Below are 56,477 nucleotides of genomic sequence, written 5' to 3'. Positions count from 1 at the left end.
AGATTCCCCTTTATTTCCGTTTCTGTCGTGTGGTTACTTTATTTTGTGGCCTCATCATTTAGTTTGCATCGTCGCATCATGCATGGCATCTTGCATCGTCTGTCGCGTGTGGTGTTTGAGTGTTGTGCTTCGAGTGATCACCGAGTCGTAGTGCAATAGTAACTCCCCCTCTCCCCTCTCTTCTCATTTTCTGGTTTTGCTAAAGTTTCCGTTTTATCCCCTTTTAAAAAAACCGTCCTCTTTAAAAAATCCTTTTATTAAATGCGGGGGCAACCCCTTGGGTTTTCTTTATTTTCTCCTCTTGTTTATTTTAAATTCGTATCTTTTTATTTTCTCTTTTAAAGCGCTTTTATTTTATTCTTTAAATAAAAGAGGTTATTTTATTCTTCAAAAAAGATTTCAATTTTAATTCTTCAAAAAAAAGGGTTTATATTATTTCTTTTAAAATGCCCAACTATTTCTTATAGTGGGGATATTTTTTTCAAAAGGGCTCAAAGGCATTTATTTTATTATTTTGTTAAAAACCTTTATTTTATTTTATTTTTTGTTAGAAGATTTCTTTCTTTAAAATTACCTATTTTAAAAGGTTTTAAAAAAACAATAGGAGGGAATGAGAGGAGCCAGGCCCAGGTCCAAGTTTCCCCGTGCCCTAGCGCCACGAGCCTGCAGCCCCCTCGTCCTCGTCATCCTCCCGATCCCCTCTATTCTTCCTCTCCTCCCGATCCCTCTTCCTCCTCCAGCCGAACCCCATGCCTCGGCGCGCCGGAGCCTCCCCTCGGTCTCGCCCCTCGACCTCGCCCCTCCCGTCCGTGTCGCGCCGCCTGCTCCCTGGACCAGCAGGTCCCCTGCTGCAGCCCCGCACCAGCGCTGCAGCTCCTCCTCGCGCCCACCTCGCCGCCTGCTCCGCCCCGTCGCCCTCTGCCTCACCTCCAGGCCGCCCTGCCGAGTCCCTGCGTTGCCGCCTCCCTCTTCCCCGCTGTGCCGCGGCCTCCCTGTTGCTGTGTCGCTGTTGCTGTCGGCATGCAGCTTCCTGCTTGCCGCTGCACTTGCTGTTGCTAGTTCCTGTCGCTGCTCGTCGCCGTTAGCTGCCTCTGATGCTGTGACGCTGCTGCGTTTTTGCTGTTGCTGTCGCTGCCTGCTGCTGCTGTTCTATGCGAAGCTGCTGCTTGCTGTGTCGTGCTAGTTGCTGGAGCCTGTTGCTGTGCATGCCGTTGCTCTTGCTGCTTTGCCAGTCGCTGCCGTTGCTTGCTATTTGCTACTGTTTGTTGTGGCTTGATGCTAGTGCTATTGCCGCTGTTTTGCTGCTGCGCCTCCTGCCGAAGATGCTGCTGCCGTGGCTTGCTAAGTAGCTTGTTGTGCAGTTGCTGATGTTGTTCTTGCTGCTGTAGCCTGCTTGCTAGCATGCTGCCTGCTTGCTGCTTGGTTGTCGTAGCTTAGTTGTTGTTGCCCTTGCTGTAGGTAGCTAGCCGCTATAGCTTGTGCTAGTAGTTTTGCTGTTAGATGCTAGGTTGTAGCTGCTTGTGCCAAGGTAGATAGCTGCTGCTTGCTTATGTTGCCGTCGCTGCTTGCTGTTGCCTTGCCCTTTTGCCTGTTGGAACGACGCCGAAGACCCCGTGCACCATCTCCGCCGCCGTGGAATCGACAAGTTCGCTGTGTACAACGACTTCCTCGACGACGCCGAAGACCCCGTGCACCATCTCCGCCGCCGTGGAATCGACAAGTTCGCTGTGTACAACGACTTCCTAGACGACGACGAAGACCCGTCTACGTCCTCGACGACGCCGAAGACCCGTCTACGTCCTCGACGACCCCCGGAACGAGTTCGACTACCGTCGCCGAAGACGTGAACCACGACGCCAAGCGAACGACTACCGTCGACGAGTCCCGAGTTCCTCGACGACCTCGACTTCCACGACGTACGCTTCGAACCGTTCTGCTTCGATGTGCACGCGTCGAAGGTATACCGATGAGACGTGGCCGAGAACCGTATGCATGTGTTGTATGAGTTGAATGTATGTATGCACCGTATGTTGCCCATGGCACGTTGTGTTCCTCTTTCGTTGTTCCCTCGACACATGGGAACCCGAGATACGGGATCACCCCATTCTTTATTTAACGTTCCCGCACACGCTTCATATACGTTGGCACGATATCTCAACGAGTTATCGGGATAGGAACGTTGACGTGGCATCGTTTCCGATTTTCCGCCATGGTTCCCTCTCGCTCACCGTGGCGACACCTGTTTCTTTCCCTTCTTGCCCGTGTTGAAACTCACATGCATGACGCATTCATGGCATATATTCTTGTGTTGCATGTTTTTGTGCCGTAGCTCGTTCTATGCTCCGCATGTTAACCGACTAGGACATGTAGGATCATCGCTACACCCTTGCCATGTTAAAAACATTTAATATTGTCGTGTAAATAACCGGGAATGAATTGAATAATTAATCGTGGAGTTTCGTCGATATGCAACCATTGCATATCGAGCTTCACTTAATGTGTAGAGTTTGTGTGAGGTGAATTGCCATGCCATGCCTTGCATTTTAACCTGTTCATGCATCATAGTAGGTTGTGCATCATGTTGTGCATCGTGTGGTGAATATCTGTGTTGATGTTGTTTTCGGTTTGCTCCGTCTTGATAGAGTTCCGCAAGCGTGTCGGAATGTGAGGACCCGTTCGACTACGTTGGTTCGTCTGCTTCACCGAGTTGTTCTTCTTCCAAGCGGGATCTCAGGCAAGATGACCATTTCCCCAGATACCATTACTATCATTGCCATGCTAGTTATTTCGATGCTTTCGATTATGTCTCGTTGCCTACCACATGTTAAATATCAGCCTCTCAATCATGCCATGATAACCTTAAACCTGTTCGACCTATCAAACCACTGATTGGCTATGTTACGGCTTGCTTAACCATGTGTTAGCGTTGCTAGTTGCAGGTGCAGTTGCTTCCATGTGATAACATGGGTTCCTTGTTATATCACCATATTAAATGCTATTTATTTTAATGCACCTATATACTTGGTAAAAGGTGGAAGGCTCGGCCTTTCTAGCCTGGTGTTTTGTTTCACCTTTGCCCCCTTAGTTTCGGCTACCGGTATTATGTTCCATAAACGAGCGCTCCTTACACGATCGGGGTTGTTATGGGGCCCCCTTGATAATTCGTTTTAGATTAAAGCTGGTCCGGCAAGGCCCAACATTGGTACTACATTTGCCCAACATAATAACTTGTTAATACTGAAAGCATAGGGCGTCATGAACCCGAGGAGTAATTTCACATAATACATGGGGGCCAATGCTATTGGTGCTGGTCCAAAACTAGAGCCGTTTGCGGGGCCAACCCGGGGTAACTCAGGAGATTTCTATCAGGCCACCGTACATTGTGCTTACCCGTCGTGTCCTCAGAACGAGATACGCGGCTCCTATCGGGATCGTCAACACGCCGGGCGGCCTTGCTGGATTAGTTTTACCTTTGCGAGATATGTTGTGCATCTGGATTCCGGTGATGCTTTGGGTAATCTCAGAGTTGAGGTTTTCCACTAGGGAATCCGACGAGATCGCGAGCTTCGTGATTGAGGATTTCTATGCGGCTTGTGGTAATTTGTGATGGACTAGTGGGAGCACCCCTGCAGGGTTAAATCTTTTCGGAAAGCCGTGCCCGCGGTTATGTGGCAACGTGGAAACTTCATTTAACACTGGTTCTAGATAACTTGAAGTTATCTTAATTAAAACATGCCAACTGCGTGCGTAACCGTGACTGTCTCTTTCGTGAGTTCCTTCTCCGATCGAGGACAAGGTGGGGTTATGTCTGACGTGGGTAGGTGTTCAGGATCATTCATTTGATCATCAGTAGTCACGTCCTTTATGCGTAGACCTTCCCCCTCTTATTTCTTGCACTCGTAAGTTTAGACACCAAATATATGCTTAGTCGCTGCGCAACCTCACCACTTAACCATACCTCACCCATTAAGCTTTGCTAGTCTTGATACCTTTGGAAATGAGACTGCTGAGTCCCTGGTGGCTCACAGATTACTACAACACCAGTTGCAGATACAGGTAAAGGTTACTTGACGCGAGCGCGTTGATTGTTCATTTGGAGTTGCTTCTTCTTCTTCTTCTTCATCGATCTAGGATGGGTTCCAGGCCGGCAGCCTGGGATAGCAAGGATGGACGATGTTCTTTTTTTTCTCGTTTGTCTTCGTCCGTAGTCGGACCCTGCTCTTACTCTTGATGATTATGTAATGTACTGATGTGACTCTGATGTAGCTTGTGGCGAGTGTAAGCCAATTCTATTATATATCTCTTCTTTTCAGTACATGTACTTGTAACGATATCCATTCTTCTAACACGACGAGATTCACTTCTATCCCTGACGAGGCCCCCGTGCCAAATTGAGGATAGGGTCGCATCTTGGGCGTGACAAGTTGGTATCAGAGCAGTACCGACCTAGGAACCAACTTGATTGATCGATCTTGGCCGAGTCGAGTCTAGTGAAAAACTGATTTGAGTCTAGTTATATATCGGAGAGTAGGACTCTTATTTCTCCTCTTCTATGCTCTGGTGAGGAATCTTGACGTAATATTTTAATTCTACTCCTCTTCTCACTCAAATTTTTTTTAGGATCACGCAGATATTTTTGGAATCTATATGATGCCGATGTGACGGAGTTCTGTCTTGGTGCCTCCTATGTGCTTTGAGTTTCAGGGGAGTTGAGCTCCAGGGGATTCTTGAGCACATCGTTATCATTCAGATTTCTTAGTATCTGAGAAGGAAGGATGTTCGTAATTGCTTCAATACTAGTAGTGGCGAGATAACCCCGATGTCCCCAGTACTGGTGCAGATTGTTCGGGAGTACTGCCATACTTTGTGTCGCTGTGATCACGAGGGTATGTTGTAGATGAAGGTCCGAGATTCTGGTCATGTGTTGACGGATGTGATATAGGTGACGGGTTAGTATAGGAGTTGTGTGTTATTACTCCTTGTATCCGTGTACCAGATTGCATGACCAGATATTTCGGGAATTCATAGGTGGGAATTCTAGTAGTTGCTTATAGGACAATCTTCTAACAAATGCATGATGTTAGGTTGGGGTTCGACATCTAGTGGATTCCTGTCCATGAAAATATCGGACGAAATCTTTCTCATGAGTTTGTTCTGTCTAATTGCAAGCCGCATCCTTGTTTTGTTGGAATATGGTAATTTAAGTTTCTTCGATGTCAAGTGGTGATTTCAGATCTTTCCTAAGAGGTGTTCTCATATTTTTATGTGAGAGTGCAAATTCTTTTGCTCAATCAGTTGTCTTATCAATTCTTGTCAACTGGAGTCATCGTATCAACTCCATCTTTACCGGTGTGCTTCTCTTCAACTGAATTCAATCCTCTCTAAATTGTTCCAGATCATTCTCTCTTTTATGCCGGAGTTCATCTCATGTGTTCCAAGTCGTCTTTGTTTTTCCCCGCCCTCCCACCCTTTTCTTCAGTGATTGGATTTCATCCAAGGGCATTCATTTCATTGTGCTTCCGCTATCTCTTCTTCCTTTTGTAGCCGGTGATTCGTTCTGAAGATTCTCAGGAGATTCGTGTCATATTTGTTCATTCTTGTCATCCTTACCAGTGAATTTGATTCAGTTGTGTGTTCATCATATCCAGTCATCCTTGTAATTCTTTCCTATGTTGGGTATTTTTATCAGCCTATCTTGTTATTAATTCCTCTCTCTTTCTATCCGGAGTGTTAAAGATATTTCAGAAATTCTTGTTTTCAATTCTTTCATTTATTTCAAGGTGCTCAGCCTCATCTAGTTGTCATTTATTCCGGTGCAATATCTCTCTTCTAAGCAATCTTTTCAATGGTGTTTTATTTTTAGTGGGCCCATAACCCACAGGTTCTTTCCCAGGATCTTTTCTGGCTCTTTTAATTTTTTCCCGGAGATCATTAAATCTTTTCAACTATGACGTAAGTATGATTTACATCAGTCATATTACTTCTTCAATATCTATTTGAATTTATTCTCTTATTTGGCTCAACCTTTCATTCTTCACTATTCCGGAGGTCTCAGTAATTGTTGGTGGTGTTCTCCTTTTCATTTTAGCTTTGAAGATTCGAAGGAGTGTTTCTCTCAATCTTGGTCCGTTCTCTTGAAGATATCATTTCAGCTTGGTGCCATCATCTTAATTGTTCCAATCATGAGTAATCCCTTTCTTGCTATCCGGTGCATTTCTGAGTTGTTTTTATTTCTCGTTCCTCCGAAGGCCATCATTTTAGAAGATTCTTCATTCTTAGCTTTCAGCTTTCGTCCTCAGTTCTTCTCCATTGTTGTCTCTTCGTTCGTCTCTCGGTTATTCCGGTGCCTTGTTCTAGTTTTTCTCTCAGGTGGCTCATGACCTCTTCATTCTCATGTTTCTCCATTGATTCTTGGTTTTCCATTCAATTGTGAATTCTTACCGGTGTTTCTTGCAACATTTCTTCTAGTTTGTACTTTATCTATCTCTCTTTAATCTTTTCAAGGGGAATAGGTGTCACGCTAAATCCGTTGCTTCTCATCATTTAAACTTGATGAAGGATAAGCATAACATAACTTATTCTTGTTCTTCCTTCTTCCAAGAGATTTCAATTCTTCTTCCGGAGGGCTCATGATATCAATTCTTTTCTCAAGTGCCTATCTTTCTTTTCCGGAGTTCCAAGTTCTTTTAAGTATCTCTTTGTGAAGTTTCATCTAAATCTTGGTAATGTCATAATCTTATTATTTTCTACCTTCATATCGTTGCATCATTCTTGTGTTGGTTCTTCATGGTGGTTCATCAAGGTTTCAATTCAGTCTCAAGTGTTGTTCAAGAATCTTATTGGAGAACCTCAAGTTTTCTTCTCTTGCATTTCCAAGTGCATTTGTTCTTCCTTTTCCTTTGAGGTGGTATTATAGCATTCTTGTTAGTGTAGGAGCCTCGAAGAGTTTTCCTTTCAAGTGTGAGATAATTAAATCCACCAATTCTATGATCATGAGATATTTTCAACCCATGATTTCTTCATTGAGCTATCTTGGTTTGGATTTCACCTAAAGCTTTTCCTATGGATTGTTGCTATTGTGGTGCTTGTCATTAATCCAAGTTCTCAATGCACCCTCTTGGTGTAAGAAGTTTTGATATCTTTGCTTGCAGCTATCCTTGTTTCTTTTAGTGGTTGGTTGTTACCTCATATTTGTTGAGATGATTTTCTTAAGCCCACTACTATCTTGTTTTTCGTTGTTGGTTCTCCAACTACGACGTCAATTCTCTGTCTGGAGGCTCTTCAATTCTATTGTGATGATAGTTGGCATTCTTTCTTCATTCTCTTCTTCCGCTTGAGCTAGTTCATATTCTCTTGTTCCGGAGGCTTTGTGATGTTGCTCTTTTGGGTCTATTATGTTGTTCTATCAAGATCATGGTGTTCCCTTGTTCTATTTAGTTGTTTGTTATGTATATTGTCTCATTCTCTCTTCTTATCGAATCTTTTATCCCATTTTCCTACCGAAGTGCTGTCGAAATTTTCCGTGAATTCTTGCTTCCTTCTCATATCAGTCCTCATCTCTTTGCAACCTTCAAGGATTGTTGGTTTCACTCGTTTGTCAAAGAAGCGACTAAGTTTTTACCTCTTGTTCTTTCTCATCCTCTCCCCCCTTTCATTCTTGGATCTCGGGGCGAGATCCTCTTGTAGTGTAGGAGAGTTGTGACAGCCCGAGACCGACGCCCAGAAGATTCCCCTTTATTTCCGTTTCTGTCGTGTGGTTACTTTATTTTGTGGCCTCATCATTTAGTTTGCATCGTCGCATCATGCATGGCATCTTGCATCGTCTGTCGCGTGTGGTGTTTGAGTGTTGTGCTTCGAGTGATCACCGAGTCGTAGTGCGATAGTAACTCCCCCTCTTCCCTCTCTTCTCATTTTGTGGTTTTGCTAAAGTTTCCGTTTTATCCCCTTTAAAAAAACCTTCCTCTTTAAAAAATCCTTTTATTAAATGCGGGGGAAACCCCTTGGGTTTTCTTTATTTTCTCCTTTTGTTTATTTTAAATCCGTATCTTTTTCTTTTCTCTTTTAAAGCGCTTTTATTTTATTCTTTAAATAAAAAAGGTTATTTTATTCTTCAAAAAATATTTTAATTTTAATTCTTCAAAAAAAAAGGTTTATATTTTTCTTTTAAAATGCCCAACTATTTCTTATAGTGGGGGTAATTTTTTTTTTCAAAAGGGCTCAAAGGCATTTATTTTATTATTTTTTAAAAAACCTTTATTTTATTTTATTTTTTGTTAGAAGATTTCTTTCTGTAGAATTACCTGATTTAAAAGATTTAAAAAAAACAATAGGAGGGAATGAGAGGAGACAGGTCCAGGCCCAAGTTTCCCCGTGCCCTAGCGCCACGAGCCTGCAGCCCCCTCGTCCTCGTCATCCTCCCGATCCCCTCTGTTCTTCCTCTCCTCCCGATCCCTCTTCCTCCTCCAGCCGATCCCCATGCCTCGCCGTGCCGGAGCCTCCCCTCGGTCTCGCCCCTCGACATCGCCCCACCGTCCGCGCCGCGCCGCCTGCTCCATGGACAAGCAGGTCCCCTGCTGCAGCCCCGCACCAGCGCAGCAGCTCCTCCTCGCGCCCACCTCGCCGCCTGCTCCGCCACGTCGCCCTCTGCCTTGCCTCTAGGCCGCCCTGCCGAGTCCCCGCGTCGCCGCCTCCCTCTTCCCCGCTGTGCCGCGGCCTCCCGCGCGCCCCACCGTGCCGCCCGCCAGGCCTCGCCGCCTTTCCCCTCAGCTGCGCCGCCTCCGCGCGTGGCCCGACGCGTTGCCGTGCTTGCCGCACCACCTGCGTCGTGTCACCGTGCCTGGTGCTAGCCGAGCTGCTGCTAGGCTGCTTGTTGCTGTGTCATTGTTGCTGTCGGCATGCGGCTTGCCTGCTTACCGCTGCACTTGTTGTTGCTGGTTCCTGTCGCTGCTCGTCGCTGTTAGCTGCCGCTCATGCTGTGCCGCTGCTACATTTTTGCTGTTGCTGTCGCTGCCTGCTGCTGCTGTTGCTGTGCGAAGCTGCTGCTTGCTGTGCGTGCTAGTTGCTGGAGCCTGTTGTTGTGCGTGCCGTTGCTCTTGCTGCTTTGCCAGCCGCTGCCGTTGCTTGCTGTTTGCTGCTGTTTGCTGTGGCTTGATGCTAGTGCTATTGCCGCTATTTTGCTGCTGCGCCTCCTCCCGAAGCTGCTGCTGCCGTGGCTTGCTAAGTAGCTTGTTGTGCAGTTGCTGATGTTGTTCTTGCTGTTGTAGCCTACTTGCTAGCGTGTTGTCTGCATGCTGCTTGGTTGCCGTAGCTTTGTTGTTGTTGCCCTTGCTGTAGGTAGCTAGCCGCTATAGCTTGTGCTAGTAGTTTTGGTGTTAGATGCTAGGTTGTAGCTGCTTGCTTATGTTGCCGTCGCCGCTTGCTGTTGCCTTGCCCTTTTTCCTGTTGGAATGACACCGAAGACCCCGTGCACCATCTCCGCCGCCGTGGAATCGACAAGTTCGCTGTGTACAACGACTTCCTCGACGACGCCGAAGACCCCGTGCACCATCTCCGCCGCCGTGGAATCGACAAGTTCGCTGTGTACAACGACTTCCTCGACGACGCCGAAGACCCGTCTACGTCCTCGACGACCCCCGGAACGAGTTCGACTACCGTCGCCGAAGACGTGAACCACGACGCCGAGCGAACGACTACCGTCGACGAGTCCCGAGTTCCTCGACGACCTCGACTTCCAAGACGTCCGCTTCGAACCGTTCCGCTCCGATGTGCACGCGTCGAAGGTATACCGATGAGACGTGGCCGAGAACCGTATGCATGTGTTGTATGAGTTAAATGTATGTATGCACCGTATGTTGCCCGTGGCACGTTGTGTTCCTCTTTTGGTGTGCCCTCGACACATGGGAACCTGAGATACGGGATCACCCCATTCTTTATCTAACGTTCCCACACACGCTTCATATACGTTGGCACGATATCTCGACGAGTTATCGGGATAGGAACCTTGCCGTGGCATCGTTTCCGATTTGCCGCCATGGTTCCCTCTCGCTCGCCGTGGCGACACCTGTTTCTTTCCCTTCTTGCCCGTGTTGAAACTCGCATGCATGACGCATTCATGGCATATATTCTTGTGTTGCGTGTTCTTGTGCCGTAGCTCGTTCTATGCTCCGCGTGTTAACCGACTAGGACATGTAGGATCATCGCAACACCCTTGCCATGTTAAAAACATTTAATATTGTCGTGTAAATAATCAGGAGTGAATTAAATAATTAATCGTGGAGTTTCGTCGATATGCAACCGTTGCATATCGAGCTTCACTTAATGTGTAGAGTTTGTGTGAGGTGAATTGCCATGCCATGCCTTGCATTTTAACCTGTTCATGCATCATAGTAGGTTGTGCATCATGTTGTGCATCGTGTGGTGAATATCTGTGTTGATGTTGTTTTCGGTTTGCTCCGTCTCGATAGAGTTCCGCAAGCGTGTCGGGATGTGAGGATCCGTTCGACTATGTTGGTTCGTCTGCTTCACCGAGTTGTTCTTCTTCCAAGCGAGATCTCAGGCAAGATGACCGTTTCCCCAGATACCATTACTATCATTCCCATGCTAGTTATTTCAATGCTTTCGATTATGTCCCGTTGCCTACCACATGTTAAATATCAGCCTCTCAATCATGCCATGATAACCCTCAACCTGTTCGACCTAGCAAACCATTGATTGGCTATGTTACCGCTTGCTTAACCATGTGTTAGCGTTGCTAGTTGCAGGTGTAGTTGCTTCCATGTGATAACATGGGTTCCTTGTTATATCACCATATTAAATGTTATTTATTTTAATGCACCTATATACTTGGTAAAAGGTGGAAGGCTGGGCCTTTATAGCCTGGTGTTTTATTCCACCTTTTCCCCCTTAGTTTCCGCTACCGGTGTTATGTTCCATAAACGAGCGCTCCTAACACGATCGGGGTTGTTATGGGGACCCCCTTGATAATTCGTTTTAGATTAAAGATGGTCCGACAAGGCCCAACATTGGTACTACATTTTCCCAACATAATAACTTGTTAATACTGACAGCATAGGGCGTCATGAACCCGAGGAGTAATTTCACATAATACAGGGGGGCCAGTGCTGTTGGTGCTGGTCCAAAACTAGAGCCGTTTGCGGGGCCAACCCGGGGCAACTCGGGAGATTTCTATCAGGCCACCGTACGCTGTGCTTATCCGTCGTGTCCTGAGAACGAGATACGCGGCTCCTATCGGGATCGTCGACACGCCGGGCGGTCTTGCTGGATTAGTTTTACCTTTGACGAGATATCTTGTGCATCGGGATTCCGGTGATGCTTTGGGTAATCTCAGAGTTGAGGTTTTTCACTAGGGAATCCGACGAGATCGCGAGCTTCGTGATTGAGGATTTCTATGCGGCTTGTGGTAATTTGTGATGGACTAGTTGGAGCACCCCTGTAGGGTTAAATCTTTTCAGAAAGCCGTGCCCGCGGTTATGTGGCAACATGGAAACTTTGTTTAGCACTGGTTCTAGATAACTTGAAGTTAACTTAATTAAAATATGCCAACTGTGTGCGTAACCGTGACTGTCTCTTTCGTGAGTTCCTTCTCCGATCGAGGACACGGTGGGGTTATGTCTGACGTAGGTAGGTGTTCAGGATCATTCATTTGATCATCAGTAGTCACGTCCGTTATGCGTAGACCTTCCCCCTCTTATTTCTTGTACTCGTAAGTTTAGACACCAAATTAATGCTTAGTCGTTGCGCAACCTCACCACTTAACCATACCTCACCCATTAAGCTTTGCTAGTCTTGATACCTTTGGAAATGAGATTGCTGAGTCCCCTGTGGCTCACAGATTACTACAACACCAGTTGCATGTATAGGTAAAGGTTACTTGACGCGAGCGCGTTGATTGTTCATTTGGAGTTGCTTCTTCTTCTTCTTCTTCATCCATCTAGGATGGGTTCCAGGCCGGCAGCCTGGGATAGCAAGGATGGACATCGTTCTTCTTTTTTCTTGTTTGTCTTCGTCCGTAGTCGGACCCTGCTCTTACTCTTGATGATTATGTAATGTACTGATGTGACTCTGATGTAGCTTGTGGCGAGTGTAAGCCAATTCTATTATATATCTCTTCTTTTCAGTACATGTACTTGTAACGATATCCATTCTTGCGACACGACGAGATGCGCTTCTATCCCTGACGAGGCCCCCGTGCCAAATTGAGGATAGGGTTGCATCTTGGGCGTGACAACTGGCAAGAACCCTTTCTTGGACTGATCCATTTTGAACTTCTTCAGAACTTTATAAAGGTATGTGCTTTGTGAAAGTCCTATCACGCGTCTCGATCTATTCGTATAGATCTTAATGCCTAGAATGTAAGCAACTTCTCCTAGGTCCTTCATAGAGAAACTTTTATTCAAGTAACCCTTTATGCTCTCCAAAAGCTCCACGTTGTTTCCAATCAGCAATATGTCATCCACATATAATATTAGAAATGCCACACAGCTCCCACTCACTTTCTTGTAAATACAAGATTCTCCAACCACTTGTATAAACCCAAATGCTTTGATCACCTCATCAAAGCGCTTATTCCAACTCCGACATGCTTGCACCAGTCCATAAATGGATCACTGGAGCTTGCACACTTTGTTAGCATTCTTTGGATCGACAAAACCTTCGGGTTGCATCATATACAACTCTTCCTTAAGAAAACCGTTAAGGAACGCCGTTTTGACATCCATCTGCTAGATTTCATAATCGAAAAATGCAACTATTGCTAACATAATTCGGACGGACTTAAGCATCGCTACCGTTGAGAACGTCTCATCGTAGTCAACTCCTTGAACTTGTGAAAAACCCTTTGCCACAAGTCGAGCTTTATAAACGGTTACATCACCGTCTGCGCCCGATCCATTTGTTCTGAATAGCCTTGCGGCCTTCAGGTAGTACTTCCAAAGTCCACACTTTGTTCTCGTACATGGATCCTATCTTGGACTTCATGGCCTCCATCCATTTGTTGGAATCCGGGCCCACCATTGCTTCCTCATAATTCACAGGTTCATTGTTGTCTAACAACATAATTGATAAGACATGATTACCGTACCACTCACGAGCAGTACGTGATCTTGTCGACCTGCAAGGTCTGATAGTAACTTGATCCGAAGTTTCATGATGATCATCATCAACTTCCTCCTCAACCGGCATCGCAACAACATCGGTTTCCCCTTGCCCCGCGCCACCATCCAGAGGGATTAGAGGTTCGATAACCTCATCAAGTTCTATCTTCATCCCACTCAATTCTTTCGCGAGAAACTCCTTCTCAAGAAAAGCTCCGTTTTTAGCAACAAACACTTTGCCCTCGGATTTGAGATAGAAGGTATACCCAACTGTCTCTTTTGGGTAACCTATGAAGACGCACTTTTCCGCTGTGGGTTCCAGCTTTCCAGGATGAAGCTTTTTGACATAGGCATCACATCCTCAAACTTTAAGAAACGACAACTTCGGTCTTTTGCCATACCACAGTTCGTATGGTGTCGTCTCAACGGATTTTGATGGTGCCCTATTTAAAGTGAATGCATCTGTTTCTATTGCATAACCCCAAAACGATAATGACAAATCGGTAAGAGACATCATAGATCGCACCATCTCTAATAAAGTACGATTACGACGTTCGGACACACCATTACGCTGTCGTGTTCCAGGAAGTGTCAACTCTGAAACAATTCCACATTGTCCTAAGTGAGCACCAAACTCGAAACTCAGATATTCACCCCCATGATCAGACCGTAGGAACTTGATCTTCTTGTTACGATGATTTTCAACTTCACTGTGGAATTGCTTGAACTTCTCACACGTTCCAGACTTGTGCTTCATCAAGTAGACATAACCATATCTACTCAAATTGTGATTGAAGGTGAGAAAATAACGATATCCGATGCGCGCCTCCATACTCATCGAACCGCACACATCGGTATGTATGATTTCCAACAAGTCACTTGCACGCTCCATTGTTCCGGAGAACGGAGTCTTAGTCATCTTTCCCATGAGGCATGGTTCACACGTGTCAAGTGAATCAAAGTCAAGTGACTCCAAAAGTCCATCGGAATGGAGTTTCTTCATGCGCTTTACACCAATATGACCTAAGCGGCAGTGCCATAAAAAGCATGGCGCTATCATTATTAACTCTAACTCTTTTGGTCTCAATGTTATGTATATATGTGTATCATCGCTATCAAGATTCAATATGAACAATCCTCTCACATTGGGTGCATGACCATAAAAGATATTACTCATAGAAATAGAACAACCATTATTCTCTGACTTAAACGAGTAACCGTCTCGCAATAAACAAGATCTAGATATAATGTTCATGCTTAACGCAGGCACTAAATAACAATTATTTAAGTTAATGACTAATCCTGATGGTAACTGAAGTGAAACTGTGCCGACGACGGTTGGATCAACCTTGGAACTATTTCCCACGCTCATCGTCACTTCATCTTTCGCCAGCCTTCGTTTATTCCACAGTTCCTGTTTGAAGTTGCAAATATGAGTAACAGAACCGGTATCGAATACCCACGCACTACTACGAGAGTTGGTTAAGTACACATCAATAACATGTATATCGAATATACCTGATTTTTCCTTGGCCGCCTTGTTATCAGCCAGATACTTGGGGCAGTTGCGCTTCCAGTGACCCAGTCCCTTGCAATAATAACACTCTGTTTCAGGCTTAGGTCCAGCCTTGGGTTTCTTCTTTGGATTGGCAACATGCTTGCCGCTCTTCTTGGAATTCCCTTCTTGCCTTTGACGTTTCTCTTGAAACTAGTGGTCTTATTCACCATCAACATTTGATGCTCTTTACAGAGTTCTGACTCTGCGACTTTCAACATCGTGAATAACTCACCGTGTGACTTGTTCATCCCTTGCATGTTATAGTTCAACACAAAGATCTTGTCACTTGGTGGCAGTGATTGAAGAATTCTGTCAGTGATAGCCTCTTGCGGGAGTTCAATCCCCAGCTCAGCTAGACGGTTTGAGTACCTAGACATTTTGAGCACATGTTCACTTACAGACGAATTCTCCTCCATCTTGCAAGCATAGAATTTATCGGAGGTCTCATACCTCTCGATCCGGGAGTTCTTCTGAAAGATAAATTTCAACTCCTGGAACATCTCAAAGGCTCCATGACGCTCAAAGCGACGTTGAAGTCCCGGCTCTAAGCCATACAAGACTGCACATTGAACTACTGAGTAGTACTCCTTACGTGTTAACCAAGCGTTCTTAACATCCTGGTCAGCCGTAGCGGATGGTTCATCTCCTATCGCATCATTAAGGACATAATCCTTCTTTCCAGCTTACAGGAGCAACTTAAGATTACGAGCCGAGTCTACAGAGTTGCTTCCATCATCTTTCAACTTAGCTTTCTCTAGGAACGTACTAAAATTCAGGGTGACTGTCGCGTGAGCCATTGATCTACAACACAAATATTTCAAAGTGAACTTAGACTATGTTCAAGATAATTAGAGTTTAACTGATCAAATTACTTGCTAAACTCCCACTCAAAAAGTACATCTCTCTAGTCATTTGAGTGGTACATGATCCAAATTCACTAACTCAAGTCCGATCATCATGTGAGTTGACAATAGTTTCAGTGGTAAGCATCTCTATCCTAATCATATCAACTATACGATTCATGCTCGGCCTTTCGGTCTCATGTGTTCCGAAGCCATGTATGCACATGCTAGGCTCGTCAAGTTTAACCCGAGTGTTCCGCGCGTGCAACAGTTTTGCACCCGTTGTATGTGAACGTTGAGTCTATCACACCCGATCATGACGTGGTGTCTCGAAACGACGAACTGTAGCAACGGTGCACAGCCGGGGAGAACACTATTTCGTCTTGAAATTTTTAGTGAGAGATCACCTTATAATGCTACCGTCGTTCTAAGCAAAATAAGGTGCATAAAAGGATTAACATCACATGCAATTCATAAGTGACATGATATGGCCATCATCTTGTGCTTCTCGATCTCCATCACCAAAGCACCGGCATGATCTTCTTGTCACCGGCACCACACCATGATCTCCATCAATGTGTCGCCATCGAGGTTGTCGTGTTATCTATGCTATTACTACTACGTCTACGACCTAGCAATATAGTAAACACATCTGCAAACACAAACGTTAGTTTAAAGACAACCCTATGGCTTCTGCCGGTTGCCGTAGCATCGACGTGCCAGTCAACATTAACTCTTACAACATGATCATCTCATACATCCAATATATCACATTACATCATTGGCCATATCATATCACAAGCATACCCTTCAAAAACAAGTTAGACTTCCTCTAATTTGTTGTTGCATGTTTTACGTGGCTGCTATGGGTATCCAGTACGATCGCATCTTACTTACGCAAAAAACCACAACGGAGATGTGCAAATTGCTATTTAACCTCTCCAAGGACCGCCTCGGTCAAAACCAATTCAACTAAAGTTGAAGAAGCCAACACCCGCTAGTCATCTTTATGCAACGAGGTTGCATGTCAATCGATGAAACCAGTCTCTCGTAAGCGTACGAGTTATGTCGGTCCGGGCCGCTTCAATCCAACAATACCGCCGAATCGAGAATAGACTAAGGAGGGCAGCAAATCGAACATCACCGTCCACAAAACCTTTTATGTTCTACTTGAGATAACATCTATACATGAACCTAGCTCATGATGCCACTGTTGGGTAACGTTGCATGGGAAACACAAATTTTCCTACGCACACGAAGACCTATCATGGTGATGTCCATCTACGAGTGGATATTTGGATCTACGTACCCTTGTATATCGCCCAGCAGGAAGCGTTAAGAAACGTGGTTAATGTAGTGGAACGTCTTCACGTCCCTCGAACCGTCCCGCAATCCGTCCCACGATCCGTTCCAATCTAGAGCCGAACGGACGACACCTCCGCGTTCGGCACACGTACAGCTCGACGATGATCTCGGCCTTCTTGATCCAGCACGCAAGATAGAGAGGTAGATGAGTTCTCCGGGAGCGTGACGGCGCTCCGGTGGTGGTGATGATCTACTCCTGCAGGGCTTCGCCCGAGCTCCTTAGAAATCCGATCTAGAGGTGAAACTGTGTGGTATAGGCCACAGTTGCACATAGCAACGTTGTGTATAAAAAAGCCCTAAAGCACCACTATATATAGGAGGGAGGGGGAGGGGCTAGCCTTGAGGCACAAGGCCTCAAGGTTGCGCCGGCCGCCAGGGAGGAGGAGAACTCCTCCTCCAATTCGGTTTGGGAACGAGGAGTCCTTCTCTTCCTTCCCACCTCCCTCTTTCCTTTCCCTTTTTCTTTTCTTTTGGTATTTTCTTATGTGGCGCCATGGATTCCTTGGGCTGATTCCACCAGCCCACTAAGGAATTGTGGCGCCACCCTAGGGTCTTGGGCTCACTCCCAGGTGGGTGGGCCCCTCCCAGTGAACTCCCGGAACCCATTCGTCACTCCCGGTACACTACCGGAATTGCCCGAAACTTTCCGGTGACCAAATGAAACCATCCTATATATCAATCTTCGTTTCCGGACCATTCCGGAAACCCTATGATGTCCGTTATCTCATTCGGGACTCCGAACAACATTCGGTAACCACACATATAACTCAAATATACTAAAACATCATCAAACCTGAAGTGTGCAGACCCTGCGGGTTCGAGAACTATGTAGACATGACCCGAGGCACTCCTCAGTCAATATCCAATAGAGGGACCTGGATGCCCATATTGGATCCTACATATTCTCCGAAGATCTTATCGGTTGAACCTCAGTGTCAAGGATTCATATAATCTCGTATGTCATTTCCTTTGTCCTTAGGTATGTTACTTGCCTGAGATTCGATCGTCGGTATCCGCATACCTATTTCAATCTCGTTACCGGCAAGTCTCTTTAATCGTTCCGTAACACAAGATCACGTGACTTACACTTAGTCACATCGCTTGTAAGGCTTGTGTGTGATGTTGTATTACCGAGTGGGCCCCGAGATACCTCTCCGTCACACGGAGTGACAAATCCCAGTCTTGATCCATACTAACTCAACGGACACCTTCGGAGATACCTGTAGAACACCTTTATATTCACCCAGTTACGTTGTGACGTTTGATGCACACAAGTTATTCCTCTGGTGCCAGTGAATTATATGATCTCATGGTCATAGGAACAAATACTTGACACGTAGAAAACAATAGCAATAAAACGACACGATCAATATGCTACGTTCATAGTTTGGATCTAGTCCATAACCTGATTCTCCTAATGATGTGATACAGTTATCAAGTGACAACACTTGCATATAGTCAGAAAACCTTGACTATCATTGATCAACTGGCTAGCCAACTAGAGGCTTGCTAGGGATATTGTTTTGTCTATGTATCCACACATGTATCTATGTTTTCACTCAATACAATTATAGCATGGGTATTAAACGATTATCTTTAAACAGGAAATATAATAATAACTATTTATCATTGCCTCTAGAGCAAATTTGCAACAATCATTGTGTCGGCCAGGAGAGGACTCACGCCCAGCCGTCTCGCGCCGTCTTGTGGGTCGTGACCGAGGCGAGTCGGTCCCGCACGAATCCGGCGTCGTGTCATGTAGGGACGAGCTGCCTATGTGCGTGGAGACGGAGGATCCATTGCGGGATCTTCACCAACAGCAGGGGATCCACCTCATCCGCTTGCATCGGATTTCTTGGGATCATCGTGGCGAGGTGAATCTCCCTCGTGTCTGGTGCGTGTAGACCCAAGTTTTTTGTGCATGAAATCATGAATTTGGACAACATTTATTCTACTGTTTCCATTAGTATTATCAGTATTATGGCTATTAGATAAATGATAATCAACACATTTACTTTTCCCTTCATCAGAAGGATTCAAGAGCTCCGGGGATAGGATAAGAATTTCCGCCCGGAGACGAGCACCAAAATTGTGATGTAGGATGGCGAAGGGAAACACTATTTCATCAAACACAACATCCCTAGATATGTAAACCCGTCTGGTAGAAATATCTAGACACTTGAAACCTTTGTGAAGATTGCTATAGCCTAGAAAATCACATTTCTTTGAACGAAAGTAGAGTTTGTGACTGTTGTAAGGATGTAGGTTCGGCCAACAAGCACATCCAAAGATCCGAAGTGATGAGTGGTTGGGTTTCTCATGAAATAGTTTTTCAGTGGGGGTTTCAAAATTTATAATCTTGCTTGGTAAGAGATTTATGAGAAATGTGGCTGCACTGAAAGCCTCATCCCAAAATTGGAGAGGCATGCAGGCTTGTGCAAGGAGAGAGAGCCCAACCTCGACAATATGTTGATGTTTATGTTTGGCCGATCCATTTTGTTGATGTGCACGTGAACAAGATACATGGTGTGATATGACAATCCTTGTGAAGAAAGAATTCAACTTTTCATATTCCCCTCCCAATCTGTTTGCAGAGAAAGATATTTCGATCAAATTGTCGTTCAACAAGATTTTGAAAGTCATGAAATTTTTGAAAAACTCTTGAGTTTTGTTTGATTAGGTAGATCCATGTGAACTTGATGAAGTCATCTATGAAGCTCACATAATATTTTTTTTCTACCAACGGATTCAACATCTGGTCCCCACACATCAAAAAAATAAGTTCCAAAGGAAACTTTGATTCACTAATAGATTTTGGAAAAGGCAATTGATGGCTTTTGCCCTTATGACAAGAATCAGAAATAGACTCATTATTCACTAACTTAACACATGGGACTTATTTTGATTAATAATTTTGATAATGATGATGGACGTAGGATTTGCTAGATGTCGGTGCCACCTATCCGAGGACGGTGTGACACTGAGCATCTCCTCCCATGTGTTTTATAGGGTATAGGCCTCTCCTACCCCTGCCTTGCAGAAGGGTTTTCCTCGTTCCCCAATCCTTTAAAAGAAAAGAATAAGGGTGAATTTAAACAAAGGTGTTCTTGTCAATAGCAAGTTAACTTACTGAAATGAAGCTCTTATCAGCCTCCGGTATATGAAGACCATTGTTCCGAAGGAGATCACGTTCAAGGGTATAAATATGAGATTGACCAATATATGCTATAGCCATACCTGATCCACTTGCGATGTGAATTTCTTCATCGCCAGTGTACCGATCTCAGACTATGAGCTTCTGTAGGTCCCCCGTGATGTGGTTCCTCGCACCACTATCCAGGTACTAGTTGGTGTCAACTCCGTATTGGGGAGCCACCATGTTTGCTGAGCGTTGCTCCTCTCCTCCCTAGTAGGAAGAGTCATAGCGTTTCCAGCACTTCCATGCCGGATGTCCAAGCTTGCCGCAGATCTCACATGAGTTGGCAGAGGGATTGTTGGTGTAGTTCCCTCCTCCGCCACCGCCATTGTTCCCCCGTTCCCGCAATTAGGCGGGTTGGGAGACTTGGGGAAGTTTCCTTGAGCACGATTACCACCACCAAGTGGTTTGATAGGGAAGTTACGACTGCAGTCACCATCGCCTCTGCTGTTCTTGTTGATGGGGCCGCGAGTCGCGGCATTGGCAGATGACTCAGACGATCCGCCTCGTAGACACATACGAGTCTCAAAGCTTAGCAGCTATGAGTACAACTTCAGAACCGTGACAGGCTCGACCCTGGAGCACATGGCCGAGACCAATCAGTCTAACTCCTCATCGAGTCCGGCAAGGATGTGGGAGACAATGTCCTCCTCATCAACCTTCTTTCCCGAAGCCATTAATTCATCACACAAAGTTCTAATCTTACCAACATACTCGGTGATGCTATTGATGCCTTCCTAAAGATTTTCCAATGCGATTCGGACGTTGATGGTCCTTGCACGCGTGTGTGAGGCCATCATCCCTTGAATGGTGTTCCACAACTTTGCTGCGGTGTGGCAAGTCGCCACTTGGACCGCCATCTCGCGCGGTAACGAGGTCAGCAGGTAGGAGAATACATGTTGATCCCGTGCATACCACACGACAAACTCCGGGTTCAAAGCTTTGGACTTGGTATTGTCGTCATCGGTGGTGACCTCAATGGTCATGGGTGGCACCGCCTGCTTGACATCGAGGAACTCCGCCATCCGAGTCCCCTGATCACCGACAGCATGGTCGCACGCCATAGTGCCTCGTTCCCTCTCCTAAGCTTCTCTGTTTTGGCGTGCACAAATGAAGAGGAGGGGAAGAAAGTGGAAGAGCTTGCCATGGATGATCTCGAGGCCGGCTGTGATTACCATGAAAGTATTGGTGGAAGCATATGCTTCGTTAGCAGGGACGTGTGCATGTTTATATAGGTCAACAATGTATAATATATGGCAGGTTGTTATAAGTCTTCACACCTACTCCAAGCTATACAAGAGATAAGATCATATCTATGCCAACCACCTGCCGAGGTTAGACACAACACACGCACACATACACCTATCGTGACAATTGTCATGTTATAAGACAAGCCTATAGTTTAACATAAAGGGCCCTTGAGTTTTCAAAATAATTCCCAGCATAGAATTGCAAGTGTGACTCACCATGTATGGTTAACACTTTTACTTTGGGACATGGCTACCGAGCGCAGCAGCGCCCGCTCACGGTAAGGGGCGCACGTGAGGACAATAAAAAATAAAACCCACGTGCATTTATTAGCATTTCCAAAAATTCAAAAAGTTATAACTTTTGAACCAAGCATCAGAATGACGGTCTGTTTTCACGGCTCTATTTCTTACAGCGGTCTATTCAAAACTAGATCCCATATGGATAGGTTTTGACGAACTTTTTTTGAGCAACTCTGTGTGCTAGATGAGGAAACTTTGGTGTTATAGGCAAGCAACTCCTTTCCCCCTTAGTATGACTATCTATGAGCCAAGAATTCTTCTAAGTTTGTTACCACGACAAATAATTGACTAGATTCATCTCTAAAAGCTTTACATAATTAAACAATGATGATCAGTTGCCTATGATTGATGCTCAGTTGCCTACAAATACTATGAAATTGCTCAATTGTGATGCTCAGTTGCCTACAAAATACTATGAAATTGCTCAATTTTGATGCTTACTTGCCTATTACTGATGGTCAATTGCCTATGGTTGATGTTCAGTTGCCTGCCATTAATGCTCGGTTGTCTGCTATATGTGAATAGTTGCCATAATTGAACTCAAGTATCACAAAAAAGTTAGCAACTTTTAGTGTGTTTTTATGCAACTCCAGTGGATTCAACAAGTAACTCATGTGTATACACACGATACAATTCATCTAGCATCAAAAGTTTCTTTTGTTTAGCATTAAAGTTGCCTCATCTAGCATCAAAGTTGCTTTTGAAAAGAATTCAAAACATATTCATATGGGATCTTGTTTTGAAGAGTTCGTCACAAGGAACCCAACAGTGAAAACATATCGTAATCCCGACACACAGATTGACAGTCATAGCTTTTTGGATTTTTTCATACATGAACTAATGGACATCCAATGCATGTGGAGCCGAGCATGCACATATGACGCTTAATTTAACTATTTCAGTTTGGAAATAGCTGACCACATTTGTCATGTGGTTGCTAAAGGGTGAAGTTATTTAACCTTCTAGTTATGATAGATAATTTTGAAAGAATTTTCGTTGATAGACGATCATACTACGCACACTAATAAGAAGTTGCTTTTCTTTAGCACTAAAGTTGCCTAAATATCATCCACAGTTGCTCAAAAAAAGTTTGTCAAAATCTATCCATATGGGATCTAGTTTTGAAGAGTTCGTCGTAAGAAACACAGCCGTGAAAACGGATCGTTGTCCTGACGCTTGGATCAAAAGTTATAGTATTTTGAAAAATAAAACAAAACGGAATAAAGTGGAATGATTTGTTGTACACTTTTGCATGAGGGTACGCTCATTCCAGCCAAATAATGCAGCTGCACTTTTTAGCATTTTCCCCTATCTATATGTTTCTGAATACTGCAAACAAGATGCTCCTAGAGTTATAAATGAATTTATAGGCTACATAGCCCCTGAACAATATTTGACACTAGTTATTGTATCTACAGTATGTGATGAGAGTTTCTTTCCATCCCTTGCCAATGAGCTGTCAGTAATCATTCATTGCTTCAATGAAAGGGCTGAAAGGTTACTTAAATTGCACATAGCATCCACAAGATTGAGGAAGTACTTCATGTGGTTCACAAACAGACCTCAGAAGGGCGACGAGGAACTAATACGGCAAGGCAAAGACCTGGTTATCTATGCTATTGTAAATGCTGTAGCCATGAGGAAAATCACAAAGAAGTACGACAAGGCATGGCTTCTGACTCAATAATCTTGTTTTCCTTTTTCCATAAATGTTTTCTAAAGCATCAACTCATGTTTTGTTGTCGAAGAAAAATTTACAGATTGATGCTAACTCGTTACTAGGTTGTGAACACCCCATATGTCCCCACTTGCCAAGAAAGGCCCGAGGCACCCACACCCAGTGCCTCGACCCTCGTCATGGCTCGAGAATCTTTCGGTGACTGTGGCACATTTTGTACTATTCGACATTGTTCATCGTGTTTGGCTCGGGGACTGATCTAATCCTCCTTATGCCCATGTGTGTCTTTATTAAGAAATACACCATCAATTATTATAGTGTTGTCAGTATTGCTGGTGGCAAATGGTGATTATTGTACCACTATTACCACTTGCTCCCTACTTTGATGATTAACGATCAACAACCATATACATAATGATAAATCTATTTTTGACGGCATAATGGTGACATCTAGATCAACAAACGTGTAGAAATGCTGATCACAACAAGGGCGGTCCTTCAGAACTGAAGCTCGGAGACTGCACATTGAGATACTTGAGTCCCCGTGGCTACACGAGCTTATGGCTTTCCATATCAACTTGATGTGGAACAAGAACAACACCATTTCAACAGAGGTCTTAGGGGACCTCTCCCTCACATTCGACGATGAGGATAGGCCGACGATCTCTTGTAGCCTCTTGGATTCCTGGCAGGTCGACATCGACTTAACATGTTCGATCTGCTTGGTGAGTTATGGAAGTAAATATTCTCACTTGAACCATACACTTGGCGGATGATATGTGACCCACGTGTCAACTACTAACACAAAGGGCATTACTGTATATGAGAGCGTGTTAGCTAATATATATTTCCGGGCGTTTTATTGATGAAAGTGGATGTTATAATTTAATAAAATGTTTCGTTTTGCAGGACACAGTGTTCGATGCAGTCTCTCTTTCATGTGGCCACATCTTCTGCTACTTGTGTTGCAGTGTTGCAGCCTCTGTGACGGTTGTTGATGGACTCGAGTCTGCAGACCGTAGATCAAAATGCCCCATTTGTCGCCGGGTAAATCTATCAACTTTTTCCTCACTATTTTCTACCAAGGTCACATGATCTGAATGTATATCTTCGGCTTTATTTTAGGCCGGTGTCTTTCCTAACTTTGTTCGATTGAATCAGCTCAACATTTTGCTTAAAAACAGGTAATAATTAATAAGTGAATTTGAGAAAGAAGTGAGATAATAGTTCTCTCTCTCTCCCATACAAACGCGTGCATTTTTTTTGCATTGAAACCCTTTATCTGCTTATTAAATTAACATTGCTGATCATTGAAATGCTTGTGCCTTCCTACAGTTGCCCGGAGTACTGGGAGATGCGGATGCAAACAGAGCGTGTTGAGCGTGTTCGCTTGGCCAAGGAGCATTGGGAAAGACAGTGCAGAGCGTTCACGAGCATATGATTGTACGAGACAACTCGGTTGTCCTCGCTTCTATCTGTTATTTTTATCCATTAGATCGCCTTCTTTTGTCACAATACCATATAATAAACTTTATTCTGGATGCCCTTCAGCCCCGTGTTAAATTTAGTACCAGGGTATAGTAATGTTTTGTTTGGCATCAAGTGGATTGTAAATAAAGATATTGTTATACAAAACTACTTTTGGATAATCGAGTGCTTGGTAAAGGATATGGGAAGGGAGATGGCAACCGGCATACCTCTCTTTAGATATCACTACAAAGGGGCCGCGCACACTGGCCAACATGTGTCCATTTTTAGCAAGTGTTCAAAGGTGCATACCCAACCAAGTGTAGTACTATACTACTATATCATTAACCATAATTTCTAGTGTCAAATTATATTATATCCGTTTGTCTATTAGCCCTTCTATTTTTGAAATTTGTCTATTAGAAAAGTTATAGCTGGATTCTAAAGTATAATGTGTTATGAGATACTATATAAATCTGATTCAGCTAAGAACCTGAAATATTTGGTGTCAAGGATATTTTCTAATATCTTCAAGTCGTCGGAGATTTTTAGTTTGTTCCATGAGGAAAATAAAATATGACTATGGTCGGATACTGTGATGTTAAAAATATATCCATAATCTCATATCACATTCTGGTTGTGTCTTCATGAATGGAGGTAAAACCTTCTCTTGAAAGTTGATAAGATAGACGTTAGTGGCTGCATCCACTAATTATTATTAAATTGTTGATTTGTATGAAGCATCGTATGAATGTGTATGACTTCGTGGATGATACGAACTTTGTTGAAAGTTCAAGTGGGATTGACCGGCAGAAATCACGCACCATTATCTGTGAAGATATTGTTGTTCGTCTACACAGATGCAAACAAGTCGTTAATAAAAATATTATAAAGCATATCGCTCCGAAAGTATTTTCTTCCCATAACTTCAGAGATATGGGGAGATAAAAGTTCAAATGAAGACATATAGTGTTGTTGGTAATTTGTTCACAATGTCCTTACCAGCTTATTCATTATGGAAATATGTTAATGGAATCGGTAGAACACGACTTTGTGATTTGCATAATTAAGGGGGTGGGGGTGGGGGTGGGGGTGGGGTGTACTTCTATGAGATCTTCGCGTTGATATTGCACGCTTTTATTTTATGATCTTTGCATTGATTTTTCATAGAGTGTTTTTTATGAGACAGTAGGAGTAAAAATATTGTGAGTGTTATTTTCCCACACAGTTCTTTAAGGAATCTAATATCATATTATGTATGTCTCCTTATATTTCCCGGTGTGATCTTTGGAGGAGACTTTAAACTGGAAGAACTATGCACCAGTGAAGAAATGACTAGCCAAAACTCTTGTTCATGCCGCGTCATTTCAGTTCACCACCAGCACTAATATTTTCAAATAGTGTCGTCGTTGGCTAAATTCAAACGCCATAGCTACTTACTTAGTGCTGGCATTACGCATTAGGCCCACTCCACAACTAGTCCATTTTAACAGCCCACCCTAGTAAATAAAACATATCCATCCATTTTCACACTCACTCTCGACCCCCAACACCACCCAGTGATGGGGATATGTACCTAGGATAGGGTCTTAGGCCTGACCTACATGCCCTGCCTAAGGACACTACATTGAAGGACTGAAAGGTTACAAGGAAGACTCCGACTGGAATCACCATGGCGCATGAGTCACTCGACACTACATCCATTCAGAGGTTTCTCCTTCCATTCGACAATTGCCTTTCACTCGGAAGAACCAGAAGCCAGTCAGCCGCAGAAGATTAGAAGCCGCTCGAGGCAGGCCAATGGGCAGGCATTCGACTGGTCGCCATAAGTAGCATTTATTACATTCGTTATCAGTAATTTTCACCTTTATTACCATGATCGAACCCTTGGTTGCCGGGGATTGGTGAGGGGCAGCACACTCTATATAAGCCACCCCTCCCCTCTGGCACAAGGGTTCGCACCCCCGTAACTCACACTTTCCACACGGCAGAAGCTCTTGAGCACTGAGACGTAGGGCTGTTACCTCCACGAGAGGGGCCTGAACTCATATATTCATGTGTACAAACTCGAGTAGGTAGAACTCTGACCTCTCCTTACGTACCCCTAACCTCTACTGTCAGACTCGTTCCCACAACAGTTTGCGCCCACCATGGGGCAGGCGTCTAAGCGACTTCCAGCAAGTTTGCATTCTTCTTCTTCGTGATGTCTTTTGTCGGCGATTTGTTCATGGGCCACAAGATCTGTCTCGGCGCGCTCACCTCTGTTGCCAATGACTCGGCATGGCTTCAGGAAGCGCCTCTAGACGTTGAGGCGCTCCCGATCCGCGGGGTGACACACTTCCATGCAAGCTCCTGTGGCGTTCTTCTTCGGCCACCATCGACTTCTTTGTCATTTTCCATCCCCGCTGTTCGTCGCTGATGTCTACGCACGCTTCTATTCTTGTAGACTATGTTGGGCCTCCAAGCGCAGAGGTTTGTAGGACAACAACAATTTCCCTCAAGTGGATGACCTAAGGTTTATCGAACTCAGGGAAGTAGAGGTTGAAGATGGTCTCTCTCAAGCAACCCTGCAATTAAGAAACAAGAAGTCTCTTGTGTCCCCAACACACCTAATACAATGGTAAATTGTATAGGTGCACTAGTTCAGCGGAGAGATGGTAAAATATGGGTGATAGGTGTGGCAAAGCAAGATAGTATAAATCTGTAATAAAAAATTACAGCAAGGTAGCAAGTGACAAAAGTGAGCACAAACGGTGTAACAATGGTGAGAAACAAGGCGTAGGCTTCATACTTTCACTAGTGGCAACTCCCAACAATATTAACATAGTCTAATCACATGATATTTCCATTAAAACATGCAATGGAGACGTACTCGGAGGTCATTCCATTGTGATCAAGGGAGGACGAGAATTATGTAGCGCTACAAAAGCACACCTCCGAGCCGGGGAGGTCGCTAAGTTGGCTGTGGTGGTGGTCTTCCCGACGTGTAGGGGGAGCAGATGGGTAGCAAAGGTGGGGGAGAGGGAGGGTACAGACCAGCGACGAGGGGAGAGGGAGGTGGGTGGCGGATTTGGATTGGGGAGCCGTGATGGGAGGCGGCGGTGAGGGGAGAGGGAGGTGGGTAGCGGATCTGGATCGGGGAGAGGGCTAGGGTTCGTGTGCGCAAGAGAGAGGGATGAATGGATGGGTATGGAGAGATGGATGGATGGATGGACGCCATGTCATCGATCCATGCCACAACCAATTCCACCAATCAGAATAGAGCATATGCAATTGTATTTTGCTTCTACTTTTTCACATGATAAAATACAAATATGATCTCTTGGAGTAGACAAGCTTGCATCTTGAAATTACAAACAATGTTGCCAAAGGGACTTTTCATTTTTTTGCAAAAAAATCCATATTCCATTTTTCGAGTGTTCAAAGTGAGTTTTTTTGTGAAGGACCTACCAAATATTTGTTGCAAAATTGGACCAAATCATTTTTCTAAAACTTTAAGTCTTATTAAATGTACAATTGACCAAATGGTTTGGTGTCAAAAGCTTTTGATCCACCTCTCGTGAAAAAGACAAATTTCCTTTGATTCAGATGGAAGGAGGTCAAATTTGAACTAAAACTTCTTGATAGATTGCTCTTTAATTTTCCAAAAAACATTTCTAGGTACATAATGATCTATTTAATCATAGAAACACCAAAAGTTTTGCAACATTCAACCACTAGCTAGGGACAGTCATGCCCGCCATTTTGACCACATTTTGAAGTGGGCATGAAAATTTCAAAAAAAATCAAAAAATGGGAAAACCTTCGCATTGTGTCATTATATGTGACAAAGATACCAGGTAAAATAATAACCTTGTAATATGACAATTATTTTAAAAAAGTGTTCTTAGAAATGAGCTATCATGTGTGAAGATTCATGGCTTTCAAGCCAAAAATGATCAATCTTATGGCCACATTCATGGCATAGTTTGTTAAAATGGTCTCATATTGTGTAAAAGGGTGCGTATTGGAATGGCAAACAATGTTTCCTAAGGAAGTTTTCATTTTCTTTGGACGGAAAATTCATTTTCCATTTTTCGAGTACCCAAAATGAGTTTTTTTTGTGAAGGACCTACCATATATTTGTTGCAAAATTGGACCAAATCATTTTTCTAACATACTAGGACATATTTAATATACCATTCACCAAATGGTTGGGTGTCAAAAGCTTTGATCCACCTCTCGTGAAAAAACAAATTTTCGTTGAATCAGTTGGAAGTGGGTCAAATTTGAACTCCAGTTGCCTCATAGTTTGCTCTTTATTTTTCCCAAAAATCTTTTTGAGGTACACAAGTATCTATTTAATCATAGAAGCACCAAAAAAATTCCAATATTCAACCACTAGGTAGGAACGGTCATACCCGCCATTTTGACCGCTTTTTGAAATGGCCATAAAAAAATAAAAAATAAAATCAAAAAATTGGAAATCCTTCCCGTTGTTTTATTATATGTGACCAAGTTACGAGTAAAAATAACAAACTTGTAATACGGTAATTATTTTTAAAAAGTGTTCTCAGAAATGACCTATCATGTGTGAAGATTCATGGCTTTCAAGCCAAATAATCAATCTTATGGCCACATTCATGGCATAATTTGTTCAAAAGATCTAATATTGTGCACAAGGGTGCATATTGGAATGGCAAACAATGTCGATTAAGGAAGTTTTCATTTACCTTGTATGTAAAAATCATTTTCCATTTTTCAAGTGCCCAAAATGATATTTTGTGAAGGACCTGCCATATATTTATTCCAAAATTGGATCAAATCATTTTTCTAAAACAATAGGCCATATTTAATGTACAATTGACAAAATGGTTGGGTGTTAAAAGCTTTTATCCACCTCTCGTTAAAAAGACAGATTTATGTTAATTCAGTTGGAAGCGGGTTAAATTTGAATTGCAGTTGCATTATAGTTTACTCTTTATTTTTCCCAAAAATCATTTATAGATACATAAGTATCTATTTAATCAGAAATGCATGGTGTGGTGGCTTGACGTCGAGGTTTGGATGGTGGTCAAGGGCCCCAACTCAAGAGCGCGTGATCTTGCATGCCAGCTGCATGGTCACCGCCTGACCGTTGCGTTGCCACGTGTTCTGGGTGTAATAGGCATGTCTGGTGGGTTGGACAATCCCTCAGTAGGTGTTAGGAAGAAGAATACAATAGAAGAATCTCACGAGGAGAGTGAACTAAGCTCAAACATTAATTAGCAGCCAAGTGTTTGATTAGCGGTGCGGGTAATGCACATAGACAATGGGCCTAAATTTTGGGTGAGGATGATCATATACTAAGGAGACTCTCTTGGAATTTTTTAGCTCAAATGGATGAACCTAGGTGGCACTTGCTTTGCAAAGTAACACAATGTGCAGAAATATGGATGTTGAAGCTGGGATCAAATGATTGAATGGGTTGAGCTGAAATTTGGTGTATGATGTTAATTTGGGCATATGAAGGCACTATAAAAAAATTATACCATTTCGACATGCCAAAGTGACTCTTCCTCCACAATGTGCCAATCTGGACAAAAAATGGTAACTGAAACTGGGCTCACATAGATGATTGGATTGAGCTGAAATTTGAAGGAGGGTGATAATTTGGGCACATTAAAGCACTGTAAAAATTTCATAAAATTTGGATAAACAAAAATTGTACTTCCTTCACAATGCGCTCTATTGAACAAAATATTGGGAAAAATATTGAGGGAAACTGGCTGAATTAAATGATCTAAAATTTGGTGGAGTGAGGTTATATGGTCAGTTTCATGATGTGGTAAATTTTCATCAGCTATAAAGCAATATAAAATGTAGTTGCTTCACAAAATGAAAATACTACCAGAAACAAAGATTGGATGAAGAGCTCACATGGATTGTTAGATGGGGCTAAAATTTTGTGGAGAGCTATGTTTTGGGCACATAGAAGATGTGGAAAAAATTCAACTCATTAGGATATTCCTATCTAGTACTTCGTTCACAAAGTTGTTAGCTGAACACAAACATTGGAAATTTGCTGAGAAAGATTTACTAGGCAAATGGTTATGAAAGTTTTCATGAGGCAATGATTTGGATAGGAAAGATTGCCCAAAAAATTTGAGGGTAATCAATAAAATAGAAATAACACTTCCTTCACAAAGTGCTCTTTTGAAGAGAATAGGAAAATGAATATTGCTGAATTATTTTTGAACTATGGAAAGAAAGGTTTTCACATATTTGAGCAATATATGATCCAAAGTATTTATGAGAATTTTTCTAGAATTTTTGGAATGACAGAATAGTAGGTTGCTTCACAACTAGGATGAGGTGGGATAGAATGATAATATCTATGGAGTACAAATATGATAATGGAGTACGAGTGTGGATCTTTCAAAAGGAATAGTAGTGTTGCCCCTTTATCTCTTTTTTTATTTTTTATTTTTTTTGTATTTTGGGGGCCTCTTTGGCTCTTTCTATTTATCTCTCATTTGTCCTCTTTGGGATCTTTTAATTTGTCCTGTTTTGGGATATTTGGTTTTGTCCTCTTTGGGATCTTTTCCTCAATTAAGGGCAACACTCTATATTTTACAAGAATATAGAAGATCTTCACACTTTATAAGAAGTACTCAACATAAAGAAAGATGACGACTATCACGATGTATGCAAATGTATGCCTCTACCAGTGTAGCAGGATATTCAATGAAACTAGCGCGTCATGTAGCAATAATAAGGGCAAGGCCCAACTAGCACGCGACTCCTCGATCAAGCAAAATCATGTATGACATGAAGATCAAGTCATGAGATGGTGGATGTTGCATGGCAATGTATCTCGGAAAGGCTATGGAAATGCCTTGATAGGTAGGTATGGTGGCTGTTTTGAGGAAGGATATAATGAGGCTTATGATGACAGAGGGTATCAAGCCAAGGGTTTGGATGCACCGGTGAAGTTTGCACCAACTCTCAAGATGAGAAAGGGCAATGCATGGTACCGAAGAGGCTAGCAAAATATGGATGGTGGAAATGCCAACAATCGAATATTCTCATTAGTCCGAAGAACTCATGCACTTATTATCGGTAACTCTCTATCTATTCAATAGATCCACAAAGAGACAAGTACCCCCGAGGAGGAGTGTATGGGGGATTGGTTATCCTTGCGCATCCTCGACCCATGGTACATGAGGGTACTCTATCTATTCCAACCCCTCGAGAGGGTAGCGATCCATAGTAGCTAGATTTCTCAACTATTTTTTGTAGTTTTCAAAAAAAACACGGATTGCCCAAAATATGACACCTATCAATAATAGGTTAAAGCTCTTGGCACCACAAGTCCAAACATTACTCAAATAAATACCTCAAAACTATTGCAAGTTACTACTACACTTGTAATAGCAACCTCAATTACCTACTCATGCAAGACACACAACCCCGTGCAACAAGCCAACTCTCTAAACAAGATAAGCATGATAACTCAAGAGAGTTCCAAAAGAAACCTAAATAAAAGCTCTTAAAAAGATAAGCATGAAAACTAAGAGCTAAGCATGACATCAACTATGAAAAGATAAAGAACACACAAGAAGATAAGCATGAAAACCTATGTTGTGTTCTAGGGGGAGTGGACCGTGTTTCTCTCCCAAACAATGAAGGCTAGGGTCCAACTTGTTATGAACAGCAAGAAAAACTAAAGCAAACTAAAAAGTAAAGAGCGAGACGCTCCAAGTTTAGCACATAATACATGAAGAGATAAAAATATAGCATGGAGAAGGACGGACTGATGATTGTTGATGGAGAAGGGGATGCACGGGGGCATCCTCAAGCTTAAACACTTGAGTCTCCTTGGATATTTCTTGGGGGTTCATGGGGGCATCCTCAATCTTGAGCATTTGACACTCCTGGATCTTCTTTCATCATCTTCCATTGCATACTTGAAAACTCCCTTCATATGAAACTCATCATAAGCTGGTTAGAGTAGTTAGTACCCATAATAAAATATTTGTTCTCCACTGGAAATAAATATTTTCATGAGGAGCTATAGTTTCTGAAGATTGCCAAAAAGTTTTTGCAAAGAAAAGGAAAGGTTAAGATTTGCAAAATGATAAAACGCAAAACGTGGCAGAATCTGTGAAAAAACAGACCAACAGGCTGTAAATAACTTTTTTCAGGGCACTAGTGCAACTCAAATAAAAAAACTCAGAACAGACGCCAGAAGGCAAATTGTATAGAGCATACTGTCAAAACAGTTCAGATCAAAAAGATGATGTGGTGATTTTTGGTGAATTCTTCCGTCAAGCACACAGAATCTATTTCTGGACAGCATGTCACAACTTTTGAACAGTAGTAACAACTCAAAGTAAAGATAACAAGGGTTGTCTCCCTAGAGCTCTTTCTTTATAGTCAGAAAGATAGGTTTAAGATTTTAATGATGCTCTCGTAGGAATAAGAGTTTTAGAACAAAAGAGAGCATCAAGAAGCAAATACCAAACACATTTAAGTCTAACATGCTTCCTATGCATATGAATATTGCAATAGCACAAAGCAATAAGCATAGGAAGGCAAAACAAGTGCAACTTCAAAACCTTCAACATAAAGAGAGGGAACTTGATATTATTGAAATATCTATAAGCATATGTTCCCTTCTCATAATAATTTTCAGTGGGATCATGAATAAACTCAACAATATAAGTATCACATAAAGCATTGTTACCATGATCCACATGCAAAATGGCACTCTTAGTCTCCACATAAGCATAATATTTCTCATTGGTAATAGTGGGAGTGGGACTATCATAAACAAGTTGAACACTATAGATTAATTGTGTATTGGGGAGACGGTGTTCAGAAAGGGAGTAATTGCCTCCAAGATTATGACCATTTTCATATGGATAATTTCTCCTTATGTCATAGGTATCTTTACAATCACTATAGATAGGAGTTATAACATCATCATGGTAGAGAAGAGCATTATTATTGCTAGCAACTATATTTGTGAACATGTTGTCTTTATTCTTACTAGAAAAAGAATTATCAATTATCAAATCACTAATGGGTAAAGGACTTGCAATCCTATCATCCCCAAGCTTAGAGCTTTCCATATCATCATTTTCAGAGTTGGTACCAAAAAGATTTTCAAGATCATAAGTAGCATTATCATCATCTTCCCAATCACAATAAGTAACATGCATATCATAATCAAAATCATCTTCAATAGTACCTATGGACTTATCATCAAGATAATAATGAATGCAATCAAGCTCACCATCCTCCATAAATTTATGTCCATTAGGATAAAAGTTGATGCGAGGAATATGCTCAGGCGAGGTTGATACCCATTCTTTTACCTTCTTGTTCCTCTTCCTTCTGTTCTTTTTCTTCTTCTTCACCTTAGGAGGGAGTGGTTGGAGAGGAAGCATCTCCACATAGTCTGGTTTATCATTAGATACAATAGGGGAAACTTGGGAGAAACTCTCCTTTTTGTTAGTGGAAACATAAGAGACATTTTTATGCTTTGGTAAAGTTCCCTCCTTTCTAATCATACTTATGTAATCATTTTCATGGCAATTAACAACACAATAGAGATGGCATTTTTGCAAAGTGTTGTTTATTCCTAAGGCATTATCATCTAGCCAAGAAGTTTTTTTTTCTGATAACTCTTGAGAATTAAAAAATAACATAAGTTCATCATAAAGATCAGAAGTGATCATGTTATCACACAACTGGTTAACAGTTATGTGTTGAAAGTACATGCATTGAAAGTTAAGGTGACCCTCTATACCACAAAGTTCACAAGTAAAAAGATAAAAGTCACACCATTCTCTAGGAATTTCATTTAAATCTCTAACCCAAGTGATTGTTCTTTCATGCTTATGTTGCTTACAATACTTCTCTTCTTCAATCATAGGCCTTTCACAAGGTCTATCCACTCCACAAAAATTAACATGCTTATATAAAACTTTATTTTCAGGAATTGGATCATGCATGTTGCAACTATCATTAACAATTTCATTTTCTTTGCAAATCTCTTTAAAAGGTTCATGATGCTTGATCCAATTCTCCTTAGGCATATTAAGATGTGAAGCAAAAGATTTGAGGAAATCAACAAGGAGTTGAGAATCAAGCCCAAACTTAGCAGTAAACTTATTAAAGCTTGCAGTTTCAACAAAGGGCTTAATGCAATCATACTCATAATTTATACCTGACTCTTTACCTTTGTCGATCTCCCAATCTTCACTATCGCGTTGAATTCTTTCAAAGAGTTCCCATTTAGCATTAACCCGTTCATTTGTGAAAGAACCCATAGAGGAAGCATCGAGCAAGTCTTTATCCTGTCGAGAGAGCCTCGCATAGGAATTGGTAATAATCATATCTTTGGGGAGCCTATGGTTAGGACATTTTAGCATTAAAGTTTTCAGTCTCCCCCAAGCTTGAACTATGCTCTCTCCACTATGAGTATAGAAATTATAAACATAATTCCTATTCTCATGGACTTCATGAAGAGGATAAAACTTGGAGTAAAAAAGAGACTGGATCTCTTCCCAATCCTGTAGGTGAGAATCACCTAGTAGCCTATACCATTCCAATGCTTTTCCTTTCAGTGACAAGGCAAATAATTTCCTCATGACTCCATCTCTTGTCAAACCTGAAATGTTAAACAAATCACAAAGATCTGTAAGTTTCAACAAATAAATACTAGGATTGACTGTTCCATCTCCTGCATAACAATCATTCCTAATTATTTCAATTATCCCAAGTGGTATTTCAAATGGGATACATTCAGTAGGGGGAGGAGACTTCTCTACGACGGGTGTGGTAAAGCGGCCTTCCCCAAGCAGCGAACTAAGAGTGCAGTTTTCCATAAACCTAACTAGTGAAAATAAAAACAAGAAACGAAAAGATTTAATTGCAAGATCTAAAGATATACCTTCAAGCACTCACCTCCCCGGCAACAGCGCCAGAAATAGCTTGATGTCTACGCACGCTTCTATTCTTGTAAACTATGTTGGGCCTCCAAGCACAGAGGTTTGTAGGACAGCAGCAATTTCCCTCAAGTGGATGTCCTAAGGTTTATCGAACTCAGTGAAGTAGAGGTTGAAGATGGTCTCTCTCAAGCGACCCTGCAATTAAGAAACAAGAAGTCTCTTTTGTCCCCAACACACCTAATACAATGGTAAAATGTATAGGTGCACTAGTTCAGCGGAAAGATGGTAAAATATGGGTGATAGGTGTGGCAAAGCAAGGTAATATAAGTATGTAATAATAAATTACATAGGTAGAAAGTGACAAAAGTGAGCACAAACGGTGTAACAATGGTGAGAAACAAGGCCTAGGCTTCATACTTTCACTAGTGGCAACTACCAACAAAATTAACATAGTGTAATCACATGATATTTCCACTAAAACATGCAATGGATATGTACTCGGAGGTCAGTCCTTTGAGATCAAGGGAGGACGAGAATTATGTAGGGCTTCAAAGGCACACATCAGAGTGCGTAGTTCTCATCTATGGATTTCCAATGTCACGGCAGCCATCCAAGGAGAGTACCACAATCACCGCAACATATCTCAAGGATAGTTAAAGACAAGCACCAAGAGACTCTTAGTCTTCAATCAATTCACAAAAGATGAAATCACTCATGAAAATATTCTTCTAATCCATGTCCAATAGACCGCTGTCACCATGGTCTCGGAGATTATACTAGATAAGATCAAGTGAGTACATCAATCCAATACATAGAAGAAGGGGAAACATCATGGGATCACCCTAGATTAACATAGCCTATGATCACAATCAAGATTACATCATGGGAGAGAGAATTAACCACATAGCTACTATAGAAGACCTCAGCCCCAAGGAGGAACTACTTCCGCTTCATGGAGGGAGGAAGCAACGTCGATGGAGATGAATCCGGGGACACTTCCCCGTCCCGGCAGGGTGCTGGCACAGGAATTCTGGTTCCCCGAAACTTGTTGGTGATGGCGGCGGAGATCAGAATTTGTTCTTGAGAAAATGGTTCTGGAATCATGGTTTCCTCCACAGGGATAAAAATAGGTCCAAAGGGGGGCACCAGGGGAGGTCCCACTCGCCCAGGCGGCCTGGTGGCGCGACCTCCCCCTAGGCTGTGCCTGGTGGCCGCTTGGGTGGGGGTGGTGGTCCCCCTCTCGCTTTCCTTTGGGCGTCAACTACTAGGAAAAGGGCTATAGATGATATAGACACTAATGGCGCACCAGAAAAGTAGTGCGCCACTACTATATAGCAGTGGCGCACAATGTGTAGGTGTGACATTAGTGTGATGGACACTAATGGCGCACCACACACTCGGTGCACCGCTACTATAATATTTTTTTTTGCAAAAGTACTAATGGCGCACCGGGGCAGAGTGCGCCATTACTAGTTTAACTAGTAATGGCGCACCACTCACCCAGTGCGCCACTACTATAATTTTTTTGGCAAAACTACTAATGGCGTACCACCAGCTGGTGCGCCATTAGTAACAAGGGTTACTAATGGCGCATTTGTAGGTGGAGCGCCACTACTATAATTTTTTTTGCAAAACTACTAATGACGCACCACCTGGGGATGCACCATTGCTATACAAAAAGAAGAGATTACTAATGGCGCACCCCCTGGGGATGCGCCATTGCTATTACATGGAAACTACCACCCTCCCCCCAACCGGTCGGCTAGGGTTTCCTCCCGCCGCCGACCGCCGCCCGCCGCCCGCCGCCCGCCGACTGCCGCGTCTCTCGCCCCCACCCCGCCAGATCCTCCAGCTTGTCCGTCCACCTTGCCGGAGGCCGAGATAAGCGCCTCCATCTCCGAATTCCCCACTCCCACCACCCTCTTCCTCCCATCCCTCGCGAGCGCGGGCGCGATGGGCGGCAGCTTCAACACCCCCACCCCCACCGCCTCCGTCAAGGTACCCGCCCCTCTCCCCTTGTTCCTCCGCTCCTCCCCGCCCCGTGCTTGGTTTTGGTTGAGTTCGTCCGCTGCCCTGCCCGATTCGTCTGCCCCGCTCACACGATCTGTGTTGTCTTGTTTCGAACCACGCAGATCCTCAACATGAACTGGTTCAAGAAGGAGGCCAACGCCAATGACGAGGTGACCCTCCCCCCTTCCGCGCGCGCGCGTACCCTGTCTCCCGCCTTCAAAGCCGACGAGTCCCTGTTATCGAATTCTGACGGTACTTGTTGTACGATCTGTTCCTGTTTAGGTTAGCATGACGCTGAACATCTCCGCCGACCTTTCGTCGCTCTTCACGTGGAACACGAAACAAGTATTGTCCTCTGCTGGCGCCCTGCCCCTCTATTTTCCCTAAATGTTCACTGTTTCATAGCATTCTCCTGGAACCAAATGGAGGTGGGAGGTGATGCCTGTTGTAGAAAGTATGATGTTTGGTTCAGATGGAAGCTTCTCGGTTATTTTGTTAGTTTGTTAGCACGTTCCATGACTTTGTTCGATTCGAAACTGGCACCGTATATTGGTTGATGAATGTAGCAAATGATGTAGTTTAATGTTGATATTATTTCCACCCATAGCTACCACAAGATACATTGGATAAACTAAATTTAGGGATGCATTGTTCGGTATGGAGGTTAATGACTGAATCACAAATGTGACCAAGATCTCAGATTCAAAGATATGCAAAATCCTGTTCATTAAGATGCATGAATGTTCTATTCGAATGATTGAAACTTCGTAATAAGATGGATGTGTGCATCAATCGATGCAGACACTGGGGAGATCATCTTTTTGAGTAAATAAATAAATTAAGATACACTCATGTTCAAGTTTTAGAAGTTTAAAGTCACAATCTTTTCTAACTGTCCAAAGGAGAGGAAGAGGGAACAAAATTTACTGCTGTTGATCTGCAACCAATCATAAATTGCTTTAGGAGGAATAATCTGCAGACGGAATTCTTTTCTATTGGACCAAACCAATGTGAGTCTCGCGCATTATGAGTCTAAACTTTCCTCATTATGTAGGGATAATTCGACCAAGTTAACTTTGTTATCCCCAGCAATATTTTGATTGCAAATTGTGCAGTCTTAGATTTGGTCACCTCAATCCACGAGCACTGGTTTTGTGCTCGCTGTGTTAACACAACACAGCCAGGAGGTGAAGGAGTTATAGTTATGCAGATTGGAGCTTACTTGTTAGTATCTATGTACGTATCACCATGTTGAACTTTTTAACTTACACATATTAGTTATCAAGTTTCCACTTTTTAACTTACAGAAATCAGTTATCAAGTTTACTCTTAAGCATGCTTTAGTACACATCCTGGACTGTCAGAATTAATGTTATTCATGTTGGTTCTTAATGCATAGGTATGATGGTTCCGTTGGTTCGGCTTCACAAGCAATGGTGGTTGTTGATCAGTTTGCATGGCACTTCAACCGGAGAACACATTAACTTGTGGTGTAGACCCATGGCCTTACAGTGTACTGTATAACCTGACATGCTGCTTAATTTTACTGTTGTATTGTGACCAGTAGGTATGTAGTGAAATAACTAAGATTCTGTTAAATGTAGTTGAATTCAATCATATAACCTTTGAAATAACTAAGATTACTAATCAACTTGCTGTATATCACGTGCAGCACCCGTTTTTATTTGTTCGAGAGAGATTATCCACATCCTGAAAGAGAGAGAGAGAGAGTTTGTCCATGGTCCAATGCGTAGCAGGGGATACTGCAGAAAGGCAACGTACTAGGACTTTACATACTGCTGCGACGCTTGCACGCGGGGCCGCTGGAGGTCAAAAAACAATATTTTAGTGAGTTAGAGCGCTGTGTAGATCCGGTGGACGGTGGTGGCAATGTGTAGATGTACATACACATCCTCGGCTCAAGCATATCGCTGCCTCGTCCGTCCTGATCACTTGTTCAGGTATGCCACAAATGAGGCTCCTTCAGTTCTCTACCAGTTTATCAGTAGAGGCTCCTTAGGTACTAAAGGTGTACATTCGCTTGCTTATCCAGCAGCCAGACCAATTTTGATCCTGGCCTTCCATCAGCACCAGGCATAGCGGCACAGGTACCCAGTGGGATTTTTAACCCTTTCATTTGCTTAGCTCCCGAGTAGAATTTATAGGTTTGACTGAATTGCGGAGAGGAATGGCGATTCATTGCTGGTGCAGAGTCAGGAGTGCTTGGAGAAGGTTGCCAAGACGGTCTCCTTCCTCGCGCAGCCTGAAGGCTCATTCCTGCTGTTGCTCACAGGTAATTCAGTTCTGATGCATCTGTTCTAATACTTTTATGGAATTATATATAGGGGATGCTGATTGTGTGCGTTTACTAGTTAGATTTTGTTTGCAATCAAGGGTGAACACTATGATCGTAGTATTATCTCCATGACTGGAAAGTTTGTGCCTATACCATTGCTTCTTTCCTTGAGGCTTAAACATTTGGTATCACATCTCATTAGAGTGAGCGTGTGACCTATGTAGCTAGGATTACTTTGCATTCAGTGCAACATGGGCAGCTTATATTTATAATTTGGAACCAAACATCATGTGCTTATTCTTGTATGTGAATGTTCTCTTGAAAATCTTAGCTGTATTCTTTGGAGCTTATGTGTATATATATCTCTGTGTGTGTGTGTGTGTAGTTGTCACTAGTTGACAATTTAAGTATCTTGATACCTCGTAAATTTTGTAACAAACATTGCTGGTGTTGTTTTGTTAGAAGTCAATATGTACCAAAATTTGTAATTCTGAATCATCTGTTTTCCTTCTCTAACGCTTTTGATTCATGCTTCTTTTGCCAGGGGAAGTTCAAAAGGACCACGCGCTGGAGCTCCTAAACGCGCGCCCCTTCTACTTCGTTTATTTATGTGGCGTGAAGACATAAAGCAAACCTTTGGAGCCATAGTTGTCTTTTTTGTCATCTAAAATAATAATGGTAACATATTAATACAAACAAAATAATATTCCAGCTCAAAAAATTGTATGTGAATAATGAATCGATGCTATGGAACTATATTTGTTATGGAGCTATGTATGTATGGATGCTATGGAACTATATGTATATATGGATGCTACAGAATTTTGGATGTATGGATGCTATGGAGTTTTGATATATGGATCATGAAATTTGTTATGCAACTTTGCATATATGTTATGTGTTGTGGATCAGTAAAACTATTGGGCACATATTATGTATTATATATTTGATATATATGTTATGTGTTGTTGAATTTGTGGTTTTGAAACAAAACATATATATGCTAGAATACCAGATACTAATGGAGCAACATGGGCTATACTAATGGCACACCTGGGAGGCATACTAATGGCGCACCTGGGAGGCATACTAATGGCGCACCTGGGAGGCATACTAATGGTGGACGTGGGAGGCATACTAATGGCTCACCTGAGAGGCGTACTAATGGAGCATCTGGGAGGCATTCTAATGGCGCACCTGAGAGGCATACTAATGGCGCAACTGGGAGGCATACTAATGGCGCACCATGAGCTATACTAATGGCGCACTGCCTGGTGCGCCATTAGTAAAAAATTCTAATGGCGTGATGCTAGTGGCCCACCTATAGTGCGCCATTAGTAGCCAAAATAGGTGCGCCACTAGGAGGCCTTTTCCTAGTAGTGGTCTGGAGTTTTCTGGAATGATGATTTTTTATATATTTTCCGTGGAATTTTTCAGCCACTGTAAATATGGGTAAAAACCTGCAATTCACACACATGAGCACACATAAACTGGCACTGGGTGCACTGAGTTAGTAGGTTAGTCCAAATATGTTGAAAATGGTATGAAAGTGTACAAAACACATAGCAATATGACCCAAAACTTGCATGGAGCAAGCAGAAATTATAAATACGTTTGGGACGTATCAGTCGCCACAATCGATCTGGTCGCTCGTGACTCCAGTGTTGGGTGAGACCTGCGGCGGCTCGTCAGGCATCATCTCCACAAATTGCGACTATCAAGCCCGCCTAGCTCCACTACAAGAAATATGCTCATACATGACGTTTTTAAGACGTCGTTGATGAATTTGTCATAAATCTATGACGATTTCATTCGAGATTGTCGTAAACCGTTTGAGGGGATCAAATCTACATATAAATTACGACGGTGTGAGTCAAAAACGTCGTAACCGCAAAAAATGGGATCCCAAGACTTTTACGACGATTATAAAAATGTCGTAACATGTTCTAACTATGTTGACATGTCACTCGTGGGTCCATTCTATGTCACGCGCCAAACCCGCCTAGTTTGTGAAGCAACCTACTATTCTGTCATTCCAAAAATTCTCGAAAAAATCTCATAAATACTTTGGATCATATATTCCTCAAATATGTGAAAACCCTTCCTTCCATAGTTCTAAAATAATTCAGCAATATTCATTGTCCTATTCTGTTCAGAATAGCACTTTGTGAAGGAAGTGCTATTTCGATTTTTTTGATTGCCCTCAAAATTGTTAGGTACTCTTTCCTATCCAAGTCATTGCATCATGAAAACTTTCGTAATCATTTGCCTAGTAAATATTTCTCAGCAAATTTCCAAAGTTTGCGTTCAGCTGATAGCTTTGTGAAGGAAGTACTAGCTAGGAATATCCTAATGATTTGAATTTTTTCCACATCTTCTATATGTCAAAACCATAGCTCTCCGCAAAATTTCAGCCACATGTAACAATCCATGTGAGCTCAGCATCCAATCTTTGTTTCTAGTAATATTTTCAGTTTTCTGAAGAAACTACATGTTATATTGCTTTATAGTTGATGAAAATTTACAACGGAATAAAAAATACCATATAACATAACTCCACCAAATTTTAGCTCATTTAATTCGGCTAGTTTCCGTCAATATTTTTCCTAATATTTTGTTCAGTAGAGAGCATTGTGGAGGAAGTACAATTTTTGTTTATCTAAAATTTATGAAATTATTACAGTACCTTAATGTGCCCAAGTTATCATCCTCCTCCATATTTCAGCTCAATCCAATCATGTATGTGAGCCTAGTTTCAATTACCATTTTCTGTTTGGAGTAACACATTGTGAAGGAAGTATCACTTTGGCATGTCCAAATGGTATAAATTTTTTACAGTACCTTCATATGCCTAAATTAGCATCATACACCAAATTTCAGCTCAATACATTCATTCATTTGATCCCAGCTTCAATATCCATATTTTTGCACAGTGTGGTACTTTGCAAAGCAAGTGTCACCTAGGTTCATCCATTTGAGCTAAAAAATTTCCAAGAGAGTGTCCTTAGTAGATGATCATCCTCATCCAAAATTTTGGCCCATTGTCTATGTGCATTTCCCGCACCGCTAATCAAACACTTGGCTGCTAATTCATGTTTGAGCTCAGTTTGGTCTCCTCATGAGATTCTTCTATTGTATTCTTCTTCCTAACACCTACCGAGGGATTTTCCAACCTACCAGACATGCCTATTCCACCCCGAGCGTGTGGCAACACAACGGTCAGGCGGTGACCACATGGCTGGCATGCAAGTTTACGCACTCTGGAGTTGGGGCCCTCGACCACCTTTCAAACCTCAACGTCAAGACACCACACCATGTATTTATGATTAAATATATTATTATGTAACTATGAATGATTTTTGAGGAAAATAAAGATCAAACTATAATGCAGCTGCAGTTCAAATTTGACCCGCTTCCAACTGATTCGATGAAAATTTGTCTTTTTCACGAGAGGTGGATAAAAGCTTTTAGCATCCAACCATTTTTTAAATTATAAATTAAACGTGTCCTAGTATTTTATATCATTTGAATAATCTATGCAATGAATGTGGCCACAAGATTGGTCATTTTGCTTGAAAACCATGAATCTTCACACATGATAGCCCATTTCTGAGAACACTTTTTAAAATAATTGTCGTGTTACAAGTTTCTTATTTTTCCTGGTAAATTTGTCACATATAATGACACAATGCAAATGTTTTCCATTTTTTTGATTTTGTTTTGAATTTTTCATGACCATTTCAAAATGCGGTCAAAATAGCGGGGATGACCGTTTCTACCTAGCAGTTGAATCTTGGAAATATTTTGGTGTTTCTCTCATTAAATAGATACTTGTGTATCTAGAAATTATTTTTGCGAAAAATAAAGAGCAAACTATAATGTAGACGCAGTTCAAATTTGACCCGCTTCCAACTAATTCAACAAAAAATTAACTTTTTCACGAAAGGTCGATAAAAGCCTTTAACACCCAACAATTTGGTCAATTGTACATTAAATATGTCCTAATATGTTAGAAAAATTATTTGGTAAAATTTTGCAATAAATATATGGTAGGTCCTTCACAAAAAAACTCATTTTGGGTACTCAAAAAATGGCAAATGAATTTTCCGTTCAAAGAAAATGAAAACTTCCTTAATCAACATTGTTTGTCATTCCAATACACACCCTTATGCATACTATTATAGCATTTCAACAAACTATGTCATGAATGTGGCCATAAGATTGATCATTTGGCTTCGAAGCCATTAATCTTCACACATGATACCCCATTTATAATAACACTTTTTAAAAATAGTTGTCGTATTACAAGTGTATTATTTTTCCTCGTAACTTTGTCACATATAATGACACAATGCAAAGGTTTTCCATTTTTTGATTTTGTTTTGAATTTTTCATGGCCATTTCAAAATACGGTCAAAACGGCGGGTATGACCGTTCGTAGATAGGGCTTGATTTTTGTAAATATTTTGGAGTATATATGAAGAAATATATATTTTTGTATCTAGAAATGTTTTTTGAAAAAAAATAGCAAACTATGAGGCATCTGCAATTCAAATTTGACCTGCTTCCCGTTGAATCGGGTGAAAGTTTTCTTTTTCACGAGAGGTGGATAAAAGCTTTTGACATCCAACCATTTTATCAATTATATATTAAATATGTACTAATATTTTACAAAATTGATGGAGTCCAATTTCGCGACAAATATTTGGTAGGTTCTTCACGAAAAACCCTTTTTGTCACTCGGAAAATGGTTAGAAATAGTTAGAAAGATGAGAAATGCATACAAATTGGTGCTCATCCATAAAATGTGGTCTAAATCTAGTGAAAATTTGTGTGATGCCCTTTTGCAAAATAATTTTGATAGATATTTCACAAAATTCCTTTATTTTTAGTTCCTGAAAACTATTTTAAATCATTGTTTTTTCGAACCAATCAGAACTCTTCCCACGGATTGATGACATGGCGCCCATCCATCCATCCATCTACCTTACCATCTCACATCCATCCATCGATGTATCTATAGAAAAAAATTAAAAAAAAAACCCCACCCGCAACCCAAACCCTAGCTCAAACGCCTCCCCCCATCGCACCCTCATCCCCATCTCCTCGCCGCCGCCACCTCCTCCCCGTCCCCGCCCCCTGCCGATCCAGTCCTCTCCCCGCCGCTCCCACCCATCGCCGACCTCGTCGTCCTCCTCACCCACTGCCGCCGACCTCGTTCCTCCCTTCCCTCAAGATCTCTCCCTTCCCTCAAGATCTCTCCCTACCTCGACCTCCCCTGCGAAGACGCCTCCATGCTCGATGGACAACCCCTCCATCGCGGCCGACGGCGGGGTGCCGTGCATGTGTGTTTTGGGAAAGGAGGGGGGTTTGTCCTCCTCTGAACCCAAATTTAGATCCCCAAACCCATCAGCGATGGCTCGCGGCGGCCGCTCCGAGAAGAGCGGCGGTGGGTGCGGGCGGTGCTGCCTGGGATTCCTGCTCAAGCTCCTCGCCTTCCTGCAGGCCTTCGCCGCCCTCTCCGTCTTCCTCTACGCCGCCTCCATCCTCTCCGACTTCATCCTCTCCCCATGGGCGCGCCACCATGAGCTCCACATCCACCACCTCCTCCCAGACCTCTGGTATGTCTTCCATGTCCCTCACTCCCTCGCTTCACTTCCCTTCCCACCTGCATCTGTACGCAGTGCTGATTCAACTTTTTGGGGACTCGCAGGTTTGCCTGCGCCGTCATGCCGCCGGCCTCCTCTACTGCGCCATCTTCCTCACGGGCTACGTCGCCGCCGAGGTCAGCAGAGGGTGCTGCGTCTGCTTCGTAAGAACCACCACATCCCACACCCATTTACTTCCTCTCGGTGCACGAGAGCATTTCTGACGATGGCCTTGACATCGCGTACGAGCGGCCGTATAGGAGGATCTCTGACAGAGGCTGCCCGACAGCCATCAACGACGTGGAGAGAAAGCAAGACCTAGTCGGCTCGTCGGAGATGCTTGTTCATGTCCGTGGTCTACTTCATCCCATTTGCGTGCGTGAATTTGATGAGCGTTCTAATTTTTTTGTCCTGAATCTATGCATAAGAGTAGGCTCGTTCTTATATATCAATTACTTTGTCTTGCAGCACGGAGGTCAGATCTGCCGGAGGGATTTAGGTAACTAGAGAATTTTTGAAACTGTTGAGTCCCCCATCTGTTGGATCCAAAGGGTCTTTTGTCAGAACTTGGTGAAAAATCTTCAGAAGAACGGTGTGCTCACTCTTCAGGCTCTGGTAAAACTTCGTAAATGGTCAATTGGTTGGTAGTATATTGCAGTAGGACATCCCGTGTATCAATCTACTACATGTTAGATTTAGTCGCTTAATGGAGAACAACATATTCCATGCTCACATGTGTTGACAGATTATTAGTTGCAAACATCACCAATCTTGCTCACACCTGTGTGTTTGATCTGATCTGTACTGTATTGTGTAGATCCGTTCGAATTCTGCCAGATCCTATGACTTATGTCCATGCATGTAACTGCTTAATGCGACCGCGAGCATTCATCTACTACATTATCGAATGTATTAGGGGAACGACATACATGCGATCCTTTTCTGCTAGACTGTTTGAAATGGTGATTTAGATTTGTATGATTTGTCAGAATTGACGTTGTTCTGTGCATAGTCAGTATGTATGCAGTTACGATTTATTCATATTCGTCAATGCAGAGGGAATGCCCAAACCAACAGTTCTTATCCTAATAAATGTTTGAGTGGGAACAACTATGTTTTTTAGTTATATTTGCTAATTACAGAAGCTGGATCCCTTTTTAAGAAAAAGTTATATAATGTGCACACTGTTTATCTGCTGCCCAATTGTGATCTTCATTCCCTTTCCGTTGGTGACCAGAGATTTTCCTTGCAAGAGGACTCGAAGAGGACGCCTTCATATCCTGCCAGTTCTGCTTCTTGTGTGTGCGAGGATTCTCAGCTGCAACTGACAACAATATCAACCAACCCTATCCACCGCTGGAGCACCTTTCTTACATCTGATAGCAGATGTAAGCTCAAGCCCTTGCCTTGACAGAATATACATATTGTTTATTTTCCTTTTGCGGCACATATGTCATCTCATCACCTAGTTATGTTAATTGGCTGTTAGCATTCTTACAATATGGCACTGGAAGATTGTGTAAATTGGTCTGTCAATCATGTACTATGAAGTGTAAACTGAAACTGACATATCAAGGATACTTAGTCTATAATAATGTAATATGATAAACCAAAATGTCACATACACTTTGACAATGACTATGACTATACAATGCGTTTATAAACAAGTTTTGCTCTACTATGACACATACACTTTGAAGCTTCAACGTATTAAGAATGTATTTATAAACCTGTAGGTATCAGGTCTTTGGATAGTCGACATTGTAGACAAGTTTTTTCTCTACTATAACACATATGTTCTGAATGATTAATTGACCGATAGGTGGACTGAAATCTGCTACATTGCTATTGTAGAAGAGACGCTAGTTCTTAGATTATATTAGTTTTACCTTAAGGCTGTAATCCCTCATATCTTGTTAGCATATTTTGTAGACATTATTTAGTTCATTGGTGTCTTGATACTTCAGAAAAATCATTCAACTTAAGAAGCCGCTGCCGGCTTATATATACTATATATAGCTAATTGTTGCTAAAATGAACTTTTCTTTAAAAGTTTATAAGTTTTCTAGTTTTCCATTCAAACTTATCTAGGCGTTCATAAGTAAAATGTGCAATCATGCCTTACTCTTTGATATTGCAATTATAGTGCCAGCGCTCCGTGGGAAGAATTATGGGAAGACAAAAATGAGTTATCCAGATTACACTGAAACAGAGCCAGGCCTCCAATACAAGGTTCTTACGCTGCCGTCGATGATTCTTGCATAATACTAAAAAATTTAGATTTAACAATTCTCATGAGGAATTGCAGGACTTGCGGGTTGGAGATGGCCCATCCCGAAAGAAGGGAGAGACAGTAGTGGTGAGTAGCAAGCATCACACTTGCATTGGATTCTAGCTCATTTTGCATGTATGTTCTTACAACCTGATCAGAGTTGCAGTTTTCCTAACGGATCGCTTCATTTCATCAGTTGTGGTCACTGATCTCTACGATCTGGTTGCAGATATGGAGATGGACGAGTGCGTGGTGAAAGTGCATGCTATGCCCCTAATCGTCTTTTAGTGTTAATGACAACACATACATAGGAAACTAATCCTATTTGTTGAGTGTATCTTAGGATGGCAAGTACTTTAGTAGATTGAGAATTATGTGCCAAAAGTTGGTTGAGAAGATTGGGGATTTATATTTCGAGAAGGCTCGGGATTAAGAAAAGATGATGTAGACTAGTCTTTTGAGTTTACTGATATTGAGTATAGGGATCCCGCACTATTAAGAGGGGATCACAGGTTTTGCGATGAACTTGCTCATGCCACATCTTTACTGTCATACCCAATACCACATATTCTCCACTCTGTTCTTATATCAAAACAGGTCTATTGCCTTGGAAATCCGGCTCCCTCCGGACGTCCGAGGGCCGAACGACCGGCTGGCTTCGGAAATCCGCAGCCCTTCACCAGAAGTTTGTGAGTCATATAACTCGGAAATCCGGCTCCCTCCGGACATCCGAGGGCCGGGCGTCCGACCAGCCCCGGAAATCCGGAACCCTGCACCAGTAGAAGTTGAGTTCTATAACTTGGATTTCTGGCTCCCTCCGGACGTCCGAGGGCCGGACGTCCGACCCCCTTCGGAAATCCGGAACCTACCACCATAAGAAGTTGAGTCGTATAACTCGGATTTCCGGTCCTCTCCGGACGTCCGGTCGGTGTTCAATTCAAAATTGTTTCAGTCGTATCTATAGGTCTCGGACGTCCGACCCCTCGCGGACGCCCGGACTTCCGGCAACTGTCGGACGTCCGGACCCTGTGTGACTTAAAGTGTCCCAACGGCTGTATTTAACTCCCCACTATATATACTCTTCTCCCACCTCGTGAAAGGGTGTTCAACACAGCTAGAATACACCCAAGAACACCTTTCCTCTCACTCACTCTTGTCTACACCAAATCCTAGATCCCAAGAGCATTTGTGAGTCCCTTTGAGTGTTGTTCCAATCAAAAGATAGATCGTCTCCCTCTCCTCCTTCCCACCAAAGTGATTTGTGATTTGAGCAAGTTTTGAGCAATCCCCGTGATATTGTTACTCTTGGAGGTTGCAGACTCCTAGGCGGTAGGAGTCTTCGGAGAGGAATCAAACCATTGTGATATCCCCTGGAAAGTTTGTGAAGGTTTGGAAGCCACCTCAAGGCTTACCACTAGTGGTTGAGAAACGCCTTCGTGGAGTTATCTCAAAGGGAGAATAGGGTGAGCCTTCGTGGCGTTGGTGTGCCTCCGTGGTAACATCCGCCCCTCTAACGGTGACGTAGCTTCCCTCCAAGGAAGTGAACATCGGGATACATCCTTGTCTCTCTTGGAGTTTAGGTTATTCCTAACCCTAACTCTCTACTTGTGTTAATCCTTATTACGTACTTGTATTTGATTATTGTTTACCGCTTGTCTTACTTCACTCTAAATAGCTTACTCCTTGTCATAGCAATTATTAGGCTTACACTCATATTCCGCACTTTTGCCTAAAATTGCGAAGTAATTATTAAAATTTGGATTTGTAACTATTCACCCCCCTCTAGGTCCATCTCGATCCTTTTCACCTGGACAACTGGCGCGACGAAAAGACCAACATCACCGCCTGCACGGTACATCATCGATCATTCCTTCTCTGAATAAACATCATTCCAGATTGTTCCAGTGGCGTTTGTCCAATCGATTGTCACAGCAGTTTGAGACTCACCAGCGTGCACGTTGGCGACACCGGCACTTCAGGACACGTACATGGGGAGGGTGTGCGAGTGCCCGGCGGTGGACGTCGTCCAGTACGAGGGGGACGGGTACATGAAGCAGATTTCCTCTCACCTCCTTGATCTACTCTGGAACAAGTACTGGGTCAACACATTGTCTTCGTCACCACTTCTGGGCAACATGGATTATGTTGCTTGACAAATCTTTGATTTAGGTTAAGCATTCCCTTGTAGGAATATTTCTGGAACTTGTTTTCTGGTTAGTTTGGCCTTGCAATAAATAGAGAGATAGTGATAACTACTTTTGTGCTACACAGCTGATAAACTAGAGCAAGATGAGGGGCAACTGGCACACAGTCGATTTGGCATTCTTATGCCATCACAACGAAAGAAAGAGGTCAGTTTTTGTGTTCATGCCCTTTAAACTTGGTTATCCTCAGTGTACACCACTGTCCTCTTTTCTCGTCTGAAGGTTCACAAGGCCGGGACTATTTTGGGGGTTGCATAATTGTTTCAGTTTCTGCATCTTTCATGTGCCATATCAATATGTGCTTGTCTATTTAGTACACCCTCTGATCCTAATACTACTAAAACGTCTTTCAATTAGGAACAGATGTATTATCATGTTGTTTGATTTGTTAATTTTTTGTCACTTCCCATAGTAAGTGGATGGTCCTGTATGTCTGATTGTCAAACTATTGATATTATGATTAAGTTCCATTAGGTCAATTATCAGTCCCTATTTTAAGATGTTTTGCATATTTCAATATGGGCTACATATGGGCTGAAATGAGTGAACAAACACACTTAAATGTGTCTACATACAGTTATTTAAAAAAAAAGTTGGAACATCTTGTAATAGTGAACGAAGGGAGTAACTGACCTAATGCCTGTCACATTGTTTTGTGATCATCATATGGATATGTTACAAATCTCTGCTACTTGTTGATTAAACGAAGAAAGTATAGCAGATATGATGCTAATTTTATGGTGATGTATACAAAATATTAGTAGTGCGAAGATTATGAAGATTGTTGAGCCCCTAGGAGAGGCTGATTGTGTTGTTTGATACTTTGATGCTATGCTGTCCTATGTAGTTATGAAATGTTTTATGCCAATTACTTCATTGAGCTTGAGTGCATGAAACGAGGGATTGTATACCAGACCTATACATCTAGTTTGCTTTGTTATTCCAGTTCTGTAATATGTCCCTCCTACACCGCGTATATTTACACTTACATACACAAAATTGCTAATAGTTACCGCCAGTAATTGCTACCGTTAGGGTGTTACCTTGTCACATATAGCGTGTATGAAAAGTTTTGGGTGGATTACCAACGAGAGTATATCTGTTACTTCATATTACTGAAGATCTGAACATTTTATTTTATTTCTGCCTCATATTTTGTTTAAACTTACGCTACAATTTCACCTGAGATGATATTTTGTTCTTCGAAAGACGTTTTACAATTTAGCATTGCCATCTAGTTCCTGTGCCTCAACAATATATTACTTTGTTTGGATACAGGTATACTAGAGCCCATAAAAGCTGGTATCAGGGATGCAAAACTAGGAGTGGGGAAGCAAGAGATGGATGACTTCTTCACAGCGAGTGCTAATTTCTGTATTTTCTTTTGAGATTCTTGTGGGTTAATGCTTTAGCTGTGAAAATTGGTATCTGATTGTCAACTGTTCATCAGATGAGTTATTGTGTTATGTAAACCCGGGAGATGTATTATGTGATGTTATATGATGGATGATTTTAATTCGACTTGGAGTTTTCTTGATTTGAATATGAAATAGTGCCACATTTAATATTGGACAAATAATTGGTTGAAAAGGCCCAATAAATGGAAATGAAACCAAGTTCTGGAAAAAAAAGTTGTTGAATTCAAAAATGAAAAAGGCCAAAACTGAAACTGGACCAAATGTATTTGGGCACTAAAAGGCCAGGGCCCAAAAAAATTCGAAAAAGAAAAACTAAAAGTGGCTATAAATGGGCTAAGGATAAAGAAGAATCCCAATAAGAAAAAGCCCAAAAATAAAATCAGCCCATGTGATCAATTGAAACGGGTTGGGCTGATTTCAATCATGACGTTTTGATTTCGTCGTAATTTTGCCACGTAGGACTGAGTTTGATTGCCGACGACGATTTAGGATCGTCGTAAAGGTTACGACAATCAAGGAATCGTCGTAAAAGTTACGACGATTTTGATCAAAACGTCGCTGATGTTCATTTGTGACGCTCCGTTTTCGACGCTTGGTTTTTCGTCGTGGGATCGTCGTAAATTAAAAACCGTGACGATGTAGCAACGAAAAAATAGCGTCGTGTATTAGCATATTCCTTGTAGTGATAGTCTGATGTTCCTTTCGAGTGCGAGAGCTGCAACCTTGCAGCCGAGATTTTTATGGTGGGTTCACTTCATAGCCCGCCCTGCTTCAGCCGGCAACTGCGAGGTTGGAGGACCGTTGAATGATCAGCAACACTGTGATGAGAAAACTCTCGACGAGCGCGCCCGCCAGCGTCCACCGGCTTACGGTCGAAGACAACGTCAATTATTTCCAAGTGGATCTCAGAACAACATTCAGGTATTCCGTACTCCAGTTCTGAATGTTTCGGTTCCTACTAGGATTGCAGATTCCATTCAACCTCAGGTTCAGAGGCTGGTAGAGGTTTGGAGCAGCTCCGAGCATTGCTTCACGCATCACAACAGCAAAATTTAGATGTTTCTCTGTCGTAGAACAGGTTACACATTAATTCACCCAGGGTAGACACAGTTCAGTCGGCTCACAGCCCGAGGTCACCTCTATGCCGCAGAGGCGGAGGTTACCGCGAAGATTAGGACAAAGATCAGGGGCGAGATCAGTTTGCTCCTCGTTATCACCTGTCGAGCGTTTACTCCCCGCGGAGTGGTACATATGCGCCCCTGCACTATGACGATAGGCGCCTGTTCGCTGATGAGAAGAGTCCTTGGTTTGAGGCAAGGAATGTAGTCACGCAGAGGCGGATTGACACAGGGAGAGCTCACAAAGATGATTATGATAGAGATCATCCGAGTCGAAGTGGTTCCGTTGTCTTCGGCCCTGAGTGTTTCAGCAGAGCTATTCGATCTGCTAGATTCCCCCCAACATCAGGTTGGCGGCTGGAATAAGCAAGTTCACTGGTGAGTCAAAGCCAGAAACATGGTTAGACGATTGCCGAGTGGCGGTGCAGATCCATGGAGGCAATGCCAATGTAGCCATGAACCATTTGTCTTTGATGTTGGACGGTTCAGCCTGAGCATGGCTCAGTCAATTGGCTCCTTCTAGCATCTACCATTGGGAGGACCTTTCGAGGGCACGTGCAAACGTCCTGGTGGTTTATCTGAGCTGCAACACTGTGTGCAGAAACAAAATAAAACTTTGAGAGATTACATTCAGTATTGGACAACCATCCATCACACGGTGGACAACATTTCCGAGCACCAAGCCGTCTATGCCTTCAAGGCTCGTGTTAGGTACATAGAGCTTTACCTGAAGTTTGGTCGGACATGAAATATGTCCTTAAGAAAGATGATGGATATTGCCACCCGTTACTCCAATGGTGAAGAGAAGGATCGCCTTCACAACGGCAAAGGAAAAGCAGTCGACAATGATGTTAGCGGCGGCAATTCCAATCGGAAACAAAAGTGCAATACTGACGGTTCTGCTCAGGCAGAAGCAGTCGCTTGCTACCTCTTGAGCTTGTGTTGGTTTTTCCCTTGAAGAAGAAAGGGTAATGCAGCACAGTAGCAGTAAGTATTTCCCTCAGTTTGAGAACCAAGGTATCAATTGTTGGGGAACGTCGCACGGGAAACAAAAATTTCCTACGCGCACGAAGACCTATCATGGTGATGTCCATCTACGAGAGGGGATTTCCGATCTACGTACCCTTGTAGATCGCACAGCAGAAGCGTTAAGAAACGCGGTTGATGTAGTGGAACGTCCTCACGTCCCTCGATCCGCCCCGTGAACCGTCCCACGAACCGTCCCACGATCCGCTCCGATGTAGTGCCGAACGGACGGCACCTCCGCGTTCAGCACACGTACAGCTCGACGATGATCTCGGCCTTCTTGATCCAGCAAGAGAGACATAGAGGTAGATGAGTTCTCCGGTAGCGTGACAGCGCTCCGGAGGTTGGTGGCAATCTAATCTCAGCAGGGCTCCGTCCGAGCTCCGCAGAAACGCGATCTAGAGGTAAAACCGTGGAGGTATGTGGTCGGGCTGCCGTGGCAAAAGTTGTCTCAAATCAGCCCTAATACCTCAGTATATATAGGAGGGAGGGAGGGGAGGAGGCAGCCTCAAACCCTCAAGGTTTTGCCGAAATTTGAGGTGGAGGAGCCCTACTCCAATCCTACTTGGAGTAGGATTCCACCTTCCCACTTGGAAACTCTTTCCACCTTGTGTTTTTCCCTTCTCAAACCTTATGGGCCTTAGTGGGAACTTATTCCAGCCCACTAGGGGCTGGTTTATCTCTTCCCATAGCCCATGAGACCCCTTGGGGCGTGACACCCCTCTCGATGGTCCCCGTCACCCCTCCCGGCACTCCCGGTACACTACCGATGAGCCCGAAACTTTTCCGGTAATGCCCGGAAACTTTCCGGTAACCAAATGAGGTCATCCAATATATCAATCTTCGTCTCCGGACCATTCCGGAAACCCTCGTGACGTCCGTGATCCCATCCGAGACTCTGAACCACTTTCGGTAACCAACCATATAACTCAAATACGCATAAAACATCGTCGAACCTTAAGTGTGCAGACCCTGCGGGTTCGAGAACTATCTAGACATGACCCGAGGGACTCCTCGGTCAATATCCAATAGTGGGACCTGGATGCCCATATTGGATCCTACATATTCCGAAATCTTTATCGGTTGAAACTCAGTGCCAAGGATTCATATAATCCCGTATGCCATTCCCTTTGTCCTTCAGTATGTTACTTGCCTGAGATTCGATAGTCAGTATCCGCATACCTATTTCAATCTCGTTTACCGGCAAGTCTCTTTACTCGTTCCATAATACAAGATCCCAAAACTTACACTAAGTCACATTGCTTGCAAGGCTTGTGTGTGATGTTGTATTACCGAGTGGGCCCCGAGATACCTCTCCGTCATACGGAGTGACAAATCCCAGTCTTGATCCATACTAACTCAACGAACACCTTCGGAGATACCTGTAGAGCATCTTTATAGTCACCCAGTTACGTTGCAACGTTTGATACACACAAAGCATTCCTCCGGTGTCAGTGAGTTATATGATCTCATGGTCATAGGAACAAATAGTTAACACGCAGAAAACAGTAGCAACAAAATGACACGATCAACATGCTACGTCTATTAGTTTGGGTCTAGTCCATCACATGATTCTCCTAATGATCTGATCCCGTTATCAAGTAACAACACTTGCCTATGGCCAGGAAACCTTGACCATCTTTGATCAACGAGCTAGTCAACTAGAGGCTTACTAGGGACAGTGTTTTGTCTATGTATCCACACAAGTATTGTGTTTCCAATCAATACAATTATAGCATGGATAATAAACGATTATCATGAACAAAGAAATATAATAATAACTAATTATATTTCCTCTAGGGCATATTTCCAACAGCCTCCCACTTGCACTGGAGTCAATAATCTAGTTCACATCACCATGTGATTTCAACGAATCCAACACCCATATATTTCTGGGGTCTGATCACGTCTTGCTCGTGAGACAGGTTTTAGTCAACGGTTCTGAAACTTTCAGATCCATGCGTTCTTTACAAATCTTTATGTCATCTTATAGATGCTGCTACTACGTGCTATTCGGAAATGCTCCAAATATCTACTCTACTATACGAATCCGTTTCACTACTCATAGTTATTCGGATTAGTGTCAAAGCTTGCATCGACGTAACTGTTTACGACGAACTCTTTAACCACCTCCATAATCGAGAAAAATTCCTTAGTCTATTTAGTTACTAAGGATAACTTTGACCGCTGATCAGTGATTCAATCCTGGATCACTCTGTGTACCTCTTAACAGACTTGCTGCAAGGCACACATCAGGTGCGGTACTCAGCATGGCATACTTTAGAGTCTACGGCTAAGGCATAGAAGACGACCTTCGTCTATTCTCTTTATTCTGCCATGGTCGGGTTTTGAGTCTTACTTAAATTCACACCTTACAACACAGTCAAGAACTCCTTCTTTGCTGATCTATTTCGAATTCCTTCAAAAACTTGTCAAGGCATGCATCTTGTTGAAACTTCTATTAAGTGTTTTGATCTATCTCCATAGATCTTTATGCTCAACGTTCAAGTAGCTCAATCCAGGTATTCCTTTGAAAAACTCCTTTCAAACAACCTTTTTATGCTTCACAGAAATTCTAGATTACTTCTGATCAACAATATGTCAACCACATATACTTATCAGAAATTCTATAGTGCTCCCACTCACTTCTTTGGAAATACAAGTTTCTCATAAACCTTGTACAAACCCAAAATCTTTGATCATCTCAAAGTGTATATTCCAACTCTGAGATGCTTGCACCAGTCCATTGAAGGATCGCTGGAGCTTGCATACTTGTTAGTATCTTTAGGATCGACAAA

General features: G+C 42.7%; 1 long non-coding RNA gene and 1 pseudogene across 1 annotated transcript; both read left to right on the top strand.

Annotated features, from left to right (window-relative positions):
* Positions 1 to 22,875: 22,875 nt before the first annotated feature.
* Positions 22,876 to 24,742, top strand: LOC123409322 (annotated as a pseudogene).
* A 15,161-nt stretch (positions 24,743 to 39,903) lies between these two features.
* On the top strand, positions 39,904 to 40,799 carry LOC123413085. Its single transcript, XR_006613673.1, has 2 exons — positions 39,904 to 39,990; positions 40,544 to 40,799. It is a non-coding gene; the product is annotated as an uncharacterized LOC123413085 (long non-coding RNA).
* The last annotated feature ends 15,678 nt before the right edge of the window (positions 40,800 to 56,477 follow it).

This window comes from Hordeum vulgare, chromosome 7H (genome assembly GCF_904849725.1).
Source record: "Hordeum vulgare subsp. vulgare chromosome 7H, MorexV3_pseudomolecules_assembly, whole genome shotgun sequence".
Classification (NCBI taxonomy): domain Eukaryota; kingdom Viridiplantae; phylum Streptophyta; class Magnoliopsida; order Poales; family Poaceae; genus Hordeum; species Hordeum vulgare.
This window is presented reverse-complemented; position numbering and strand designations above follow the sequence as displayed.